The sequence below is a fragment of the Pipistrellus hanaki genome (genome assembly GCF_964339955.1).
Source record: "Pipistrellus hanaki genome assembly, chromosome: 10".
NCBI lineage: Eukaryota > Metazoa > Chordata > Mammalia > Chiroptera > Vespertilionidae > Pipistrellus > Pipistrellus hanaki.
This window is the reverse complement of record NC_140512.1, coordinates 66,899,861-66,971,949: the sequence shown is the minus strand read 5'-3', so window position 1 is coordinate 66,971,949 and position 72,089 is coordinate 66,899,861. Positions and strand designations below refer to the sequence as shown.

General features: G+C 36.3%; 1 protein-coding gene across 1 annotated transcript; it reads right to left on the bottom strand.

The window, feature by feature from the left end:
* Window positions 1-23,208: 23,208 nt before the first annotated feature.
* PPP1R3A (protein phosphatase 1 regulatory subunit 3A) lies at window positions 23,209-71,442 on the bottom strand. Its single transcript, XM_084896206.1, has 4 exons — window positions 70,616-71,442; window positions 36,011-36,069; window positions 35,770-35,894; window positions 23,209-33,866 (listed from the first exon to the last, which is right to left on the bottom strand). The coding sequence occupies exons 1-4, from the start codon at window positions 71,401-71,403 to the stop codon at window positions 31,509-31,511; spliced, it is 3,330 nt and encodes a 1,109-aa protein (XP_084752332.1). The 5' UTR covers window positions 71,404-71,442; the 3' UTR covers window positions 23,209-31,508.
* Between the last annotated feature and the right edge of the window lie 647 nt (window positions 71,443-72,089).

Genomic DNA, 72,089 nt, shown 5'->3' with positions numbered 1-72,089 from the left:
TTGTTAATTTTTTTATCTGGAAGATGTATCCAATGAAATCATCTGGGAGTTAAAGTCCTCTACTATGACTTCATTGCTGTTGATCTCTCCCTTAAAATACTCAAGATATTTTTTAAATGTTTACCTGTTACTATTTTGGGTGTGTGTATGTTCACCAGGGTTATATCCTCTTATTGGATGGATCCCTTTAGTATTATGTAGTGACAATAGTCTCTTGTGACGCCTTCATTTTGAACTTTATTTTGTCAGATATGAGTATTGCAACCCCAGTGTTTTTTTGTTTGTTTGTTTGTTTCCATTTGCATGGGAAATTTTTTTTCCATCCTTTTACTCTCCTGTTTTTTTGTTTTTGTTTTTGTTTTTGTTTTTTTTTTGTTCTGAGGTGGTTCTATTGTAGATAGCATTTATTTGGGTCATGTTTTCTTATCCATCAAACTATCTTATATTTTTTGATTTGAGCATTTAATCCATTTACATTTAAGTTGATTATAGATAGGTTCTGAATGCTAATATTTTTCTCTCTATTTCTTCACATTACAACATTCTTTTTATCTTTTTAGGAATTCTTGCAGTAGCAGTACTGGTTTGGTGGTGACAAACTCCTTTATTATTTTTTAATTTTTTTTTTTGGTCTGGGAAGCTCTGTATTTCATCATCTATTTTAAATTATAGCCCTGCTGGATATAGTAATCTTGGTTTCAGATCCTTGAATACCTCATGCCATTTCCTTCTGGCCTGAAGAGCTTCTGATAAGAAATTGACTGACAACTTTATGGGAGCTCCTTTGTAGGAAAAAATTGCTTTTCTCTTGTTGTCTTTAAAATTCTCTCTTTGTCTTTAAATTTTGGCATCTTAATTGTGATGTGTCTGGGCATGGGCCTGTTTAGGTTTTTCTTGCTTAGGACTCTCTGTCCCTCATGAACTCTTTTGACTTTTTCCTTCACCAGGTTAGAGAAGTTTTCTGCCATTATTTCTCGAAACATGTTCTCTATCTCTTGCTCCCTTTCCTCCCTTTCTGGGTTTCCTATGATGAGAATATTGCTACATTTCATGTTGTTCCACAGCTTCCTTAAGATATATTCTTGTGTTTTTTTTTAATTGTTTTTTGTTGTTGTTCTCTGATTGAGTGATTTTTTTTCTACCCTGTCTTCTAATTCACTGATTCGATCCTTAACTTCCCCTAATCTGTGTATATTCCTTCAACTATGTTCTTTATTTTTGCTATGCCATTCTTCATAGTTACTACATATTTTCTCATGCTGTTGAGCATTTTTGATATTATTATTATGAACTCCATGTCTGATAAATTTCTTATGTCCATTTCATTTAGCTCTTCTTCTGGAGAATTCTCTGGTTCTTTCATTTTGGGGTCGTGTTTTTGTCTTTCCATTTTGGCTGCCTATTTTGGTTTGTGTCTCTTATTAGGTAGATTTGCTATGTCTCCCAATCTCTATTGCAAAAAAGTGTCAGACATTCTCACAGCTTGCAATACCTCTGATGAGGCTGATTGCCTTTAGAAAGGACCAAGATGTGCACCAAGGTCTGCTTTTCCTAGATCTGGGCGCTGCATTAAGTCAGGCAAAGACCCAAAGCCTCCAGAGACCTGCCTCTGCTTGCAGTCTGATTTTATCCAGTCTTGATTATCCTCAGGCTTTTGACTCCAGGATGGGGCCAGGTGTTTTAAAACAGGGGGGGGGGGGGGCAATTGCTTCTGTCTGCAGGCTGATTTTATTCTCAGTCTCTTAATGGGCCTGAGAAACTCCACAAGCTGAGGCAAGGGGTTTTCCAATAGGGTGAGGCCTTTCCCCCAGGAAAAATTGCCTAGAGAACTATTGGAGAAAGATGTCCTCTGTAACATGTGGGAATGACTCGTCACAGAAAATTGGGGTGTGTGTCTTCCAAGCTCTAATCATAAAGCTATTAAACCTGGCTTCTGTTTGTCACACAGCTCCAGACCACTCTGCCCTCCCTCTACCAGAGCCCAAAGTGAGTGGCTGCACATGAAATTTTGTGCCTTTATGAAGGCGCCTTCATTTCCAGGTGTCTCTTCCTGACAGACAGAAATCCTGCTGCTTTTCACAACCAGATCTCATGCTCTGATTTATGGTGCCCAGCTTGGGGTTTAGACCCCAGAGTTCTCAGTTGGAACCCCCACAGTGAAGATATTCCTCCAGAATAGCAGCTGCTGTCTGTGGGAACCTGGCCATCCATTCCACTCCTCCACACTTCCTACCAGAATCTGTTCTGTCTCCACTTTTCATCCTTTGATCTCAGGGTTCTCTCTTACTGGTATTCAGTTTATTATTCAGGATGTTTTTAAAATTTATTTTATTTTTTGTATTTTTGTTGTAATTTCAATTTCATTTTGGTCCTAGAAGCATGTCACTATAGCTTCCAACTACTCTGCCACCATTTGTGCTTTTTTTTTTTTTTTTTTTACAGAGAGGAAGAGAGAGCTAGAAACATCGATGAGAGAGAATCATTGATCAGCTGCCTCTTGCACAACCCCCACTGGGGATGTGCCTGAAACCACATGCCCTTGACCGGAATCGAACCCTGGACCTTTCAGTCCGCAGGCCGACACTCTATCCATTGAGCCAAACCAGTTTTGGCCATTTGTGCTCTTATACCATAGACTTTTTATCCATTCATCTGCTGATGGGCACTTGGGCTGTTTCCAAATCTTAGCTATTATAAATTGTGCTGCTATGAACATAGGGGTGCATATATTATTTCTGATTGGTGGTTCTGGTTTCTTAGGATATATTCCTAGAAGTAGGGTCACTGGGACAAACACTATTTCTTGTTGTGGTTATAAAAAATTAAGTTGAAAGCTAAAAATTGCACAATAAAAACAACAAACAAACAAACAAAAATAACTAGAAACAACTCAAATGTTCTCTCATGATATGATAAACTGGGATCTAGTCTTCCAAAGGAACATTATATAGCAGGAAATATTTTAGCTGAGTATAGCAATAGAGAATATGTACTGTTATCTTTGAAAAACTGCAAGAAGTCATGCCACTTTAATAAGTAATACTTTTATAAATTCTATGGAAGTAAAATTACATAAACAGAAAATAAAAGTTTATAAGAACAATCTCATTCGCACTGCCTGTGAGATTGTGACACTTTCCAGCATAAGGACCACCTTTAACTATTTCTGCTCTCCCAAACCTGATGCATTGTCTGTCACACACTCAAAAAATTGTAGAACAGATAAGTAGAGGAGTGACCCACTGAACAAAATCGCAAATTAAAGGAAACATTTGTGATAACTAGATGCTTCAAGGTGAAATTTTGTTCTTGAGAAACAGTAAAATATTTTGGTTGAATTAATCATATAGGTAGTCTATTGTACTCTAATTTATTAGCTAAAAAGAAATTGATTGCTAATTTAATTATCTGTCTATTACTTGTGCCCTTGCATTATAAACTACTAGATATTATTCCTGTGATTATTTTAACAGTCCAAAAAAATCAAACCTGAAAATTTGAGTACATAGCTTACTGAGAACACAATGTTTAACAGTGCAAGAACAAAATTTTATCCAGATATGAACATTTTTAGCCAATACCATAGTATATTAAAATGTTACAGTACATTTTAAAAATCTATTAAGTTACTCATTCCCATTGAAAATAAGTTTAACGTGTACAAAGTTTTCAAGGGAAGAAAAATTTAAAACATTTGCTACTGTGCACCAAAAGAACCTTAGCATTGGTGAAATACCAGTATAGCTGAATTTTCATCCTCAAAATATTTTATGGAGAAAATATGAGGTAAACATGTGTTTGTTTCCTATCTCTGTTACAGAGTTCCCGAACAATCAAACAATGCAGGAGGAGAGTTCGGTGAGACTTACTTTATTCTTTGAGCGATGGGCTTAGAGAAAATGATTTCAAATTCTAAGCAAGGCTACAAGCAGAACTTACCTTTTTATTAAAGAGCCAGCCCTATGTGCATTTAGTGATTATCTCAATGCTGGCTTTGAAAACAATATAGTTCTATCCAATTAAAAAATGCACCTGGCATGGCATTGAGATTATGGACATATCTAGCCTCTGGCCTACAAGGTCATACAGCTAAGTTCATCTTCATCATTCTTCAAAGAAACTAAAGCAGACTAGAAAGCAACATTTTATCATAGAAAAACAGCAGAAAATTCCAAACAGCAGTTTTTTTTACAAAATAGGGGTTTTCCTTCTCATCTCTAGCTCCTGGCACTATCGTTACAGAGAGAAAACACATAAGAGAGAGGTGAGTCAGTGCTTGCCAGTCTAGTCTGTATAAGAAGGCTGAGCCAGTTATTACAGAGGTTCTGTTCACTCAATTAATATTTACTGATCTCTCATTATGCAAAAGGCACTGCACTACCTTCTCTGTAACAGCACATTGTGTGCATATGGCCCTTGAAAGTACTTTCAGCATTCACATTATTGTCTTGTTTTGAGTTAAAAAGTAGGCAACCTTGCTGTTCTTCTTTCATATTATAAACGTGGAAACCGAGGCCCAGCATGGCTCACTATATTACCCAAAGTCACAGAGGCGGTGGTGAAACTGGAGCTACAGAAGCAGTAATAGTAATAATGAAAAGGACAGAGAAAACAGAAATAGCCCATCAAAAGGTTCTGCTTCATAAACATCTTGATTTGAAAGCAATGTTAAATGGCTTGGTCATACGTGAAATACCCATCAAACTCATTTATCATTAAGGGCTAAGTTTCTTTTGATTAATAGAGACCAACTTTTTATAACAATACTGCTTTTAGATAGAGTTGGTATGTTCTTATTTCATGCTTTTTCTCTTTTGCTTAAACTTAATGTAAAAGGCAAGCTTTAAAAATGGCACCCTACGAATAAATAGGGTATGTAATGAGCAGCCATTATACATGATTTCTTCACTCAAGTGGAACCCCTATAACCCACTAATGAGTTCACCACTTGTGAGGTACTAAGGCCTTTTGTTACAACTAGGTTAATCATATTTTATGACCAGCCATTATGTCTCTTCCATTCATGTATAGTACTATTTCATTGCTAAGTACAGTATTCATACTTTATGGTCCAATTTATTATTTGGCTGCATGTGAAAATGAAGTCTATATGCATATTTTACTTAATACACAAAATACACTGAAGATACTGTTACCTTTATAAACATGTAATAAATTAAATAAAAAGGTATATTGAATGAAAGTAAGAAAATTGAATAAGGTATTTCTTTTTAAAAAATATATATTTTATTATTGATTTTTTACAGAGAGAAAGGGCAAGGGATAGAAAGCTAGAAACATCGATGAGAAAGAAACATCGACCAGCTGCCTCCTGCACACCCCCTACTGGATATGTGCCTGCAATCAATGTACATGCCCTTAACTGGAATAAAACCTGGGACCTTTCCGTCCGCAGACCGATGCTCTATCCACTGAGCAAAACCAGTTTTGGCTGAATAGGGTATTTCTAAGCTTTCTGTCCTCAATGTAAATACATTAATCTTAAAATGCAAAAATTCATTGGATTCTGTGGATGAAAGGAGCCACATGATGACCTGACAAGCTCAGGGGAGGCCTGCATGGCAGTCTTGCAAACTCAGAGACCTAAAGTCACCACAAAGGATGGTATGAAATTAAACTTGAACTAAAAGCAGTTATGGTGGGCATTTACATACTAGGCCAGTATCTTCACTGATAAAGTCAGCCTTTACCTTAACTGAGCCTAAGTGTGTGTCCATCATTTTACTTCTTATCCAATCCCAGGGTTTTGCCATGGCTTTGCTTTATCCCACCTCCTTAATCCATCATCAATGAATTTCATGTAACCCACCTATGACTCTCCTTTGATGGCAATGTATAAATACAAATGTAACCGGCCATTCTCCAGAGCATTATCTCAATTCGTTGAGGTTCTGTGTCCTGGCATATGTTGACAGTTTGGCTCAAATAATTCTTCACAGGTTTTAATTTTTTTTTTTTTACGTTAACAGTCCAATATTGATGGTAATAATGGCTATTATAGATTGAGCACCTTTTCTGCACCTTATTCTTCATGCATACATTTATATATTTATTATTTCCCCTAACTAAGTTTTTCAATTGGACATACAAAATAGTTATCTTCATTTTACAGCTAGAAAACTGACATACAACAAGAATAGGTAACTTGCCCATGTCACAGAATATAAAATTAGAGCTTTTATTCCATTTTGATCATACTGTTTACTACGTCGTAACTTTTCCTGTCTCCTACTTCTTCCACCCTCTCAGACCAGCAAGCTTGAATGAGGTTCTGCCTTAATTCCTATACCATTATCTGCAATTCAGCAATTTAGTTATTCATCTAAAACATTTAGTGCGTACCTACCTAAGGCTAGGCATGGTTTTAGTAATTGAGGACACAAGACAGAGTCCCACTTTAAGCTTGTATAGACTAAAGGCAAAGTCAGATAACGAGACAGATAAACAAAGTAATTTCAGAAAGTGATAAGTGTTGGTAAGATAAACAGAGTGAAGAGATAGAGAGCGTAGGAAGGGCTGCTGGTGAAAAGGGAGAGTTTCTATTTTTAACTGGAAGGCCTTTTCGAGGAGGTGCCATCTGAACTGGAGCATGAATGACAGGAAAAAGACACCAGGTGACCTGGGGCTGGGCATTGCTGTCAGCGGGAACACGGAATGCAAAGGCTGAAGGCAGAAACAAGCTTAGCATGTTCAAGGAACAGGTAGAATGCCAATGTGGTTGAAATTTAGTGAGTTGAGAAGAAAGTAGTAATGGTACCGAATTTTTGCACTGGAACCCGGATTCTTTGTCCGCAGGAATCAAAGAATGAATTCACAGGCAGAAAGTGGTATAGCAAAGGTGGAGATTTATTGAAGAACAAGTTCAGACTCCCACTTGGGGAGGGGGAAGAGTCTCACAGAACGGACTCCCATGTGGGGCGGGGAAAGGGTCCGAGTTCCTTTCCCTGTGGCTTATAAAGGCTGCAGATCCTGGTGCCTTGCTATCCCCTCTGATTGGTCACTATTCCCTTAGACTGGTTACCATAGTAATTTCTGGGCTCAAAGATGGAACCTCTCATGTGAGGTTCTCCCCCTCATCCCTTATTGTTTTCCTATTCTCTTTGGGCCTTCTTCTCCTTCTTGATGAAGGACTTCCTTCTCTTTATTTCTTAAAAATGACCTTTCTTGGCTACTTCCAGTCTTCTTGTTTATGGAAATATACCTGTTGCTGCTTCCTTATGGAAATGTAACTGCACCTGGCTTCTTTGTGTTATGGAAATGTATCTTCTCCCAGTCTGTGGCTCTGTGCTTTTCCCCATGGAACCCAATTCTAAAAAATCCCTAAGCTTGCCTATGTTATCCCCAAATTCCTGCTTCAATAAGAGGAGATGAGGTTGAAGAAATAAGCCAATGTACAATTCTTTAGTTCCTTGTAGATCCTGGTAAAGAGTTTGGTTTTATTTTAAGTGCAGTGGGAGGCCACTGGAACATGTGGAAATGTCCCAGTCTTAGCGATGTCTGTAGTTCAGCCTCTTATTGCAGCCAGTGTACCTCATGTTTATCGCTAGCCACTGTCTGTGATCTTATCATGATCACAACCACCAATATCCCTGTGAGACTCTCCACGATTTCCTTTGGGTTTATCTGACAAATTTCACCTCCTGGTGCTTATTCAGGAGCCATAGCTTGACACACATTTTGGATGCCTTGGCACCAAAGCCAATCATCCCAGCTAGGTGTTAGAGAAACGGCAAGGAGGTATAGGAGGAGTAATTCACTTTAAAGCATGGCAAACTGATACCGCTTATGAAACTCTGTAAGAAAAACTGACATTAAAAAATGTAATTTATATTAAACCAGAAGAATTTTTAATCTGTAGCATATCATAACATTAATAAAGTGGCCTGAATTATAATAAAGTGACTTGTAATCATCACATATACAGGTGTTCCCAGGGTTAACCCTTCTAAGTTTGAAGCATCCATCTTCTATGAAAACTGCTGTTTGAAATTTTAAGCCTGCTATTTGGCTTCTATAAATTCTTGCTTGCTAAGACTGCTCTGACTTCAGAGAGGCCATTAAACTTTTCCCAGACAAGGTTATCAGTGCTGGACCAGGCTAGGCCTCTGGTTGAGGTCTCAAGGCCCAGCACATACGGGCTCTTTAAGAACTTACAAAAGGGGCCGGAAACACTCCATATTTGGGAGGCAAAGAAGGTAAAAATCATATAAATAGGGAGAAGTCCTGCATGTTGGGGCCCAGAATTTGATATACATTTTCCTCTGGACACGTGTGTAATAATATAACTCCATCTCTCTAAGTATTGCTTTGTTCTTCTTCAGTTTTCTGTAACAAGTTGATTCTGCTTTTCAAAGTTCCTTGACTTACCATCTGAACAGTCTTTTATAAGCTTCAAAATTTTTTCTACTCTTATTCTCTTGGCAGTGGTGTTGCAGAAGATCAAAGAGAAATCACGAAACACTTTAAAACAAGAGGAGGAACACTGTTTAATACACCAGCAGACTCAGGGAACAGCCTTCCAAATCTGAATGAAGAAACATGCTTGGGGCTTTCCTTTATATCTCCCTGTGGTCTATGTCCAGCAAATATGGATTATGCTTCCGGTTCTTTACTTGGGCCTTGCAAGAAGGCCCCCAGGTGTTGGGGGTCTCGAGGCCATAGCTGATGGTCTGGCCTGGCGCCAGTGTTAATAACCCTCCCTCCGGGGCAGTGCACTGTTCACAGTAACAGGTTCTGCAAGACAAGTATCTGGGAAGGAGGTAGTGACTTAATTATAGGTTATCAAGAATGTACACTGAGCTTGTTGGCATGGATTCAGATCACTAGCCCCAAATATCAGGGTTACATTGGAATTAGACCTTTTTAGCCTTCTCAGTGGAGAGAACCAATGAAGAAGAATGAGTCAGAGGCAACTATTTTCTAGTACAAATTAGCTTTAAATTAATGATTTGCTTTGTAGGTGTATATGTTCAAAAACATATTATGCTTTTATTATTATAAATATTTCAGTGTGATGGCCTCATAATTACTTTAGTATTTTATGTAAAAATTATCATTCAGAAATTTCCACACTTGTAAAATCTCAGAAATTTCACTTCTCTTATAACAAACATTAAGATGTACCTCCAGTGACACTAAAAGTCAAGTGTAAATCAAAAATGAAAGAGGGATAGGACCAGAAGAAGTGGGTCTAGCCCAGGAGAACAGGGAAAGGAGCTTCATGCTGGGCAACAGCCTGGAAAGCAACTAGTCCCAAGTGGAGCAGGAAAACTGGAAATAATTTTTTTTGGAAATGTCATTTGATAGAATTTTTGATATAATATAAAGTTTTTAAAAAGTGTACATGACAAAGGCAAAAAAAAAATGTAAGAAAAAAGAAATGCAAGAAGAAACACCATGAAAACCAAGAGATAACACAATAAGTGCAAATATTGTTTGAAATCAAACTGAAAAAGTTAGCTTGAGAGAGTACAATGTTTGCAGGCATAATTATGCATATATTCTTCATTTATTTAACTAAAAACAGGTATAGGACTCTATAGGAGAATGGATGAAGGAAAGCATCATCTGTAACAGCTGTTCAGCATAGCTGCTTGAGCACAATAGACAAAACACCTACTTTAGGGTAGACAAAGCTTCAAAGGACCCCAATTCTGCCACTTTTCAGCTATGTGATCTTGGGCAAGTTAGTTAACCTCTATGATTTTTCATATACATCACCTATTAAATGGAATAATACTATTAAGCCAATAGGTTTATTGTAGGGATTAGAGGGAATCTATATGTATAAAAGCCTAAGCAACCATTAGACCATTTGACCGTTTGCCCAGTAGCTATGATGCATACTGACCATCAGGGGACAGATGCTCAATGCACAGGCATGGAAACATGGAACAGACTGATGAATCTCAGAGGGAAGGGGGTGAGGGGAGGGCAGGAAGAGATTATATGCATACTGGAGGTCTCTCAGCCTGGCCTGTGAGGATCAGAATGAAACCCACAGTGTGACATCCTCCAAGGGGTAACAGATTGCAAGAGGGCATAGGCCAGGCAGAGGGACCCCACCAGTGCGTGAATCCATGCACCAGGCTTCTAGTTTTTAAATAAAGGGCCTAACATTTTACTTGAACTAAAGTAAGTGCTTAGAAAGCGTTAGCTATTTTTTAATATCCCCTGAGTTTTGATAATCTATACCTTCTAATTGGTAAGCTATTACTTTGCTCTAGTTTATCAATAAGTTAATATACCAGAATAAATATTTGAAAATATGAAACAGAAAAATCATACTTCACAAAACTCCAATACTATTATTTTTATCTGTAAAAATGTTGCATTTATAATTATAAGTTTTATTTTCAATTTACTTTTTTTCCAAGTCAGATGAATTTCCAGGTTAACTAGTTATGTAAGAGCATAGAGATTTGGACATTTTTACATATTAAGCTCTTTTGCTGGTTTTGACTAAATGAGAAGTATATTGTGCTAAGTTTTTAGGATCATTTTCTTACTTTCCAGACAAAAGGGTTTTTGCTGTTAATTTGTCAATCTTAAACCTCATGGGACAGACTTTCTTTAACCCTCTTTTCTGTTGTTTTGTGGATAAGTAATCATATGATAGTTCCTCCTTAATGCACACATTGCTTGCTCTAAATTAAAGCTCTCTAAAAAAAATTTTACATGGAAATGAATCACATAATAAGTATCAATGGCATTTTGAAATAATAAACAGCAGTTATAAAGGTTTTTAGCCAAGTCAAACTAAAAAAATAAAAAACAAAACAACAAAAATACAATGAAATAAAGTAGAGGTTACCGAGTCCAGATCAATGCTACTTTTCACATCATTTTTCCTGAGTTAGAAAATCCATGAGGAATAACAATAAAATCACCCAAACTGGACACAACCAAAGAATTAGAAGAGTAAACCCAGGATTTCATGCTTCTAGCTCTAAGGACAATGAGAGTGAGAAACCTGAGCGTATAGATCCGTTCAGAGTCTGTATGTTTGGTTCCCTTTAACCCCTAATACCACATGTGCATTTGTATGGAACTGCCCTCCTCCTCCCTCCGATGAATTGCTGAAGGAGTTTCCACACAGCATCGCTCCTTCAGTATTCTCTCTAAAGCAGCCAGCAATCACAATTCACCCTTTTGAGTTGGAAGCACTTTTATGTGCGCTGGAAAGTGTTGTACAAAATTGGAACCTCCCCAGATGTTGTTTATGTTCAAAGTCAGAGGTAAATGAGGAGGCATCAGGCTTGTAAGAGTTTCAGAAAACAAAGACAACCTATACCCTACGTGAATGAAAAGTATTTTGAAAATGCTGCGAGGGGATGAATCCCAGAACGCACATCCAGCAGGATCATTAGCATTGGGATGTCCTGGGTCTTTCCCGGCACTCAAGCGACACGCTTGCGTTGCAGTTTTCAGAGGCCACCCACATTTTGGAAGCCGTGAGCGGGAGGATTAATGAGTGGCTTAGCCCTCCTTCCTTTGGGTGTACACTTATTAATTCTGACAGAGGCATAGGGAAGTGAATGATAGAGAAGAGAGTTGAATCCCTCATCTGGCTTTCTGCCTTACTATGTTTTTGAAAATGGATTAAGACTGATGGCAAATAAGACTGTGCAGGAGAAAAGACACAGAAAACTATAATGGTCACACACACACACACACACAGAGAGAGAGAGAGAGAGAGAGAGAGAGAGAGAGAGAGAGAGAGAGAGAATCCAGTTTTTAGCCAGATGCTATTTTTATCACCTAGGATTTTAGGCACACATAAGCTATTTTAATACCAGGCATATGAATACATTCGCAGAGTTATATGCAGTTTGCAGCCTTAGAAGCAGGGTTTTCCCTGACTCACAGCACTGTAAGCGCAATTTCACATACCTGGGTCTGTAAAAACATCAGATTGCATTCTTTTTTTTTTTTTTTTAACTATTATTAAAAATATTTAGTGTTGACATAATTGTAAATGTGTTCTTTTAGTCTCATCTATCACCACCAATAGAGATTTCTAGTGTTCAACCACAATGGCACTTTAGTTAAAGGTGCACCAAGTCAATGGAATAGACCTTATGTCTCTACAGCTGTCGAGGCTCTGGAGGTCTGGCAGTGATAAACATTCCTTTGTCACTTAAGTCAGACATAAATGACTTAGAAGATGCGATTAATGTAGGGGGGTACTGGTCTGTTGGCTTTTTTGGTCTTGTTTTGTTGTTTTGCCAGACAAAATTGCTGTTGTCCAGACAAAATTAGGTTAATGATGAAATAATATTGGTATTTTCTCAGCCCATTTGTCCTCAGCTTCTTTTATTTTGATGAGGTAAAATCCGTAGAGTGAAAGCTGGGTCTCCATGTGACTACACCTTTGTATTAGTTTCCTAGGGCTCCCTTAGCAATGTACCACAAACCAAATGGCTTAAAACCATAGAAATTTACTTCTTTTTACAGTTCTGGTGGCTAGAAGTCTGACATCAAGATGCGGCGAATCCTTCCTTGTTTCTTGTGACTGCAGGTGTCTGCCAGCAGTCCTTGGCTAGTGGACACATCACTCCGGGCTCTGGCTCTGTTGTTTTCTGAGACTTTTCGTCTTCATGTCCTCCTTAAAAGGCCACCAGTGATACTGTATTAAGCGTTCATTTCACTCCAGTGTGACCTCATCTTAAATTACATCTGAAAAGACTATATTTCTAAATAAGTTCACATTCTCAGGTACTAAAGGTGAAGACTTTAATATATCTTTTTGAAGGGCAAAGTGAATTCCATGTAATGCTTTTTTCTTAAATCCTAATATGTTTGGGATCATATATTTACATGTAAGTAGCCCAACTTAGCAAGGAACAAAATTGTCAGATTACTTAATGTTATGTTTGAATTTCACTGACTGTCTTTTCTCAATCTAATTACAGCATTCTTCTCACTTTATTATAACTAGAAAACTGTAGAAACTGTGACTGAAGTTTCCTAGTTTATAATTTGTTTGATGGAATTAAAAAAATAACCTGAAATCAATTGTTCTGTTTACCAATTAAGTGCTAATGAATTGGCATAGCTTCCTTAAGACCCTAATTCTAGCTATGACTCAAATTCTCTTCAGATGGGCCTGCAACTCTGTTTATAAACTAAATGCCTACCACATGCCAGATTCTGAGCAAAAAGCTTTCCATATATCTCTCCTAAAATCCCATTATGTTGGCACTTTTCTATTCATTTCACATATAAGTGAATAAATTAATTGTAGTTACATGAGTCCAACCCCTTCTTATATAGTGTTAAATGCAGAAAACCTACTTTTTTGAATTACACCTTAAGCCAAACAACTGGCTTGCCTAATTTTCCCTCACTGACTTAAACAGTTGTTTTGGCGTTATGTACAGACAAACATATCATTGTTTTATAGTTGGTTGTGGGGGAAAAAAATCACCCTTATTTTCCTTTTTAGAAGATTTGTTTCTCTACCAGTCATTTTGAAGACTCATAAAAATTTTCTGCCTTTTAAAAATTGATAGGGATATAATTTTATTTTACTTAATTTGCAAAGCACCCAAAGCCATTGAATGTGACAATGTATTTGTCTACCATGATAAAATCAATATTGAATTCAATTTAATCTGCATAAACCTTTCATTGTAGCATGAATATGACAACTTTATATCTTAAAGACAATATCCCTAGACCTGGCCCACGTTCAGAAACCCGAGGAAATAATTGACTTAGTTCTAATGGTCATACTTAGCTTTTACCTATTATCATACCCTCCTTTTCTATCGCCCCATGCTAATTATCTCCGTCTATGATTGATTAGTGCGCAGCAGCACAAGGAGGCCCTATTAGTTACTATCTGAAGCCCATTACACATTAAGCGGGATTCAAGTTCCCCATCCTGGTTCACAACATGCTGCCCAACTCCTTCCTCTGGCCCCACCACACTCCACACCACGACCGTGGCCTCTTCCCAGGAGCTAGGTTCTCAGCAAGAGCTGCTCCTTCCCCTCCTGGCTCCTCCCTCAGTCCATTCCCTCTGCATTTTCAGGGCTGCTCCTCCTAGAGATGGGCTCCAGCTTGTACTTGGAACCCTTCTTGTGGATGCCTTCCTCGCTGATTTTTTTGAATAGTTTTTTCCCCAGGTCTTTCTCCAGCCGCCGGCACTGTCCATTTCCTTAGGAGTGCTTAACACCCTTCATTACTTACTTATTTACCTGTTATTACTACTTTCGCCTCTAGATTGTAAGATCTGTGAAGGCAGAAAATGTGTCTGTTTTGTTGACTACAATGCACTCAATATATATCGCATTGCCTGGCACATATTAGGTCTTCAGTATGGAAGACATGAATAGGCGCCCTGGCCTGTGTTCTCAGTGCTTAGAACATCAGGGACACACAAAAAGGTCGTTGGTTCATTTTCAGGTTCAGGGCATGCATCAGGTTTGCAGGTCCATCTCTCCTCTCTCCCCTACTCGGGCACGTTCAGGAGCCAACTGATTAATGTGTCTCTCTCACATCATGTTTCCTTCTCTCCCCTTTCCTCCCTCCCACTCTCTCTAAAAATCAGTGGGAAAAATATTACAGTGAGGATTAACAACAAAAAGAAAAAGAAAGAAAGGGAGGAAAGGAGGAAGGAAGGAAGGAAGGAAGGAAGGAAGGAAGGAAGGAAGGAAGGAAGGAAGGAAGGAAGGAAGGAGAAAGGAAGGAAGGAAGGAAGGAAGGAAGGAGAAAGGAAGGAAGGAAGGAAGGAAGGAAGGAAGGAAGGGAGGGAGGGAGGGAGGGAGGGAGGGAGGGAGGGAGGGAGGGAGGGAGGAAGGAAGGAAGAGAAAAAGGGAGGGAGGAAGGGAAGGAGGGAGGAAAGGAAGGAAAAAGGAGGGAGGGAGAAGAAAGAGAAAGAGAAAGAAAGAGAGAGAGAGAGAGAGAGAGAGAGAGAGAGAGAGAGAGAGAGAGAGGGAGAGAGAGAGAGAAAGTGAAAAATAATTGAGTAAGTATTGTATTTCTCATTTGAGAAATAACTCTTGGCACATTTTAATATTATTGTTGTTTTTGGTGATCTGCTTACTACTATAAGACAGAAATAAAATAGTAACTCATGGGTGTTCTTTTATTTTTGCTTTTTGTTAAGTGGTGTTTTTGAATGACAACATTGATTTTAAGAGTATATTGACAGCTCTTTTAAAAATAATATTTGACCACTATTCCATCATTATATTCTAAAAGTAACAAAGATCATCATTTTTCTATTTGTGCTTTACATTTTACTTAGATTGAGAACATAAAAAGACAAAAATAAACTTATTACCACAACCCCAAAGCACAAATTTAGAGAAGTAACTCACTATCCTTTCTGAAAAATATAACAAATCACAAAAATAGTGGAGCTATAAAAACTACTCAAACCACTCATAGGCTGCTGGGGAATTTTAATGTCGATATAAGTACCACAAATAATGACTCCATTATATATATCAAAAGGTTGAATTGGTGGCTACTGAAATCTTTATTACCACCAGTTAGAGTACTAAACTGCACTAGTTTAAACCATTCATGTAATAAATTATCTTTTTGAAAAATTCCTCATGATAATTGTTTGCTATTTTTCATATTTCTTTAAGGCCCAGCCCATAATGATAATTAAGTAAGCAACCCATATATATTAAATAAATGAGTAGTCATTAAATATATGACATTACGTTGAGAATTGAGGTATACATATTGGTTTTATGACTTTTCCTAAATATTATGTATTCCCTGTAGTGTTGAGTCCTGTTTCCCAGTTGTGCCACTTACTACCACTTAACCATCTTCTTCTATACTATGTGAATCGTATTACTTATCTTTGTCCAATTACAGTGTACGTTTTTCTTTAATGTTCCCTGTAGAGGTCACTGGTGTCACAGCGCAATTTTCCTCTGTTTAGGTTTTGATGGGTAATTACCTGCTGACAGGTAATATATTACAGGAATAGTGATTTACTATTCAGTAAGGAATTCATTAACATAAAGATTATGACCTAGACTATACCCTTGGGACAATTTCATGTTGATATGCTTTTATTTGGAAGTTGAGTCACTGTGTTTGCTAGTGGAAAAGAGTTGACAGAAACTTCATTTTTAACATCCTTCTTATGTAACTGTGTGGTTCAGTCAAATGACAGTAAACAAAGAAAAAAGTGAGTCATTTATTTAATATTTATTAAGCGGATATGTCCTGGAATGCCATAAGAGGTATATGGTTGTCATAAGGAAGATGCATTATGTATACCTAGTTAATGGGACTAACTGTACACATTTTATTATGCATACTAGTAAATCCTAAATAGTGGCCTTCATTCTATTCAGGTTGTTAATATAATAGAGGCTATAAGAGATGCCGTCCATGAATTATTTAGTTAACATGATGGTGACAATAAACCTTTAACATTTTATAGTCTAATGCAAATCCAGTTTTTATATTCATATAACTAATTCTGGCATATGTGGTGTTTACCTAACTACCAAATGTTGATTTTTAAATAATGAATTTTCTAATTGGTGAAAATGGCCTGATTAGACTTACTGTTGACTTTCGTTCTTCTCCTTGAATAAATACGAAGAGATGGACGTGACAGACAAATTGGACTAAATCCAATCCACTTTCTTGTCTGCCACAGAAATGATCGTCGGGGAGACGGTTTCAATATTGAAAGGTGTCACTGCAGCTCCCCTCGGCTTTGTTGGTCAGATAACTGTACTCGGAATTCATTGTTGCTGTTAATCAATTCAGAGAGGTTTATTTTTTTTTAAATATATTTTTAATTTTTTAAGAGGGAAAGAAAAGGAATGGGAGAGAAACATTGATGTGAGAGCTAACTATTGATCTGCTGCCTCCTGAACCCTTTCCACCAGGGACCAAGCCAGGGACCAGGAACCTGACTGGGAATCAAACCAGCAACTTTTCGGTGCAAGGGACAGCAGCCAAACAACTAAGCCACCCTGGCCAGGCATGGAGAGTTTATTATTAAGAGCCCAATTCTCTTTTGTCTTCAAAGCTGGAATTGGCAATGAGATCATCCTAAATCTATACAATAACCGTGTAATGCTGGGATTGTTGGGTCTGGGCCTATTTGGCTTTTGCAAAAGTAAAATAGGATTTTTAGAGTTAATTTATTAATTCCTTGGAAATGTCTTCATAACCTTCCTCTGTTTCACAATGGAAAGGCAAACACTATCTTGAAGTTGAAATGCAAATGAATTAATTCGGAAGAAAAAAAAAGTATTTGTACTAGAACTGCAAATGTTTGACAGAAATTGGAAAGTGGCTCTTAAAGAAACTCTCAACAGGAGAACCATAACTAGTTTTAAGATTTACTTCTAGTAGCTCCTCAGACCAATAGGACTTTGTATGCTGTAGCAACTTTAAGTGTGTAGGCAACATCAAGGCTTCCAATAGCAAGGCATGCATGTTCTCCTGTAGTCCGAAGAGCAATGTGAAAATATGATGTAAAAGTCACAACAAAGGTTCCCAAATGGAACTCATTTAACCTGAGGTCAGCTCTCCCTACTCGGGATACATAACAAATTTAGCCTTTCATAATCTTAAAATAATCTTTGTATAATGGTCTCTTATTTTCTGGATTTGTACGTGTATTTTTTAAAAAATTTCTTTATTGATTAAGGTATCACATATTTGTCCTCAACTCCCCATTCCCATTCCCCCACCCTTCCCCCACTCATGTCCCCACCCACCTATTGTCCTTGACCACTCACTGGTTAGGCTCATATGTATGCACACAAGTCCTTTGGTTGATCTCTCCCCTTTATCCCCACCCTCCCTCTGAGGTCCAACAGTCTGATCCATGCCTCCTTGTCTCTGGGTCTGTTCTTGTTCATCAGTCTATGTTGTTCACCATTTCCCCTGGATGAATGAGATCATGTCCTACTGGAAATACACTTATAAGAATCGAAAATGAGACAAGCAATACTGGTTATGCTGAAAGACAAATGAATCAGTCTATAGTGAGTTTCTTTTTGGGCCAACAGTTCTTTTGAGACCCAATTTCAATGTCAAACTTTATGTGTATTTTGAGGAAGAAACATTCTCTTTCATTTTCTTTGTGGTAGTAAGATATAAAAATACATACAATAAAATTAATATATTTTTTATTTTACATAAGTAGTGATGATAAAATAAATCATCATTTTAATTTTACATATCAAATTTGTAAAAAAAAAACAAACTGCTAAATTTTTCAACTCACTGGAAAAGGATCATAATCAAAGCTTGGAATTTAAGATTGCCATTAATCAATTTAATAAGTGAATATTATTTAGCATCTAAATGATATACAAATCTCTGTTCAGATATAAATATAAAATGTGATCTTTCTTTTAATTAATTTACAGTTAGTTGGGAAGTGCAAGTGAAGTAAAAATAATGATCATGCGGTATTATGAGATAAATGAATGTAAATATTAAATAAAAATAATAAATTACCACTATCATGAACAAAAATTATTTGTGAAAGTATTAAAGCACAAAGTAAAGCATGGAGATTTTATGTCTTCTAGAAGCTGACTTGCCAACTTAACTCCTTTGTTTAATAAATGAGGAAACAGGATGAAAATAGTAAGTGGCTTGTCCAGCAACAAACCATACTAAAAATTAAGACTTTGGGGTGCAGGAGGGGATGGAGGGGTCAATGGGGGGAAAAGGGAGGACATCTGTAATAATTTCAACAATAAAGATAAAAATAAATTAATGATGGAGTATGCTAGTAGAATTATGAAGATAGAATTTGTCTATCTAAGAATGTGAAAACCTATAAAGAATTTTTATAAATGTTTATTTGAGCCAAACAGAGGATATACTGAGAAGCAAGATCTTAACAGAATGAGATAAATGCTCAGAGAATAAGAGTTCACAGTTTCTTTTATGCATTTGAGATTAAGAAGAAAACATAAGGAAGATTACACAAAGGTAGAAATTAGTAATGGGGAATGGCTTGGATTATTGGATATCCTATCTAATAAAAGAGTAATATACAGATTGACCATCATTCTAACACACAAGTTTTCTGCCCATGTGGTCAAAGATGGCTGTCCCCATGTGAACACAAGATGGCCAGTAGGGGAGGACAGTTGGAAGGGACCAGGCCTGCAGGGAAGGGAGTTGGGGTGAACCCAGGCTTGCAGAGGAAGGCAGTTGGGGGCGACTAGGGCAGCAGGGAGGGCAATTAGGGGTGACTGGGTCAGCAGAAGAGGGCTGTTGGGGAGACCAGGTCTGCAGGGGAGGGCAGTTGTGGGTAATCAAGCTTCAGGGGAGGGCAGTTAGGGGTGACCATGCCTGCAGGGGAGGGCAGTTAGGAGCAATCAGGCTTGTAGGGGAGTGGTTAGGAGATGATCAGGCTGGCAGGCAGAAGTGGTTAGGGGCAACCAGGAAGGCAAGCAGTTGGGAGCCACCCAGTCCTGGATTGTGAGAGGGATGTCCTGGATTGTGAGATGGCCTGTTTAGGCCTGATCCTATTGAGCCTAAACGGGCAGTCAGACATCCCTTGAGTGGTCCCAGATTGGAGAGGGTATAGGCTGGGCTGAGGGACACCCCCCCCATCCATGCATGAATTTCATGCACCGGGCTTCTGAGTATATATATATATATATATATCCCCCACCCACCCCAAAGTACAAGACTACCATTGGATAATTCTATTTTAGGAACTATGAATTTTGAAGACATAGTTCACTGAGGAAAACAAAAAAATAAAATGTACACAGAAAAATGAAAAAAAGGAAAATATGAGAGCTAGGAGAAACTCCATTTCTTATAGCTTTTTATGTCCTGGCTTCTGTACTTAGAGATGCCTATTTTCACTTTAGTCCTGGAGCGCCACATTTCCTTATGATATATTTTTCCCTTTTGTTTAAGCTACGTTGAGGGATTGTGGTTATTTCCAGGTAAAGAGCTTTGAGCGATACAGATTGATTATTATCCAATGGCCTTGGGCTTAGCAATAAAAAATGACATTGCTCAACTTTATAAAATATCACAGCCTCTACACCTTCAATGACAGAATAACTTACAGAGATATAAAATTGATACCACTGATTTTTTTTTTAAATGAGCAAAGCGTAGATATAGAGAGACAGTATTTAGAAACTGTTTCTCTATGTCTCGTGTGGGTACGATTGGGTTGAAGTCAGCAGAGACACTGCTATAAAGACTTTTAGGGCTGCAAAGCTAGCCTTTTATCATTTATTTAGCATGAACATGTTCTGCAGTCTTAAATTATGCAGTTCTTTGGGTAAATTAATAGTGCACATATTCCTTAAGTAGAAGTGAAGGCAGTGTAGTTCCAGTGTCACTCACAGCCTCAGCACTGCACATCTGTAAGAAGTGAGACCAAATGTGAAGGCATTGCACAGGCCAAAACTAGATGGAGTGACACTGGTTCTGCCTTACAATGTCCTTGTCTCTTACTGACTATCTTGGACAATTTGTTTATTTGTTAATATATTAGTGCTATGGTATTCATACTAGCTTACTTCATGATTGTTAATGCCAGTCATATGAGCTAGTTTCTTTCCAAAAATTTTTTTCTTCTTCTTACAGATGATTAGCTAAATGTATTTTTATATTATGGCTTCTAGGAACATATACCACTATAATTTTGAGTAACACACAGTGGCCACAATAACTTTTGCAAAAGTTTTTTCTATCTCGTTCAACTTTTGCTACCCTGGATGATGGAATTATCATGTCCTGAACTCTCTGAATAGGCTATAAACTATAGTATCTGGTTACACAGGGATTTCATTGTCTGGCATCAGTAATATAAATGGCTTCTTTCCTATGGATTTTGGACTCCTTACCAAATGTACCAACTGGTTGTATTCTTTTTTGTTTGTTTGTTTTTGTGTTGTTTTTTAAATAATTGCCCCCTGCATTACTAAATCTACAAAAATGTTGGTTTACTTTGCCTAGGCTGACCAGGGGCTGGTATATCTGTATTATGTCCTATGATCCTAAGGACAATAGTTCTGTCTTTAAGTTGAAGATGGCATTCATGTTGAAAGCTGCCTCTTTTATTCATGTGACACAGAATATTTACACTTATAAGCTAGGATATTTTCTTGGATTTTAGGCTGACTTTATCATTTTTTTAATCCAAATCATGTTACTTGTTGGCCCAGAAAGAAACTCACTACAGACTGATTCATTTGCCTTTCAGCATAACCATTATTGCTTGTCTCATTTTCGATTCTTATAAGTGTATTACCAGTAGGACATGAGCTCACTCATCTAGGGGAAATGGTGAACAACATAGACTAATGAACAAGAACAGACCCAGAGACAAGGAGGCATGGATCAGACTGTTGGACCTCAGAGGGAGTGTGGGGGAGAGTGGGGATAAAGAGGAGAGATCAATCAAAGGACGTGTGTGCATACATATGAGCCTAACCAGTGGTCAAGGACAATGGGGTGGGGGGGCATGTTTGGGGAGGAGTAGGGAATGGAAATGGGGGATGAGTACAAATATGTGATACTTTAATCAATAAAGAAATTAAAAACAAACAAAAAAACAAATCATGTTACTTTTGAAAGTAAAAGGAATCTTGTACAATAAAAGGCTAATATGCAAATCAACCAAATGATGAAACGACCAATCGCCATGATGTGCACTGACCACCAGGGGGTAGATGCTCAATGCAGGAGCTGCCCCTTGGTGGGCAGTGTGCTCTCACAGGGGGAGTGCCACTCAGCCAGAAGTCCTGATCCAGGCTCACGGCTGGCGAGCTCAGTGGCGGTGGCGGGAGGCTTCCTTGCCGTGGTGGCGGTCCAACATTCCCTGAGGGTTTCTGGACTGAGAGAGGGCACAGGCCGGGCCGAGGGACCCTCTGAGTGCACGCATTTTGTACACTGGGCCTCTAGTGCTGTTAATGATTACATTTGGACAGTAGGGCTAAAAAAGCACTATACCAGCCACATCAAATTGTACCTTTGTTACAGGAGAGTGAGAAGCTAGGAAAATTCCAGGGCAGGAGGAATAGGGAACTGAGACAAGAAAATTAAACAAGGCCCAACAGTTTGGGCAGCTTACAGCTAGCTTGAGACTCCAAGACCTTTTCTTCTCCAAGACCTTAACTTCAGAACAGATAGTTAATCCCCCTCTCCCCACAAACCAAAGAATTCAGGAAAGAAGAGGGCAGGGGGAGAGGATTAGGGGGAGATTTATCTCCAAGAAGTCAGCCATTTGGGGGAAGGAGAGAAGAGGGAATGTTCATCTTATTGTTTATTTATAATAATAATAATAATAATAATAATAATAATAATTATTATTATTATTTAAATCCTCACCCGAGGATATATTTCCACTGATTTCTAGAGAGAGTGGAAGGGAGAGATTGACAGAGAAAAATATCAATCTGAGAGAAGCACATTGATTGGTTGCCTCCTGCACGTGCCCTGGATACTTTTTATAAATTCTGGGAAAGCCATAACAAAGTAAAAGGGAAACCTTGAGAGTTAATCCATATCAAGATAGTTGGCAGAGGAATTTTGAAATCTATAGACAGAAGGATATATAACCCCTTAGCTGGGAAGTCTGTCTTTGCTTTCATAGGTTTGATGTATTTGACAGATTTGCTTTCCTTGCTCTTTTGATTTAATAAACTTATTTGCTTTACCTTTTAATAAATTGGCTTTACTACAATGCAATCATCTGGAGTCGCTCACTTGAATTCCTTCCTATGAGACTGACAGGAACCACAGAGAGGACTGCCCTCTTGCTTCAACTCGGGGGCTGTCTTACAACACCTTTCCTGGTGTTTGGGTGCCTATTACATCTTCATTTACTTATTATGTTTGCAAAACTTAATGAAATGAGACATTTGGTGGGCTTTATTGTGTTTTCCTTAACACCTGAAATTGTAATGTTAAAAATACGGCAAATCTCTGAAACGTAAGTAGCAGAGTGCTTACAGGACCAAACAGTCTTCTTTACAGGACCAAACAGTGCCACCTCTGTTCGTAGATTTTACCTCTATTATTGAACTGGTCACAATACATTGCAGGTATTGGATTATGTTGTCACCTACTGGGACTAGAACACTGCTTGTGGCCTGGAGGGGAATAGATATGTATTTTTTAAATTGAGGTTATATGAATAAACAGAAAGAACAGAATATTTTTAGAAACTTTTTCTTCTAGGTGAATTAACAAAGATAGGATTATAAAATATATGGTACACTATATATAACGTGCTTGGTTATTAATATAGTTCTATGAAGCAAGCTAATATATTACTGTATAATTCATAAGGTAACTTGGTAGATCTGATCGAAGGCACAACATAGTACAATAGTTAAGAGGATCAACTATGGAGAAAGACTGCTGGAGTCTGAATCTAGACTTTGCCACTTGGTGTCTGCATGTCCTTGGGAAGACTAGCCTTTCTGTGTATCTGTTTCTATCTGTAAAACCGGGTGGCAGTAGTATTTATCTCATGGATTTGTAAAATATAAATGAGTTGTTTCCAAAAAGAGCTTTAAAGAGTGCCCAATTTTATTATAAACACAAACCAGTCAGTTATGGTCTTATTATAATAATAATTATAACTATTATTATTATTAAAGATTGAATCTCACAGGCATAGGTCAATAGAGATACAGACATAGATATTATACTCAAAGATTCGGACAACAACCTAGTTCCTTCCTTATTCTTGTAATAAAAATTCAATATGTTCCACATAAATGAAGTACTAATTTAAAGATGGGAATACGATTAGGTAGGTCAAAGAATTCACGTGGGAGAAGACAACGGACTTAATTGGAAACCTATATGCCAGAGCCCAAATATTATTAAAGAATGCAAAATAAATGTTGAGGACATTCATAATCTCTTCCTCTCTTCCTATCCAACTTTCAAAGAGTAGGAATATATTTAAGGTATTTCCACATATCTCTGAAAGTAGGAATATATTATCTTTTCCTTAATGCAGAACTATTTTCCTTAAACATGGGGAAAGCTTATGTGCATAATAAAAAAAAAGACAATTTCATTTTCCAAAGAATTTTTAATTAATTGTGAAGATCACTTAATGTTTAGAAACAGTATATCTCTCTCATTTTAGAATGTGTGTGTAAAAGGTTTAAATGTGTAATATTTTCATAAATGCTCATGTTAAAATATTTTATAAACTGCACATTGAAAGCCTCCAATATAAAATTGTTAAAAGTAGATTATGCATATTTTAAGTATTTACAAAGAGAATTTCTAACCCCTTACAGTTGTTTTTAAGCACCATCTTTCTACTGTTTAACATTATGTTCTAAACAGTGTGTCTTTAGAAAATTCTAAATGTTTCCACTCAGAGACAAATCAACTGATAGAAGATACTGATGACATCTGCAATACATAAAACGTATCTGACTTTTATGTAAGTCTGAAGAGACGAATTGCTGGTGGTCTTAAGCTGTTATATGACATGCTTCTACATTTCCAGGCCATATACTGCTTTTCTTTAGACTCTGACTCAAAAATAAGCACGTTTTTGCATTATCATTTTAATTTCATATCTAAATAGGATAGAATGAGTTTCTTCAAGGTATGGATAAACCTCTTACATATTATATGTATATAACTAAACATTGTTTTAGTTGTCTATGTTCTCTGCTATTACTGTCATCAGATGTTGGAATATTGTGTCTGCATGTATGTACATGCATGTATGCGTCTGTGTGCCTATGTATGCTTGTGTATGTGTATGCACATACTATTATATGTTAATCAAACAAATGTTTTCTTTTTACAAAAACACCGACTATTTCTGCTAGTTGTTCTATTTGCTCACCCTAAAGGTTGACCTGCAGAACAGGTGTGAAATTGAGAGATCAGCCATTTCAAAGGGCACAGCAGCAGTTGGGAAGATTGAGTTTCTTACACTTTATACCTTGTGATGTTTGTTCATTTTTAAGCTACTGAGCTACTTTATCTAAAAACATGTCTTGTTCTATTTTCATCTCCCTATTCTCTTTGTATCTTTCTACATTGTCTTTGGCAGTTTACTAAAACATTCTAACTCTGCTTTGATTAAGTTTATTCATTTTAAAATCAGGTCTCAGAATACCTTGTCCGCGTTTCAGAAAAAGGATGGGAAGGAGACAGCACTACAACTCAATTCTAGCCACAAGTGTTGAGGAAGGATTTTTGCAAAACAAACCAGGCCTTGTGAGGTGTGAAAGGGAAGGAAAGACCATTGTCTCTGTCCTGAGCAAGCAGACAGGCCAGTGAGCCAAATGCCCAAAGCGCACAAGAAAACTGGTGTCCGAAGAGATGTGAAAACAGCGTGATCTCCACACCATTTGCGAGTCTTCACAAAGATCAGGCTTGAGCTGTACACAGAAAAGGTGCAGCATTGTATAGGGGGAAAGGCTTAAAGACATCTGACAGTGACCTCCAGGGAAGGGGCGCACATGAGCAGTCACAGAGAAACCAGATGAGCTTATTCTAGGGACGATGTGACTGGCTTGACTGACAGAGGACTGTCAGCGGAGAGCAGTGGACATAAGGCTGACTGGTGCAGGCAGGAGGATATGAAAGGCAAAGCCGATGCACTACTTCTAACAAAGACTGGTAACTTAACTAGTAGGCATTGCAATGTGTGTGCAACATCAGGTCCTGGTGGAATCTCAGCCAAATAAAAATAATGTCTCTTCAATCCGTATTGGTTTGCCCATGCCCCTCTTTATTATGAATATAAAGAATTGGATGTATTAGGAAAAGACTTAAGAAAACTTTCCTTAAACTTTCACATAATAAATGGTTTTATATTTTAAAAATGAAGGTAGTATCTACGTATTTAACAGATACTGAAACGACACAAAATGAAAATCCTGAACTTTTAGAATAGTTGTTTAATAAGGTTTTACCAAACTACAATAATGACATTTCTTATAAAACATGATAATTCAAAGTTAAGGTGAAAATCTAATGAAATGTTTTTTTATTATCCACAATTTAATTTGTGGTTTTTAAGAGTTTGGGTAAAGTTATGGAAACATTGGACTAATGAGAAAATCTGTTTTTAAAAGATGAAAACTAAAGTATGTTGCCATAAATTAATATAAGTTGTTTCTAAAAATAGAAAAAAATAATTAATTTAATAAATAAAAAGAAACTTTAAATAATATTTTTATTGGATGTATAATTTGCAAATATGTTCTTTTATGTAGTGGGTTCTCTTGTTATTTTGTGGATGGCTTCTTTTGCTTTGCAGAAGCTTTTTATTTTGCTGTTGTCCCATTTGTTTATTTTCTCCTTAGTTTCCATTGTCCTGGGAGATGTATCAGTAAAGATTTTGCTAGGTGAGATGTCTGAGATTTTGGTGCCTATGGTTCCTTCTAGACCTTTAATGGTTTCACATCTTATATTTAAGTCTTTTATTCATTTTGAATTTATTCTTCTGTATGGTGTAAGTTGGTGGTCTAGTTTCATTATTTTGCATGTACATGTCCAATTTTCCCAACACCATTTATTGAAGAGACTGTCTCTACTCCAATGTATGCTCTTGTCTCCTTTGTCAAATATTAATTGAGTGAAGTGGCTTGGGAGAGTTTCTGAATTCTCTCCAAAATATATAGGGAAATCATACAACTTAAATGAAAAAGGGACCTAAGTAGACGCTTCTCCAAAGTGGACATACAGAAAACCAAGAGATATGAATAAATGCTCAAAGGCACTAATTATCTGAGAGATGCAAATCAATATGACAATGAGATATCACCTTATACCTGTAAGAATGGCTATATCAATAAATCACCAAATAACAAGTGTTGGCAAAATTGTAGAGAAAAGGGAACCCTAGAACACTGCTGGTGGGAATACAGACTGGTGCAGCCATTAAGGAAAACAGGATTGAGTTTCCTCAAAAAATTAAAAATGGAACTCCCATTTGACCTACTGATCCTACTTCTAGGAATATATCCTAAAAAACCCGAAACCCTCATAAGAAAGAATATATGCCCCCTTTGTTCATAGCAGTGCAATTTACTGAAGAGATTTGGAAACATCCTAAGTGCCCATCAGCAGGTAAATAGATAAGAAACAAACAAACAGAAACTGGTTCATTTACACAATAGAATACTATATGGCAATAAAAAAGAAATAATTCCTACCATTTGCAATAGCACAATGGACCTAGAGAATATTATGCTAAGTGAAATAAACCAGTCAGAAAAAGATAAGTATCACACAATCTCACTCAGATGTGGAATCTAATGAACCAAGTAAACTGGTCAACAAAAATATACCCAGAGACATAGAAGCATGAATAGGAAGTTGAACCTCAGAAGGAAGGCAGGGGAGGTGAGGTGGGAAGAGATCTACCAATGAACTTGCATAACCCAGGACATAGACAATGGGGTGGTGAGGGCCAGACTGGGAGGGTGAATGGGAGTGGGCTGGAAGAGGTTAATGGGGTAAAAAGAAGGACCTATGTAATACTTTCAACAATAAAGATTTAAAATAAATAGGCAAAAGAAAAGAAAAGAGTGGTCCATGTGGCTCTAAGTTTATTAGGTGATGTCACAGCTCTTATCAGATGAGCACATTAAATTTTTTTTTATTGATTTCAGAGAAGAAGAGAGAGGGGGGTAGGCAAAGAAAAACAGAAACATCAATGATGAGAGAGAATCATTGCACACCCACTACTGAGGATCAAGCCTGCAATCTGGGTATGTGCTCTGATCAGGAACTGAATGCCAACCACCTGGTTCATAGGTCACCTCTCAACCACTGGACGACATGGACTAGCTAAAAGAACCATTTTAGCTGTTCTCTTCATATAGGTGTACAACCGAGGAGATGCTGGAAGAGCATGGCCTGTCATATTTCTGTTGAACATTGCTACAAAATTAGAGTAGATTCTATTCTTCAGTTCCACAAGAACTGGCTAAGACAGGATTCAAATAACCAAAGACAAGCCTTAGTGTATATTTCCATTTCTATGTCCACTCACTGAAAATTTGAAGGAAAGGTCAGAAATCAGTAGATGAATTGATCCTAGAGAGGATAGCCCTCCTACCTCATCTGCATTAGATCTTTTGCTAGTTGACTTTTTTCATTTTTGCTTTATTTTCAGTTTTGATTTATGTACATGCAAAAGTGAGCCTAATAAAGAAAACAACAAGCCTCCTGATACACAATAATATTCATGACTAAAATAAATTATTAAGAACATAGCATACATGCTAATGGGAAAAGTAAAGTATTTTATTTCCTTAAATTTGGTGTATATATTTTAAAGTTTTTCACTTAACCAGCAGACTGGTTTACTAGTAAGATGACAAGTAAAAGATAATCTTGTTTCTCTCACAGAATTGTAACAGAATACGTATATTATTTGAAATAATTCACTATCAAAATATTGGAGCTCAGCAGGGAAACAAACTGCATTAATCCAATTTTCTTAAATCTTGAGGGATGAATGTCATATCAATGACATTTCTTCTTACATTAAAAATATATTTGGCTTATACAGATGTGAATTTTTTTCCTTTCTTTTTTTTGATGCATTTTTTTTATTTCTTTAAATCGATCTTTATTGTTAAAATATTACAGATGTCCCCTTTCTCCCCCTATTGATCCCCTCCACTCCACTTCCTACTCTCCCCACCTATCATTCCCAACCTACCACATTATTATCTATTGATATGTCCATGGATTATGCATGTATGCAAATATAAATTCTTTGGTTAATTTCTTCCTGACCTCACCCCCTTCCTTCAAAGATTTTTTCCACCTGTTCCATGCTTCCATGTCTCTGGATCTATTTTGTTCATCAATTTATTTTGTTCATTAGATTCCACATATAAGTGAGATATTTGTCTTTCTCTGACTGGCTTATTTCACTTAGCATTACACTCTCCAGGTCCCTTCATGCTGCCTCAAAGGGAGGAGTTCCTTCTTTTTTTTTTTACAGCTATACAGATGTGAATTTTTAAGATGATTTTCCTACCTATACTACTAGAGTTGCCAATTTATTTTCATAATTTTGTTTCTAATAGTTAGAAGCACAGCAAGATAAAAGGTGATGGTTTCATACATCACATTTCATACATCACCCACTATCAGATGCAAGTGTGCAATGCATTTCCCTTCGCTTATTCTCATGCCACACCCTCTTTGGGCTCTTAACTAAGACTTGGGAAGACACTGTGAAAGCAGCTATGCTTTGCAGAGACCACCTTGCCATGATGGTTAACAACCAAGTCTTGATTAACCAGGCTTTGACAGTTCTTTCTGAGATCTGCTTTTCTTGTTTAACATAGCAATGTGACCAAAACATGGTCCAACAATCTATCTCTCCACCTACCAATAGTTTTGTAAGTTCTTAGGACTATGATTTCAAATGCTTTGTAAGTAATGTTTGCAAAATCAAGTAAATCATCAATTTTTTTTCTTTATTGCATGCAGAAAAATACACAACTATTTAGACCCTTTGATTGTCATATTACAAAAATGTATGAGAATGTTAATACATTTATGTTACCAAAAGTCCAATAGACAAAATAAGTTACATTCTTTTATGCATAAGGGAATAATTACAGTCCATGTACCTGTGTTCATGAAGTAATAGTATTCTTTGAAGTAAAAATATATGGTATTTTGACCGAAATTCTTAAAGATAGAATGAAAAAGCCAAACTATTAAGAACTGAGGAAATGCTAACCTTAATTCCATTGTAGTTTAAATCTGTCAACAAAGTTATCAGGACAGCAATTTTAGAGAGAATATTCTAGGTACAGCCTATAGTATTCCACTTGTATTTAATAACAATGTGCTTTCTCAATCGAACAACCGTCCTAAGTTCTACTTCAAGATGTTTATATTTATTCAAGTTTCATTTACTACCACATGAAAGTCAGTTAAATTGTTTCACTCTAATCTTATCTTCTCATAAATGAATGTTTCTTAGATGTGTGGAATGATATATGCAAGTTTTACTCATTGGATTCACCTTTACAGGTAAATAAACAAAAAACATTTTTCTTTCTGGAGATCAATGCTATATGCTCTATGAAAAAAAATGTTCTTATGGAAAAAAAATCACCCAAAAGGGCCCCCTCAATGTGACTCTTTCACATACTCCTAAGTCATAAGTGTCTAACTACATACTTATGCCTCCTCTTGAGGATTAGCCTTTCAGGGTATCAAAGAGAATGCTCTGTCATAGAACAGAGCGCAGGGTTTTTCAAATAGCAGTCACTCAATAAATAGTTATTTAAATCAACTGTAGAATCTTTGCATTATCCCCTTGTGACTAAAATAACTAGTTCATTATTTCACAGGCTTAGACATAGATAATAATAGCCCAAAGCACTGCTATTGTGGGTCATCTCCCTCAGCAGATTTCCATATTACTTATTTGCCTAGTTTACATTGTGAGCTATTACCTAACAACCTGATCATTATATAATAAATATCACCAATGATTAGTTGTTTGTTGTCTAAATGTACCTGGAGGAATAATTCATTATATTATAATGAGAAAAGATTTAAAAAATTTTGAGGACAAAAAATACTACCAAGTAGAACAGTTCTTTTGGAAGAATTTTAAAATTATTACTATTAATTAAATTTTTATATGCATAATTCCTTATAAAGCAATGTTTGTAGAACTTTTAAATTTCAACTTTGAATAATAATTGACATTGACATCATTCAATTATGTTGCACAGTCTCTCTTTATACGAGAAAAGCAGATTAAAAACAGGCCACCCACAACATTTTGTAGGATTGAAAGGTCATCTCCAAATTGTTTCATTCTTTCTCAGATTTGGCTTATGAATGCCCAGCATTTGTAGGTTTAAAGGAGGTGAAAGGTATGTGTATGCGTAAAGCATTATTTAAGCAAGTCACGTGTTCCTTCTATTTTAGTTCACATATCTTAATACACGTCTGTGTTGTTCTTAAAAATCTTAAATTGAAGTTGAAAGATTTGATCTATCAAAATGTGATGATAAAATGATACAGGGGTAAATGCAAATTTCATGGCCAATACTGAAGAAAAAAAAAGAAAAAAAACAGTAAAAGTCCCCTTCTGTTGTCCATGTTTTATCCATTTTTAAAAACCATAGAGGGAAAAAATATTCTCAGGGGGGGAAAAATGAAGCTTTACTGCAAAAGTAATGAATGCAAGAAATGGCACTTGAAGTGGTGAAGAGATGTGAAGCATTGCAACTTCACAGCCTGGGAAGGAGCAACAGCTGTACCTAATTTCAGCCTGACGTGCTTCAGATCTCATATTCATATAGGTATTTAATGATCCAAACATAATGGTCCTATATAGGATAATTACTTATATGAAGGAGCAAACTTCATACGCATTCCATTTTAAATGAGCCTTTAAGAGGAAAAACTGCCCTGGCTCTTTGAATTATGAATAGTCTTTTTCAGCAACCCAAACGTTTGGGGCTAAATAGCTTATCTTTGACGAGAGAGTCAGAGTAGAGCTGAGGCTACTTCTTTCTGACAGACTCCCTTTGTCTCCCCCCTTCCCAGGAGAGCCAGTACAACGACAAAAGATAGAAGGCCAAGCCAATCATTAAGTCATACTGGTAGATGGTCACAAGAAATATCAGAAACAATAGGAAATAAGATATTTTTGAGTTAGTGCATTTCAAAAGCAGAGATTGACTGCTTTGAGCTTGACTTTCGTGGGCAGGGAGGTTAGCAGAAGCAGAGCTCTCAGATTCCTTGTCACCTGAAAAACATGGTGCTTGTCCAGAGTTTAATATGCCTTCAATTCTGTGCCTGACCTCTGTTGTGTTTTCAACAGCATCAGAGATTAAAACCACTGGCCCTACACACTTTTCCACACTGCATTCTCCTCTATGTGTTTCTTTCCTGCTCACTGATCTCACTGAACTTTTGGAAACTTCTTCAATTGTATCCCCAGGATGCGGGGATTTGCCAATACCCTGGATTCCGCTTGCTGGATTACAATTATATTCTGATTTAGTAGGAATAGATTGGAGAGCCATGGTACTAACTATATTATCTACAGCAACCGCCTGCTCATAAGATGACACTGAGGTTTTAGCATGGTGATTGGAAACAGGAGAGCCATTCTCAGATGCTCTATGAGTGTCTGCGTTTAAAGCAGACTGAAGAATAGCACCCGTACCCATTTCCTTTGATAATTCTTGGACCTGCCCAGGATCTCTATTTTCTGAAAATATTTTTTTATCGACTGGTGACAGTCCCAAATCCAGTTTTGAGGCTGTTTTTTGATTGCTTCTAATGACTTGTAAGGACTCCTCTAAAGGTGTTATAGTTCCAGTGCCATGTTTCTTCCTGTCATGTGTCTTTGCAGGATTGTGCGTAGATATGGCTTCTTCACTCTCCATTTCATCTACATGTACATTACAAATATCTAAATATGATGTTTTTTCAAAACCATCATCACAGGTTACACCTACTGTAGCTCCTTGACAAAAGGTATAATGTGAATCATCATTTCTCCCTTCATGTGGATCAAATGCTATTTCCTTTACCTTGATGGGCCTGTCACTTCGCGCCGTCTCTTGAGGTAGCTTAGCAATTACTGCTTTTTCTCCAGCAGACATGCTTTCTAGAGTACTTTCTGATATTGTCTTAATTAGATAAGCAGTACCTGCTCCTGCTTTCTCAGTCATATCATGATCAGCTAGAGGAGACAGTTCAGAGCTCACTGCTTCTTGGCAGGTAAACAACTTCTCTGTAGGAGTAGCAGTCAGACTCCTCGTATTATCTCTTCCCCCACAGGTATCTTCACAATCTGCCTGTTGTTTGATCTGCTGGGTTGTATTTGTCTTACTCTCTATTGCTTTTCCCTGACTTTCCAGAAAATTCCATCGTTTTTTACGGTGTTTGTTCTTATTCTGATTTTCAGGATTAATCCTACTTACATTTTCTTCTTCAACTTGGAAAAGGTAATCATTCTTCGAAATATTTCCATTTCTTGATGAACCAAATTGAGTAGGCATCTCTCCCAAAGTAGTGCCTTTGCTAATTGAGAGATCATGCTCTGTGGTTGTTGACATGGCTTCTCCCCAACTTAGACTTCCTCTTGGTGATTGAAATGCATCTTCTCTGACTGCCTGGTTGGGAGTTGAGGTGTCCTTACTCTGCAGAACAGGTAGTCCTCTGCTACTAGCTCCAGTCTCTTTCACACTTATTTCAGAGTGGCTTATCTTTCCTTGGTCATGTAAGATTGACTGAAGATTTTTGCTTTGTTTTTCACAAACACCCAGATGCATTCTTTGCTCCTCATTCTTACCATTTCCATAATCTTTCTTGGAAGATCCCTTTTCTATTGATCCTTCCAACTGGAAATCTGAATGGAAATCTCTTCTCGAACATTCCAAATCTTTCATTTTAATTCTCATAGCTCCTCCTTCATGTTTTTTATTAAGGTTGTCTTCCATTAGTTGATCCGAAGAAGGACAAGATATTTGCACACTGACCCTCCTTTGAGCTGGATTGGCATTATCATCCAATACTTCTTTGTTGCTAACATATAATTGCACCAAGTCATCCCTACCAGCATTTCCCAAAGATGGCTTGATTTTTCTCATATCTGAAGTGATTTCCTCTGAAGGTTGATGACTACACTCATTTCCTGAGAAATATTTTTCATTGCTACAAAAATCTCTCTTTAAGGAGCTTTCTGCTGATGAACTTGGAGGCAAAGTCCTTTTAAGCAAGTCACTGTATACTTCATCATGAATATGCTTCTCTCGCACCTCACCCTTACTTGGAAAATTGACTGGATCTGTTGGAAATGTATTCTTTTCATCTCTGGAAGCAGTGCTTCTTATTAAGTCTTGATTTATCTTAAGGAATAAAAACAACAAGAAATAATGACTAGCTGGTATTAATTATACAAAATGGATTCGATAGGCCTCATTAATTTGGCTACTGATTATCGGTAGATTTCCTTGGCTCATTTCATTTGTGGATTCAGTACAAATCCTCGAAGCTAGGTGTTTTTTTGGGGGGGAATCTTTGCAGGCTATGACTTGGGAATCATATTAATAAGAAAAGGGGCCAAAATTAATCACTCTCCTTCCCAGCTTCCAAATATCACATTGTATTATTCAACTATTCTTGCTTGTCATTGCACTTTCTCCTCACTTAGGATATACACATTGATAGCTCCATGCTAATCAATTAGAGAGCAGCTTCCTGGGTGCCCTTTGCTGCATTCACACTTGCTGTAGGTGCCCCTATTACAGTTTCTCTTATTAATATGTTTTCTGCAAAGCCTCTGCAAACTATTAATAGCAAAACGTCACTCAAAGAAAAGTGAGGGAGTTAATGTCTCTGCAAATTCTGTTTTAATGACCCTCTGCCAACTGGTACTCAAATGTATTTGAGCTCTTCAGTGATGCCAACTGTCAGGATTTAACAGTGAGATGCCTGTGTGTGTGTTTTTTTTCCCTCTCCTCATAACTGACATTTGCATGATCTCGATAATTATATGCAAATCTTACGTTTTCCCCTTCTTCTCACATAAGGCTCATGTTACTTGTCAACTGCACAGCTGTCTTGTAAGCCAATGCCTGTGGGTTCCACAGATTTGGTTGTATTTCCATCTATTATGGAGCTTCATTGTTTTATGCATTAATGTCAGCATGGAGCAAATTAGCTTCTAAATTATAGCTCCCTGTTCATTTATTGGACATTCAATCTCAGTAACTCCTAAACAAACTTTTATATTTGAGCCTGCTCATTGTAATGAGATGTATTGGTGAAGTATGTGATTTTTTAAGGTTCTTTCATTATATTCTGTTGTTTGAAAAAAAATGGCAATGTTAACTTTCAGCTGCTGAGAATTCTCACAATGGGTGACAACTTTGTAGTTTTTTAAAGTTAGAGTAAAGTAAATTGCATACTTCAGTGATGCAGCCTCCATATCACTAGAGAAAGGGGAGAATGTGTGGGAAGAAAGGATGAGCTTTATTTCTTTTCTGTTTCAGCCCTGACACTTGAAAAAGCAAATTTTAATCTTAGATGATTATGAATCTATGTATTTTAATGACAAGATCTTCAACCAACTACAGTAAATGATAAATTACATTATATGATTCATTTCTCCTATTTCTTCCTTTGTAATAAAAATGCTATCTAAACCATCCCCCAAATTTCAAATAGATTGAATGTTCACCAAGTGTGAAATTTATAACAAATATAATACTATATTTTACAGTACTGCACTTGTTTCTTGTTTAAAAATATGGCACAGGACATTTTCTCCTTATTTTGTAATTTAATACTATCCAATGATATAGAACATTGAGATTCTCACAAAGATGTAAGTAGGAAAAAATGCTGCTAAATGCAATACTTGTTGTGCTGGACCGAACCCTAACATCATCTAGTGCAGCCCTCTCACCTTACAGATAAGTTTATGCTAAGTGTACACTTGTCACAAAGATTAGAAATGCACATCAGAATAGCTCTACATCTTCTGTAATTCCTACAAACTATTACTCAGAGCTTCTGGTAGAGAGAGAAAAAAAATGAATGCTATTAATTTACCACTGTACAGAGCAGAAGCAGCACATGGAAATCAAAGTGTCTTGTTGATCAAGCCAGGGATGCAAGGACAGAATGGGCTGTGCTTTCACATTTGCAAACCACATTAGTGGAAGCTATTGAAAGGCCAGCATTGCAGCATCTTTGAAGCATAAATGGATTCATCTTCTCTAATAACGTGGCAACCGGAGCACTTACCCTCAGCTCTAATTCTTTCCTGTCGTGTTCATCCTGGTCCCTGTTTACATCTTTTACATGTTGAATGCCGGTTTCCAAGTCTTCCTTATCCTCTTGGGAACAAATGATTATTGGGATATGGGTATCTGAAAAGTTAATATAAGTGTACCTATGTAAGATTGTTGTAATTGTAGATTTTAACAAAAGTGATAGATTCTTTTAAGATTAAAATAAGTTAAAATAACAGTTAAAATAAGATTACCTGTAGTCTTTGAGTTCTCAAAGTTATGCTCATCTGATGTTACTGATGATTCTTCTTTACTGTTAAATTTAAAACAAGACGTTATACATTTTCCTGGGAAAATATCTTCTAAGTATTTCTATAGAGGGGGGATTTCAAACCAACATCAAACCAAATTAATTTTATGTAAACTTTCATCTTTTCTTTTATTACTTTGTATATTTTTTCAAATAAAATTGATCCCTCAGAATGATCCAAAGATATGTATTATTGTAGAAAAAAAAACAAAAGTAATTTACATAATGCCACATTTCTAACAAAGAATATGTTGCCTGTATTAAAACTTTTATAACCAAAATAAAAGTAAATGTAGACTATCCCATCATTAATGAATTTAATGCTTGCAAGTGAGAATGTTTTTCCTATTAGTTTAATTGATAAAGTTTTATGAACTGACAGTTCATTTGTGGCCATAGAAATTGCTTTCTAACATCCCAATTTTTAATTTTTTTGTGTTCTATCTTAATCAAAATTCACTTGGATTGATATAACATTAACTCTTTCTAAAAAAGGAGAAGAAAAACACATTAAGCTCACTAAAAACTGAAAGGCAGCTAAATTTATATTCAGTTAAAAGACTTTCTGAGTGTATTGCCACAGGCAAATTTTACAACCAAGACTTCAGATTGCTCATACGAAAGCATATATTTTCTTTCTTTAAAATGATTCAAGTTACACTCCCCTTTCTCTTATATTCTGCATACTGATTGAGAAAGATAACTACCTCCTACTTTCAAATGTAATCTGTTAATAGATGTTTCTGTGGCATCATTACATTTAGATTTGTCCATGACACTCAGAAAAATAAAAACAAAACTTTAGTGAAAAAGCCCACTTTGTGAAGTTATGTCATAAGTCAATGTATCAGATTTTCTTGTTCTGTTTCAGCTAAATCTGCAATAAGCAAAATCTAGAGAGTTGGCAGTGACTGATAAATATGTGTAACAGTCTATTTTTCAATAGACAATGTTGATCCAAATCCCAGATAGGCTTATCTTACTTCAACAAATCATGAAAAAATTGCAAATTCTTTCATCCAGACTATCTAAGAAAGTAATTCAGTTTTATTTGTTTTTATGATGCTTAATTTAACTTAAAATATTTGATAACTTCCAGTGGATTCATGAATGAAAATAATGTTTCTATATAAATACAATTTCAATAGTAGTATTTAAATAATTGATACTGAATTAATCTATAAATCTATATTGTTTAATGAGACCAATAAGTATGTAAAAGTATATTTTTGTGGAATATAATTGCAAACTGACATATTTTTCCTTCTCTATATACATAATATCTAGGGTTTAAAAATATATAAACCATTCAACATCACTTAATTGTTCCTACTTCCTCTTTATTCCCATAACAATGCAGAAAATAAATCTCACTTGTAGAGGAGCAATAATAGTCATTGAAAGCCTTTTGTTTTTGCCTAACCAAAATGTTATCAATCTTTTTTTTATTGTTGTTAATCCTCACCATAGATATTTTTCCATTGATTTTCAGAGAGAGGAAAGGAGGGGGAGAGACAGAACATTGATGTGAGAGCCCAGAGCCTAGATTGAACCTGGAACCAAAGTATGTGCCCTTGACTGGAATCAAACCCAAGACCCTTCAATCTATGAGCCGATACTCTATCCACTAAGTCAATGGTCGGCAAACGCATTAGTCAATAGAGCCAAATATCAACAGTACAATGATTGAAATTTCTTTTGAGAGCCAAAAACTGACTTCTGGGCATGGGCCACAAAGTTTCAATCACACTGTACGTGTGCGCCCACACATGGTATTTTGTAGAAGAGCCACATTCAAGAGACCACATTCAAAGAGCCGCATGTGGCTTGCGAGCCACAGTTTGCCAACACTGCACTAAGCCAAACCAGCCAGGGATAGCAATTGTTTTTTTTTTTTTTTTTTTTTTTTTTTTTTTTTTTAAAAACTCAATTCTCTAAACTATCTTATTTTTAAAAAAATGATGGCATCAAAAGATAAGGACCCTGTTTTCAACTCATTTTGGGCACAAATAATTAGGTAACATATTTTGTATTTATTATACACAAATTTAGGGGGAATATTAGATTCAATGATAAATACAAGAAAGAGAAGCTGAAATAGATGAATTTTAATGTCTATTAAAAGAAATAACAAAAGAAGTGTAGTAAGAATTCCAATTAATAAAATAGTATCAAGACATAGAAAAACTGAGAAATATATACCATGTTTATAGATAGGAAGAATGTAGTATGAAGATATTCTCTCCCAAATTATCTATTTTCGAATAGATTCTAATCAAAATTCAAATAGAATTTTCACTAAATTTTAAAATATGATTCTAAAGAAAGTAAGTATGGGGCTAAAGATAGCTGGAATATTTATGAGAAAAAGCAGGTACCTACTGTACCTGATTTTAAGAGTTTTATGAAGATTTACTTAAGAGAGCTATTTTGGCACCAAGACAGATGAGGACTGAGAAACTTAGTGATAGATCTAAACACATTCAACTTTGGTATATGACAAACATAGCATGTCAGACAGCAAGGAAATAAGGAACTTTTTAGTATAATAAATGGAGATAGGGAAAATGCAACTCTTATGGAAATAAAATGAAATTACCACACCATCTATTAAAAAATCAACACAAGATCAATTACCATCTTAAATGTCAAAAACCTTGAAATTGTTAGTACAAAATAAATGTAAATATCTTTCAGATCTCAAAAAAAAATTATCAGTTTAACTTTCTCAAAATTTAAAACTTGTTCATTAAAAGATATCCTATTTCTGAGTGGTGTTTCGGGATTCTTAGGATATATTCCTAGAAGTGGGATCACGGAATCAAAATTGGAGCTCCTTTTTACTTTTTTGAGAAAACTCCACATTGTTTTCCACTGTGGCTTCACCAGTCTGCATTCACCTGGCAGTGTACTAGGGTTCCCTTTTCTCCACATCCTCTCCAGCTCTTGATTGTTGATTTATTGATGATAGCCATTCTGGCAGGTGTGAGGTGATACTTCATTGTCATTTTAATGTGCATCTCTTTGATGCTTAGTAACATTGACCATTTTTTCATGTCTCTTGGCCATTCATTTATCTATTTTGGAGAAGTGTGTATTCAAGTCCTTTACCCATTTTTTAATTGGATTATTTTTCTTTTGTTGAGTTGTATGAGTACTATATATATCATGGAAATTAACACTTTATGAGATGAATCTCTAACAAATACATTCTCTCAGACAAGGGGTTCCCTTTTCATTTTGATGGTGGTTTATTTTGTTGTGCAGAAGCTTTTTAGTTTGATGTAGTACCATTTGTTTATTTCTCTCTTTGTTTCACTTGCCCTAGGAGATGTATCAGTGAAAATTCTGCTATGTGAGATGTCTGAGATTTTTCTTTTTACATTTTCTTCTAGGATTTTTATGGTTTCAAAATTTACATTTAAGTCTTTTATCCATTTTGAATTTATTCTTCTGTATTGTTTGTGTTGGTAGTCTAGTTTCATTATTTTACATGTACCTGTTCAATTTTCCCAACACCATTTATTGAAGAGACTGTCTTTACTCCAGTGTATGCTCTTGCCTTCTTTGTCAAATATTAATTGAACATCCTGAAACATCATGCAGAAAGCATATATGAACCTCTATGTTCATAGCAGTTTACAATAGCTAAGATCTGGAAACAACCCAAATATCCATTAGTAGATGAGTGGATAAAAAAAAGCTGTGGTACATCTGAAAAAGGGTACCTCTGTAAAACTTCAACAATAAATATAATTTTAAGAAAGATATATTTATAATGAAAAAGCATAAATTACAAATTTGGATAAGATGCTTGCATTGTGAAAAATCAACACAAATACATGCTAAAATATATAAAGAACTCATACAAATCAATGAGAAAGCACATAGGTTTTGAAAGAATCAGGGAGAGGGACAGACACTTCATAGAAGATAAAATACACTTAGCAAACAAGTACATAAAGAGATGGTCAGCATTATTAAATGACATAGAAAGAAAAAGTTGCTCTTTTATATCACTTAATTGATAAAAATTGCTATCAACAGCATAAGCTTGAATCCACCCAAATGCACATAAATGAGTAAACAAAAAACTATGTCATAACACAAAGAAATATTATATACCGCTCAAAGATGATAAACTACAGAGAACTACAACAATATGAATAAATCTTACCAAACTATATTAAGTGAACAGTTCCAAACATTACATCAGAGGATGTTATTTTATTATCTAAGATAAAAATACCTAAAATAATTTAAATATATATGCCAAGGAATAGATAGAATATAATAAAACTAGAGGCCCGGTGCACAAAATTTGTGCACTTGGGGGAGGGGCATCCCTCATCCTGGCTTGCACCCTTTCACAGTCCAGAACCCTTCGGGGGATGTCTGTCTGCTGGCTTAGGCCTGTTGGGAATGGGCCTAAGCCAGCAGGTGGACATCCCTCTCGCAGTCCGAAACCCCTTACTCCTTACTGCCCATCTGCTCACTGCTCCTTACCACTCGGTTCACTGCTTCTTCCTTAGCACTGCTGCGGAGGCAAAACAGGCTCCCGCTACTGCTATTGTGCTCACCAGCCATGAGCCCAGCTTCTGGCTGAGTGAAGCTCCCCTTGTGAGAGTGCACTGACCACTAGGAGGCAGCTTCTGCATTGAGTGTCTGTCCCCTGGTGGTCAGTGCACATCATAAGGACCGGTCGTTCTGGTCATTCTGGTCATTCCACCACAAGAGTCATTTAGGCTTTATTATATAGAAGTTATATTCCTATTTTGTATTTGTTTTATATGCGAGTAGCATTCTTTGCTACTATCTAGGGGAATACTTCTGAATGAGGCAGAGGCTTTTAATCAAGAATTTAAAGATGGGACCCACATTACTTGAGATGGGGAATTCAGGAGGTTAAACAAGGTGAAGGAAACAGGGTGATTTCTACAAATATTGTACTAGATCACCACAATAATCAAGACAGAGTCCCTGCCCTCAGAGTTCTCACAAGTCAGTGGGGAAAATGGACAATTAAATAAAAGTAATATAGGCTCTGGCCAATGTGGCTCAGTTGGGTGAGAATCATTCTAGGCACCAAAAAGTTGTTTCATTACCTCATTACAGAACATACCCAGATTGTGGGTTTGATCCCTAGTTGGGGTGTATTTAGGAGGCAACTAATGGATGTTTTTCTCTCATACTGATGTTTCTCTAAAATTTCCTGCTCTCTCTCCAAAATCAATAAAAACATATTTAAAAAATAAATAAATAAGGCAATATAATCATCCCCCATTATGTGAAGTTCCCCACCCCCTCAGAATTTAACTTACCTATGGTCAACCATGATCTAAAAACATTAAATGAAAAATTCACAATGTAAATGGTTCGTATGTTTTAAATAGCAAACAGTTATGAGTATTTTTATAAGATCTTGAACCACCCTGCCCTGTCCTTCCCAGGACTTGAAGCATTTCTTTGCCCGGTATTTCCACACTATAAAAGCACCCTGCCCATTAGTCATTTAGTAGCCTTCTTGGTGATTACACAGACAGTCACACTATTGCAGTTCCTGTGCTCAATTTCACTTAATAAAGGGACCAAAGTGCAAGAAGAGTGATGCTGACAGTTCGGCTATGCCAAAGAGGAGCCAGAAAGTGCTTCCTTTAAGTGAAAAGGTGAACGTTCTTGACTTAATAACAAATGAACAAAACCATGCACTGAGGTTGCTCAAATCTTTGGTAAGAATGATTTTTTGTCTTTGAAATTATGAAGAACAAAGAAATTTAAGCTAGTTTTTCCTTTTTGAGAGGCAACATTGTTTAAATTAGCCAAGATATGGAAGCAACCTAAAGATCCTTACATAGATGGATGTATAAAGAAGAAGGGGTGCATATATACAGTGGAATATGTCTCAGCCCTGAAAAAGAGAATGAATAACATGGATGGACCTAGAGGCTATTCTGCTGAGTGAAATTAGGAAGACAGAGAAAGGCAAATGCCATATGATCACACTTATTTATGGAATATAAAAAACAAAAATATACAAACACACGAGACAGAAATAAACTCATAGATACAGAGGACATTTTGATAGCTGCCAGCTGGCAGAAGGGTTGGATGGTATGTGTGAAAGGGGGACGGGTTAAGAAGTACTAATTAGTAGTTACAAAATAGTCACAGGGTTGTGAGGTACAGCATTATGGAATAGCAAATAATGCTCTGATAACTATGTATGGTATAAGGTGGGTACTAGATTTATCAGGATGGTCACTTTGCAAGTTATATAAATGTCTAAACACTATGTTGTACACCCAAAACTAATATAATATTATATTTTTAAAATAAGTGAGTGAAGAATGTTGTATTTGCATCCTCTGATCACCCTGCATGAAATTATTCAGCACTGTCTAAAGGGAACAAAACTTGTAATTCTTAATTGTTATCATCTCACTCTATGATAAAAAGCTAAAAAAAAAAAATGAATGTTGAACTACTCAAGAACTTTGCTCATCATCTATGTTCAGAATGTGATCTTATTTGATTTCCTCCACCCTCCTTCCCTAAAGGAAAACAAAAGTAAAGAAAATGAATGGAGAATCTTTAAAGTAGAAATAATATGTAACTCATTAGGGATTTGTTTTTAAAAAGACATTTAAAGAGAGTATATTAGCATTGGCATTGATAAGTGGGTATTTTATTTCTATAAATAAGTGGGTATTGATAAGTGGGTATTTTATTTCTATAAATACCCACTTATCAATGCCAATGCTAATATACTCTATCCTTCAAATGCTCAAAGTAGAACCAATTCTCAATCTTATATGATAAAAGGGTAATATACAAATTGACTCTAACAGCAAAATGACCTATTGCTATGATGCACACTGATCACCAGGGGGCAGACGCTCAACACAGGAGCTGTCCTTTGGTGGTCAGTGCATTTCCACAGGGAGAGCCCCACTCAACCAAAAGCCGGCTTATGGCTGGCCAGTGCAGCTGCGGTGGCAGGACCCTCTCCTGCCTCCATGGCAGCATTAAGGATGTCTGACTAACAGCTTAGGTCTACTCCCCATTGGCTCCCGGACTGGGCTGCCAGAGGGATGTCTGACTGCCAGCTTAGGTCTGATCCCACAGGAAGCGGGACTAAACCATCATTTGGACATCCCCCGGGGGGTTCCAAACTGTGAGAGGGTGCAGGATGGGCTGAAGGACCCCGCCAAGTGCATGAATTTTCATGCACTGGCCTCTGGTGGTAAGAATAAATAACATGAATTCCAGTTTTAAATTCTATATTTATCTAACTAACAGAAGTATTCTATAAATATAATCTTTAAATATTTAATTAAAAGTTTCTTAAATTCTTTCCCAAAAGAAATATAAATACTACTACTAGAATCAATATAAATAATTGTTAAAATTGCAAAAGTAAATTCTCAAACTTTATGGCCAGCATTATTAGTTCAAATTGATAGAAATCTTACCTGTACACTTTGCTAGCTAGTCTTACATTATTTGTAGTGCAGACTATGAGATGATTTATTCCTACTTTATTTTACTTATGTCCAGGCAAAATTTCTCAAATACTGGAACGTTAGCAATGTCTACAACTCACTGGGATAAACAAATATATTGGATAATACATTTTATACAAGCTAATATATTACTTTTAAAATATAATCACAAGATGTGAGAAACCACAAGTCTGTTGAGCATACACTAGTGAAGTGTTCAAGTATTCAAGTATGTAAGAATTTTACCATTTTGTTAGTGACTAAATAGTTTTATTATCATTTTCTTATTTTCCATGAAGTGGAAATATTACATTTCTAAAACCTTTTATATTTCTATTTCTAAATTAGGACATTGCCTATTACCTCGGTGCTTGATCTTGAAAATGTACTGGAAACAATGGTACTGTGTTTTCTTGATGCAGATTTTAATAGCGTAAGAAGAAGAATTGTTGTTGAAGAATTCTTTTATAAGTTTTTCCTCCAAAGTTTCTTAACTTCCTAACTCCTTGTTTCCTACCAAGGATTGCCCATACAAATATAATTTGTCATCTCAAAGTGGTGGGTGTTATTTTTTCATGCCCAACCCATAGGAATCAGGGAGAAGAAGATTATTTAAATTTAATTTTGTATTGAATTTGTATACCACTTGTAATTTTGTAGATATATGTATATTCTCAAGAGGGACCAACTAAATTGTGAGAATCCAGTACATTTTTAAGTAGAATACTGAGGGTCAAAGCACAAGCCAAACAATTTGTAGGTTGCTTGGGTATGAAATATCCCAAGAATAATTCATAAATTTTAAGTGGAAAAAGATTTGTAGGTAAACCTGGCTCAAGGGACACCTTTGCCACTACCTACCAATTATAGTCTATTGAGAGAGAAATGTAAATGTTTTTGTTTTTAAGTGAATGACATTGGAAAAAAAAAATATATATATATATATATATATATATATAGTCAGAAAGAAATCAGAAAAAATTTCTTAAATTTGTTGGCTTAAAGTCTTTATTTTATCTGATTTCTTTTCTTTTTTTAAAAAAAATTAAATTTATTGGGGTGACAATGGTTAATAGGGACATATAGGTTTCAGGTGTGGATTTTGATGTTACAAGATCTGTATATTGCACTGTGTGCCCACCAGCCAAAGTTAAGTCATCTTTAGTCACCATGTATTAGACACCCCTCCCTCTCACCCCCATCCCTCCCCCCAACCAATTTTTCTCTGGCAACCACCATGATGCTGTTTGTGTCGGTGAGTTTAATTTTAAATTCTACCGTAAAAGTGAAATCATATGGTTCTTAGCTCTTTCTGCCTGTCTTATTTGACTTAGCATAATACTTCCAAGGCCCATCTGTGTTATCCCGAATGGCAGTATTTCATATTTTCTTATGGCTGAGTAGTATTCTATTGTGTATATGTACCAGATCTTCTTTATTCAGTCCTCTGTTGTAGAACACTCTGGTTGTCTTCATGTATTGGCCATTATGAATAATATACAGTAATGAACATATGGGTACATATATCTTTGCAAATACATGTTTTTGATTTTTTGGGGGTATATAGCCAAGAGAGGAGTTGCTGGGTCATATGGTCGTTCAATTATCAATTTTTCGAGCTATTGTCAGACTGTTTTCCATAGTGGTTGTGCCATTCTACATTCCCACCAGTGAGTGAGGCTTCCCTTTTCATAAATCTCTCTAACATTTGTTATTACTAGTCTTGTAGATAATAGCCATTCTTACAGGTATGAGGTGGCATAACACTGCAGTTCTGATTTGTATTTCCTTAATTGCTAGTAAGGTTAACATTTTTTTTTCATATATCTATTGGTTGTTTGTATGTCTTCTTAGAAGGTGTCTATTTAGGTCCCTGCCCATTTTTAATTGAGTTTGTTGTTTGTTTGGTGTTGAATTTTATAAGTTTTTTTTAAAATATATTTTGGATACTAAACCTTTGTTGGGACTATTCTTTAGAAATATATCCCATTTGGTCATCTTTCTGTTTGTTTTGTTGTCAGTTTATTTTGCTGTGCAGAGATTTTTAGTTTGGTATAGTCCCATTCATTTATTTTTGCCTTTACTTCCCTTGCCTTTGGAGTTAAGTTCATGAAATGTTCTCTATGACCAAGTCCCTAAGTTTAGTACCTATGTTTTCTTTTATGTAACTTATTACTTCAGATCTTATATTTAGGTCTTTGATCCATTTTGAATTAATTTTTGTACATGGGGACAAACTATAATCCAGTTTCATTTTTTTGCATGTGGCTTTCCAGTTTTCCCAGCACCATTTATTGAAGAGACTACCTTGACTCCATTGTGTGTTTCTGGCTCCTTGCTCACAAATTATCTGCCCATATTCATGTGGTTTTATTCTGGCCTCTCAATTATGTTACACCGATCTATGTGTCTTCTTTTCTGCCACCTTTCCACCATATTGTTTTGATTATTGTAGCATAATTTGAAGTCAGGTAGTTTTGTTCTTTTTTTTTTTTTTTCCCCTCTCAGGATTGCTTTGGTTATTCAGAGTCTTCTGTAGTTCCATACAAATCTGATGATATTTTGTTTTGTTTCCTTTAAAAATGACATTGGTATTTTAATGAGGCTTGCATTAAATCCATATATCACTTTGGGTAGTAAGGCCATTTTAACAATGTTGATTCTTTCAACCCATGAACACAGGACATTTTCCCATTTTGTTGGTTTTAAAAAAATCTCTTTTAATAATTATTTGTAATTTTTAGTATATAGGTCTTTATGTTCTTTTAAAGTTTATCTCAAGGTATTTTATTCTTTTGTTTGCAATTGCAAAAGTAATTTCTTTCATTTCTTTTTCTGAAATTTTGTTATTAGTGTTCCAGAAGGCAGATTTTTGTACATTAATTTTGTATCCTGCAACTTAACTGTATTTGTTTTTTGTTTCTAATAGTTGTGTGTTTTTTTGGTTTTTTTTTTTGTGTGTGTGTGAAGTCTTTAGGGTTTTCTATATATAAAATCGTGTTATCTAAAAAAAAAATCATGTCATCTGCAAAAAGTGACACTTTTACTTCCTTCTCAATTTGGATGCCTTTTCTTTCTCTTGCCTTATTACTGTGGCTAGAACTTCCAGAATTATCCAGATGTATAAAAAGCCAGTGTCTGTGACAACCAAAAGACCAGTCGCTATGACACCCACTGTGTCCAACCAATCTCCTGGCCCCTCCCCTCTGCCAGCTTGCCCCTGATGGGACTCTCCCATCCATATCAAGAGCAGGCTGCACAGAGCCTGACCCTTCCTGTCAGCCCTGAGTCCCTGGGGTTGAGAATTCTGATGGCCCTGCCCAGAGAGTAGAGGCACCTGAAGGGCAGGGACAGAGACCACAGGCCTCCAGGGAGCACCGCAGAGTTGGAAAGGAGAGGAGTGGGTGTGCAGAGCAGTAAAGGTGAAGCCAGCGGACATCAGCCCAGAATCCAGCCCTTCCCCCGGAGTCAGTGGACCCTCAACCCAGAACCCCAGTTCGAATCAGAAGAGCCAGAGGAAGGCTTCAGGAAGCTCTATGCAGAGCTGCTCTTTGAGAAGGAGAGACTTCATGAAGCCCTGACCAAGACCACATTGCGGCTGGCACAGCTCAAGGTGGAGCTGAAAGGTGCCACGCAGAGGCAGGAGCGCTTTGCAGAGAGGCTGGCCCTCCTGGAGCTGGAGAGATTTGAGCACAGGGCCCTGGAGTGCAAGACCGCTGAGCTGGAAGAGGAGCTGAAGGGCCTGTCCAACCTCTGGGCTGACAACCAGCATCTTAAGGACAAGAACATGGCCCTGACCCACGTCATCAGCAAACTGTCCACATGACCCCAGAGGACTTGCCCCTGCACATGCATTCTTACAGCTTCTGCCACACGCACCCTTTCCCCTGTGTGAGCATGAGTGATAGGGCTTCTGGGGAGTCTCTGAAGCCATAACCTCCCCTTGAGACCTCCAGCCTGGGAGGGGAGGACAGAGCCCCAAGGAGCCAAGGGGGCCATCTGAGGCCAGGATGGAGAGGGGAGGCTGAGCTAGGTAGTGGACAAGGGCTGCAGATAGGACCAGGAAGGAACCGAGGACCAGGAAGTGCCAGGACCAGTAGCTCAAATCTCTACAGCTCTAGGAGGGCCGGCCTCTCTGAAAAGAGGTCCCCTCTCACTTGTGCTGCCACCAGTCACCCCTCCTGCCTCTGAGCAGGGATCCAAGAATGTGCCAAGCATCCCGCCAGCCTGGGCAGGGTGAGCCTATATATAGGGTCCGTGTGCAATAGGGAGGGATGTTTTCTATTTTTTCCTGCCCCCTCCCCATACCCCTATCTGGGGCAGGGAGAGAAGGTATTTTTGAGACATAGCACAGGCACCACAAATAAAAGTTGTGAAGTTGCCAAAAAAAAAAAAAAAATAGATTAGGGCCATTGGTGATCAGGCTGGCAGATGAGAGCAGTTAGGGGGACCAGGCTGGTGGGGGAGGGTAGTTAGGGGGACTAGGTTGGCAGGTAGGTGAGTGATTAGGAGCCAGTGGTCCCGGATTGCAAGAGGAATGTCCGACCTAAACCGGCATTGGACATTCCCCAAGGAGTTCTGGATTAGAGAGGGTGCAGGCCAGGCTGAGGGACACTCCTGTGCATGAATTTTGTGCACTGAGCCTCTAATATGGATATAAAACTGAAACTCAGATACACAGTCAACAGTCTGGTGGTCCCCAGAGGGAAGGGGTGATGGAGGATAGTAAAGGGTAGTTTTAAATACATGGTGAGAGAAGATGATTTGACTCTGGGTGGTGGGTACACAATGCAATATGCAAATCATGTACCAAATCATGTACAATTAAAATCTTCCAAATATTACCCTTCTATATACTGGAACTATCAATTTATATTTTAAATTACCTTTTCTTTTTTAATGGTGTGACATTGGTAAATAAGGTTGTATAGATTTTAAGTGTACATGATTTGGTACAAAGGTTTAGGAGAGGGAGAGAATGCAAAGTTGCATAAGACTTACATATTTTGAAATTAGTCATTCAGAACGGACATCTCTAAGATTATAAATTGGTTGCTCAACTTGAGTGTCTAAGTGTGAAAGAACCGATGTGCAGTCACTCACCTGAGCATCTGTGTCCTCCATTGGTTTTCAACAGAGTAATGTTTACATGTGGTTGTTTGTATTAATTTTTCATTATCCTCCCTATCACTTATTATCTGTCTTATTAATTATAGTCATTCCAGTGGATGTTAAGTGATACCTTATTGTAGTTTTGCTTTGTATTTTTCTGGCTACTAATGATGTTGAATATTTTTAACTAGGCTTATAAATCATTAATATATCTTCTTTGGAAAAAAATCTATTCAAGTCCTTTGCCCACTTTAAAATTGGGTTCTTTGTCTTTTATTATAGAGTTGTGAGAGTTCATTGGACACAAGTTACTTATCAGATATATGACTTGAAAATACTTTCTTCTATTTTATGGGTTGTCTTTTCACTTTCTCCACTGTATCTTTTGAAGTTCCAAATTATAATTTGGATAATGCCCAAGTAATACAATTTTTAAGTTAGCTTTAAGATCTTTGTTTCCCTGAAAGATCCTACATAGGTTTATATGGGAACCATGCCACGCCCCCCAGACAGTCAAACCCAGAGGCCTGTTACCAATACAACAGAATGGCCAAATGCCACTCTGGCATGTGCCTAAATGAGATGCTCAAGACTCTGAGCCATTCGACCAGAAGAGAATGGCAAGAAATATTCAAGGTAATGAATAGTAAGAACCTACAGCCAAAGATAATCTATCCAGCAAAGCTATCACTCAGAATCGAAGGTCAGATAAAGAGCTTCACTAATAAAAAAAAGCTAAAGGAGTTCATCACCACCAAACCAGAATTATATGAATTGCTGAAGGGGGTTCTTTCAGAAGAGAAAGTAAACAAAGATAAAAATTATGAACAACAAATACGTAACTATCAACAAGTGAATCTAAAAACCAAGGAAATTAAAAAAAAAATCTGATGAACAATAGTAACTGTTGAATATAATAGAATCAGAGGTGTGGAAGGGGAGTGAACTGATGATTCTTGGGGAAAAGGGGAGAGGGGGGTGTGGGAAGAGACTGAACATAAACTGTGCACCTATGGATGAGGACAATGGGGAGTGGGGAAAGGGCAGAGGGTGGGGCGGGAACCTGGTGGAGGAGAGCAATGGTGGGGGGGGAAAAAGGAACATTTGTAATAATATGAACAATAAAAAGAAATATATGAAAAAAATAAAAAAATAAAAATAAATAAAAAATTAAAAAGAATATTGTCTTAGAAAGAATTTTAGCTGCAAAAACTAAAAAAAAAAAAAAAAAAAAAAAAAAGACTCTGAGCCATTCGGGATAATACTATGTGAAGGCATGTTGGTATGAAATTAAATCCATCAGTAAAAAATACTCTACTATTAACATATTCCATACAAGATGAAGAGAAGAGTGTACACAAAAATCAAAAGGACCAGCATTAATGTCAATTATATATGGGTTGTACTCTAGGAACTATTTGGTATATAAAATAATTAATTCATCATGGGGATTACAAGGCCATACTTTCTCTGAATTTAAGTTTATTATTTTTTTAACTAAAAAGAAACCTAGTGCTATTTGGGGTAACAGATATTTATCATTTCTATGTTAACTTTTGCATTAGACATTATAAAATTGACCAGATTTGTGGCCAAAGATAATAAAATATTTCTCGGTGTACCATGTAGAAAATTGCCCAAACAATTATTGTAAATGTAAACAACATAAAGTATATTGTCAAAGACAATATTAGAGGAAATACCATAAAAGAAACAATTAGTCTTGACATGAACATAATAGAGATGAGGTAACAGTCACTGAAAAAAAATGGTAGAGAGCAATATAATAGTTTAAATATACGTTCATGTGTAAGATTGATATTTTCATGTTTAAAGTATATCATATGTAAGAGACTGCTTCATGTAAAAATATAACAATTACATATATTATGATTTTTTTCTGATTTGGTAATAAGTGAAAGTGCTGCAAGATTATATTTGCTGTCTTTCAGAAACATCCTTTTATAATGGTTTGCTTGATATATATATCTGTATAAAAATTTGTATAATCAATACCATATATATATATATGGTATTGATTATACAAATTTTTATACAGATATATATGGTATTGATTATACAAATTTTTTTCCTTCTTATAAGTTCTAATTTACATAAACTTATCTGACATGTAATATGTTTTCTATATTTGGATAATAAAAGCATTTGAAAATAAAAATAATGATAGATACAATTATCTAGTACTTTTCAAGTTAACTCAAATGCAGAATTTCTTCTTTGATTAGATTAAGCACAACTCTACTTTCACTAAAAAAGTAACTGGATATATCTGTAGAAAAGATAAGTCTAGCAAAAAAAAAATGGTAGTGGGGTAAGTGGATGATACACTGACAAGCTCCCAGGACCAAACTGAAACTATAACTAAAATATAAAATAAGTGATCCTGAATAATCAACTAAACACTAGCCAGACAGAACTCCGATAACCAAGGACGGAAAGTGGAGACTGCATAGAGACTAGTAGGAAGGACAGTGGTGCTAACGTGCTGGCCAGATTCCCAAAGACAGCAGCTGAAGTTTCAAAGAGAAATCACAGCTGTGGGAATTTCCACTGAGAACTCTGGTGTCTAAATCCCAAGCTGGGCACCCCAGCAGAGAGTGCCAGAACTGAAAAAGGTGCCCACATAACACCTGGCTGTGAAAAGCAGCAGAGTTGCTGTCTGCCAGCAAAAAATGGCTGTAAATGCAGACATTCCCTGAAAGGGCCAATGCAGAAAATTTTGTGTATAGCCACTCACCTTGACTCTGGCAGAGAGAGGGCAGAATGGACAGGAGCTATGTGAACAAGAAGCCAAAGTTGGGGGCTCTGGAGTTAGGGCTTAAAAGGCAGACATCCTGGTTTCTTTCTTTCTTTATTTTTTTAAAAAAATATATTTTATTGATTTTTTACAGAGAGGATGAGAGAGGGATAGAGAGTTAGAAACATCGATGAGAGAGAATCATCGATCAGCTGCCCCTTGCACACCCCCGCAACCAAGGTACATGACCTTGACCAGAATCGAACCCGGGACCTTTCAGTCTGCAGGCTGACGCTCTATCCACTGAGCCAAACCGGTTTTGGCCACCCTGGTTTCTTATGCTGAGTCATTCCCTCATGCTGAAGAAGACTTTTTTTCTCAGTCAGACCATTGCTACACAGAGATAATTTGCCTGTGGGGATGGCAGTTGCCACACTAATTGGAAACCCCTTTGCCACACACTATCAAGTTTCTGAGGCCCATTAAGAGACTGAGAAAACGATTAACCTTCAGGCAGAAGCACTTGCCCCACTCTGCTATAAAGTCTCAAGACTGAATATAATCAGTCAGAGGCAGAGGCAGGACTCTGGAGGCTTTGAGTCTTTACCTGATCTAATTGCTCAAGAATGGTATTTGATACTGTCCTACACTAGAGATTGAGAGGCATAACAGATCTAGCTAATACATAGTCACAAGCCCAAAAAGGTAGCTAAAAATGGGGAAACAAAAACACACACAATAGTTCTCAAATGAAAGAACAAGAGAATTCTACTGAAGAAGAGCTAAATGAAATGGGGATAGGAAATATCAATATATCAGATATAGAGTTCAGAATTATCATGGCAAAAATGCTCAACAGCATTAGAAAAGATATACTGATTATAAAGAATGACATAACACTAATAAAGAACGCAGTGGAGAAATACACAGCAGATTAGAGGAAGCCATGATACAGTGAATTAGAAGACAGGGAAGAAAAAAATCACTCAGAGAACCAAAAGGGGGGTGGGGAAACAAAAAACAGGTCAGCTTAAGAGAGCTGTGGGACAACATGAAATGTAATATTTGTAAAATTGGAGAAGAAGGTGATCAAGGGATAGAGAATGTGTTTGAAGAAATAATGGCAGAAAACTTCCCTAACCCAATGAAGGAAAAAGTCACACAAGTCCAGGAAGCACGGAGAATCCCAAGCAAGAACTCAAACAAGGCCATGTCCATAAAAATAATAATTAAAATGCCAAAAATTAAAGATAAAGAGAGAGATTAAAAGGCAGCAAGAGAAAAACCAGTGTTACCGACTAAGGAGCTTCCATAAGGCTATCAGCTGATTTCTCATCAGAAACTCTACAGGCCAGAAGGGAATGGCATGAAGTAGTTAAGGTGATAAAAAGCAAGGACTTGAAACCAAGATTACTACCCTGTTTCCCCGAAAATAAGACAGTGTCTTATATTAATTTTTTCTCCCGAAGTTGAGCTAGGTCTTATTTTCAGGGGATGTCTTATCTTTCCATGCGCTAGGTCTTATTTTTTGGAGGATGTCTTATTTTCGGGGAAACACGGTATATCCAGCAAGGCTATCATTTAAAACAGATGGTGAAACAAATAGCTTCCAAGACAAAAAACAAAATGCTAAAGGAGTTTATCACCACCAAATCAGTACTACAAGAAATGCTAAAGGGACTGCTGTAATGAGAAAAAGAAATATATAGAAGAAAAAAAAACATATGCATACCAAATTAAAATGGTAATTAAATAAGTACCTATCTATGATAACCTTACATATAAATAAATTAAATGCTCCAATCAAAAGACATAGGGTAGCTGACTGAATACAATAACATGACCCAAATACATGCTATCTACAAGAGTCCCACCTCAGAACAAAAGACTCACACAGGATGAGAGTGAAGAGATGGAAAAAAATGTCCATGCAAATAGAAACTAAAATAAATAAATAAATAAATAAATAAATAAATAAATAAATAAAAATGCTGGGGTAGCAATACTAATATCTAAAAAAAAATAGACTTCAAAAACGAAGGCTATCATAAATGACAACAAAGGTAATTATATAATACTAAAGGGAGCAATCCAATTGGAGGATGTAACCCTGGTAAACATATATGAACCCAAATATATATATTTTAAAAAAAAACCTTCTAGAGGACTTTAAGGGAGAGATTGACAACAATACAGTCATAGTAGGGAACTTTTTCACTCCACTGACTTCATTGGCTAGAACATCCAGATAAAAGTTAACAAGGAAACAGTAACTCTAAGTGACATACTGGATTTAATTGACATTTATAGAACATTTCACCCCAAAGCTGCAGAATATACATTCTTCTCAAGTGCACATGGGTCATTCACAAAGATAGATCATATGTTAGGACACAAAATTGAGATGCAAATTCAAACAACAATGGCATATCACCTAACACCTGTCAGAATGGCTACCATCAACAAATCAACAAATGATAATTGTTGGCAAGGATCTGGAGAAAAGGGAAACCTAGTACATTGTGGTGGAAATGCAGACTGGTGCAGCTATTATGAAAAACAGAATTAAGTTTCCTCAAAAAAATTAAAAATGGAAGTCCCATTTGACCCAGTGATCTCACTTCTAAAATTATGTTTTCAGAAACCTGAAACACCAATTAGACAGAAAGTAAGCACCCCTATATTTATAGCAGCACAATTTATAATAGCTAAGATTTTAAAATACCCCAAGTGCCCATCAGATGAGTGGATAAAAAAGCCATGGTACATTTATACCCTGGAATACTATGCAGCAGTAAAAATGAAGGATCTCTAATCCTTCTGGACAGCATGGAATGGTATGGGGAGTATAATGTTAAGCAACAATAAGCTAGTCGGAGAAAGACAAGATTCACATGATCTCAGTCATATGTGGAATCTAATGAACAAAATAAACTGATGAACAAAGTAGGTGCTGAGAAATATAAGCATGGGACAAAGTGTGAAATCTCAGAGGGAAGGCAAGGGAGGGTGGGTTGGTGGTAAAGTGATTAACCAAAGAACTCATATGCATACAGTTTAGGCATAACCCATAGACCCAGACTTTAGGACAGTGAAGATCTGTGGTGGGGAACTGTGTGGGTGGGCTAGAAGGGATCAGTGGAGGGTGGGGTGGGAATAAAGACTTGATTTTTAAAAAAGATGAGTCTAAAATATAGCATATGGAGATCCAGGAAGCTGTAAAGCAGCCAGAGAAAGTGAAAAGGGACCCTAAAAAGCTTGGTGTCCAAGACAATAGGTAATCGTATGCTTCATCTATGCTTTTGCTACAGTCTCTATTTATCTCAGAGACTCTATGAGTAGTACTGGTGCTATGGGAAATAAGCATAAGACTCTAAAAGAGATAATAGTAAAGGAGAACCCTATGAAAGCAGAAGTGGAAGGCCATCGCTTGAACTTGTTCAGTGTATTTGCACTGTTGCTCCTTTTAGCATAGAACTCTAGTCCCCCAGATTTCTTCACGATATCTTTGAGTCTCTAATCAATTTTTACCTTCTCACTGAAAAATATACTTTCTCCCTATTCTTCTTATGCTGCTCTGCATTTTATATTCTCAATTGCACGTATCTCCTTTTAATATATTTATTCTTTATGTTTATTTACTTATTAGTTTTCCCTTCATTAGAATATAAATGACAAGAGGACAAGAATTGTGGTTGTTTTTTTTTTTTTGGCTGATGTATACTCAGTGCTTAGAATAGTACCTGACACGTAGTATGTTTCAATAAATATTTGTGAAAGGTATAAAGATCCTATGTTAATTTCTTTTAGTTATTGATTTTTTACTCCCTATCAATACATAAACTAAAGAGCATAAGAGCTTTGTAGCTGACATAATTATTTTTATTTCATGTTAACAAAGACCAATAACTTCTCAATTTTCGAGATCATTAGTATTATAAAGTAAATATACTAGTGGAATTATTTCCATGTGATTTCCATATATCTAAGAGGGTGAAGATTCAAATACCTGAGCTAATCTTTTTCACCAAGTTAAAATATCAATTTTAATTTTTGAAGAACTAATTAGGATAAAAACCAATTGTAAAAAATAAATCTAAGCATGACAAAAGTAGTATAGTAAATCACTCATAAAATAGGTATATATACTATATAATAAAAGCCTAATATGCTAAATGTCCGGTCATCCAGTCGGCCGATCAGCCATCCAACCAATGATATATTCAGGCTGCTCAACTGCTTGCTATGACATGCCTTGACCACTAGGGTCAGAGAGTGGACTGTCAACCAGTCATTGTGATGTGCATTGACCACAGGTTAGCTTGCTGTTAGGGTCTGACTGATTGGGACTGAGTGAGATGAGCCAGACATGCCCTGAAGCCCTCCTGTGGTCCCTCCCTGGCTGGCCAACCTCCCACATCCCTCCCCGACCCCAATCATGCACCAGTGAAGTCCCTTGGCTTGGCCTGCACTCTTTTGCAATCCAGGCTGAGAGACTCCCTCTTCCCTCTCACCGCCCCCTCCACATGCATAGATTTTGTGCACTGGACCTCTAGTACATATATATAATCTCTGGCGTAATTCATATCTATAATACTTACTATGTTAAAGATGACCTATAGCAGAATTCAAAATTAAATTGATAGTGGAAAAGGATAAAATTTTTGTTTTAAAATTCCAGTTTGTAGAGACAGTAAATGAAAAATGATTATAAATATAGAAAATATTTAATCCATAATATAACCCAAACACAATCATATTCATAAATGTCATAAGAAGTTTTCAAGCAATGAGAATCTTTAAATAATTAATGAAAACAACTAAGAGGAAAAAATTTAGAGAAGTTATAGTTTATATTTGCAATGACATTCAAACTAGTTCATACTTTTTTCTCCATTCTAATTTACCCAGCATACTCTTTCTGGATTAATAGAACTAAACTGCTACTTTGTCCTTTGAACTCAAGTTCAAAATGTTTAGCCTACCAAGGTGTACAGTTCTTTTTCAACTTTGTTCTTCAAGTTTGAGTCCCACAGTTCTTTCCATTCCTGGCAGTCTGATTGACTAACAAAACTTCAAAACTTTCAACTTGTTCTTTTGCTGTTAAAGTTCAATTCCTTTTGATGCTGTTTCTAGTTAGGTCAGCCTGTAGTACAATAATGCCTGTTGCTCTTTAACCCCTATATTTTCCTCTAATCATATGTTATTCACTTTGGCACATAATATGTTGGTTGCTAACATATCATGTGTATAAATATTGTCCCTTAACCAAATTAATGCTTGAAGATAGAAACTTTCTAGAAGAGTTCTACATAAAGTAAGAACTCCATAATTTCTTCATGAATAATTGGCTTTTTGAAACAGCGTTGGTCTGAGCTACAGAGAATTAGAGATCTTAATTCACAAAGTCAGCTTCTTCTCTCATATATTTCTTGCACTTGTTCTAATAAATCCTTTTGCCTAAACTTCTTCTCATGTGAAATGGGACTGGCTTTGCTTACTGCAACATATAGAAGTGACCTAATGAAAAGTCATTTTATATCGCTTAGGAAATAGTAATAAGAGAATTAAAACATACATTCTTTAAGTTTATAGGATTAGAAATTTTTAAATTAAAAATCCAAACTAAGTCAATGTAGCAGTAAAATGTCATACAATTAAAGTTACCAATAAGCTTTGGTCCATACATGCGATGAAAGTATCACCTGGTTTTGCAAGCAAGTTCTCACAAATGTTACAGATTCATAGACACAAAATTAGGTGAATGAAAGGAAATTGGTCCAAAATTACTATAAGAGGCAAAGGGATTCCCCAGAAATTAAACACAAGCACACACACACACACACACACACACACACACACACGACCATTATAATCATGCTGACATAATTTTAAAAATGTTTCCAAAATATTAATTACCTCAGAGGTTCATCACAGACAAGTACATTATATTGTACAACAAATTATTGCTCAGCCAACAGCTAAGCCTTCTCCAGAAAATATTTAATTTAGACTTATATGTAACATATCCAGTGAGAACCAGTCTACATATAGCAAATTAATTGGAAAACAGCAAATATAAATGATAAAATATTAATTTTCAACTAATTTCATTAAGAATTTTATGAGAAAGTGAAATATAACTATTTTCAAAAGTCATGCATTTTCCTACTTCCACAATACATGTATACTTTGGGTGAAGACTTTAGGTTTTGTATAATAAATTTGTTTAGGATATTAAGAACATTATAGTTAAAGTCTTATAGAAAACTAATATAAGAGTCATATTATAGATATGTTATTATTTTTACCATGTAAAGTATATAATTACTTATGCTATTTCCTAAAATATACATTTGTCATTAAATAATATAATTTTAAAAGTTTTAAAAGCATTATAATATGTTGATATTAGTACTATTTCCAATTGAGTTTGTTAATATTTTCACAAAACATTTAAAATGCATTTTATATATGCAAAATAAGCCATTAACTGCAAACTAGAAAATTACCACTGCTATAAGTTTTCAAAAGTAAAAGATTTTACCTACAAGAATCAATGCAACTAGAACCCTCTGTTATGTAATTTTAAAACATTTGTATATAGGAATATGGGAAGTCTTCATATTCTTCCTGTTGCTTTCTTTAAAATCTAAAATTATATCAAAACAAAAAAAAACTTTTTAATAGTGTTCAGTAGAATGTTGCAGATTGATCACACTGTCTTTTTATTGGTTTTAGGGTTAAACATTTTAGATGCATTGCATTGCTCTAGGTAAGATGCATTGCTGTAGGGTAAAACCAAGAGTGCACTTGGTACACAGCTTGGTGATATTTAGGTACATAGGAGGAATCTGGTAGAGGTAAAAAGGAAGTCAATACAGGGAAAAAAAAGAAAAAAGAAAAAAAAGAAAGAAAGAAAAAAAGCAGACAGGACTACTGGGTCCAGATCCACTAGTGCCAGAATCTGTGAGCGTCACATTAGCAGCAGAACAAACAGGAGCTCTGGCTCTGATCTTGGTCCTGGCAAGAGCAAAGAATGAACGACTCAGTTCTGATTAGTGGACACATAGTATCTGCCTTTGGTCTTTATTACTCAGCCTGTTGTATTTTTCTGGTTCTGGTCCCACTGGTCTAGACCACAGCATAAAGGGTGTCAGAGGCTGACCTGTAAGTATTTCCTTCCTGTGAGAAGTTACTGATATTACTGAAAAGTAATAAAAATTTTGTGACTCAGTGAATCATCTCCTTAAAGGCATTAAAAAAGAAGAAATACAATAATGAGATTATCAATTTATTCCTCAATTCCTTCATTGATACCATGGTAACTGAAAATAATCTCTAAATTTAGACTGTCTACAAGACTAACATGGTTAATATGTTTAATTTTATATTTAATTGTGAGTTAATTTAGGCAACAAATATGTGGTTATTGCAGAAACAAAATTCATTTTTATCTGTTGTTTTTATAATATACAATATATTTTAAAGTGATTTTTATTTTTCACCAAATGAACAGTTATTATCTCCATAGCCATAGAATAGAATATGGATGTGAAATTAAAAGGTGTTGGCAAAAGAAAAATCAGTAGTCATGTTGAAGTTTCTTATTTGTCTGGAAGGAATGATGACTATGATTTTGAACAAAATGTAGAATAAAGGAAGAAGAGTTAAGATGGTAGGAGAAATGTAATTTTGTTTGGGGACTTTATGGAAATTAATTTGACACCTGGGTATCCAGATGGAGATGTCCAGAGGCGTCCTATTTTTAAAGATTATGAAAATAATAAAAGCACCCAATATTAAAACTATAATAAACATAATTCATTCTCTGAATATTTGGAAGGCACTTTTGTGTTTTACCAGCCCTCAGTATTATCAATGAGAAAACCAGTTCCTTTAATATTTTTTTTAGAGTTTTTTATGTGCAAAATCCTGAATTGGTCACTGTGGGTGATGATGCCTAGATTAATATATCACTTGTGACCTCAAGGAACTTGCAATCCAGTTGGCACACACAAAAGGTATTTAAAAAGCCACCATTTTGTAAATGATACCATGGTGAACGTTCCGACTAAATAGAGGGCCATGTAGCAAAAGTTCTCTTCATTACAGACAAAAAGAAAAGAAAATCTGATAAACATGAGGTCTTTTGCTAAATGTTAATTTTGTTACCTATAAATATATTACAACAGATGCAAATATAGCCAATACAAACCCTTTTATTTAATAAAAGTTTTTATTTTTGTAGCATAGGTGTAGTTACTTCATGGGAAAATATTGCTAACACACTGGTAATTTAAAGGAAGTTTAACAAAGAAATTTAATGAAAAAAGCAAGTCTCACAATATTGATGAATCAACAATAAGAGCAGAGGTCTTATTGAACTATAGAAATTTTATGAGATTTGGAAACAAATGCCTTGTATGTTCATATAACTAGTATTTTCTAAAAACAAGTTGGTTTGCCAAAGTTTGTTTTGATTGACATATTACTAATACAGAAAGTGTAACATAATAGAAAAACTAAACTAACTGAAGAATATTTTTATTATATTTAATACACACATATGTATACACAACACAAATTTTAAGTAAAGCTCATGCATACATATGTGTGTATTTTTCCACTTAAAAAGAAACACATCAAAGATAATTAAATGCAGATGTTTTGAATGCATACTGCTACCCATGTTCAATTTACTAAATAAATTATCAAGTGGATTTGCACATATTCATTGAGCAGAAAAAATAGCTCTTAGTTAAAACTGTACACACATACAAGCATGTCAAGAAATTTAACATATATTAAATGAATTCTGCCTATAGACACAGTATTAACCTTTCTACAAAAGAATGCACTTCTAACAAATTAAATTTTAGCTGATATATATTACATTTGATTTTTATAAATCTAATCAATATTTCTTTCTTTTCAATGTCTTACTTATGCAATTACATTTTTGAGTAAAATTTTATTTAAAATTATATATCTAGAAATTAGTGTCACTAGTATTTTAAATTATTTTTATATGTTTAGTAGGGGTTCAAAAACTGTAACACAGCTGCCGAAACCTGTTTGGCTCAATGGATAGAGTGTCGGCTGAGGGACTGAAGGGTCCCGGGTTCGATTCCGGTCAAGGGCATGTACCTTGGTTGCGGGCATATCCCCAGTAGGGGGTGTACAAGAGGCGGCTGATCAATGACTCTCTCTCATCGATGTTTCTAACTCTCTGTACAAAATCGATTAAATATATAATAAATAAATAAATAAATAAATAAATAAATAAATTTTGAGATACTTAAAAAAAACAAAACCCCAAAACACAGCTATCATTTTAGGTAGGATTGAGATATAAACTAAGTAATCTTCTAGAAATAATTCAATTTTGTAATTTTATTAAAAAAAAAAAAAAAAAAAGAGAGTATCCTTCCTGTCTCTGACTACCAGAGGAGGTATAGTAATAGTATGAATACTACCTCTATTACTCAGTCCTATAAACTAAAGAGGAAGAGCTCCTTAGCTGCCTGCTATTAACCGATTGGGCTTTCTCTTGATACATTAGTCCTTGCAAAGCACAGTCCTTAAAATAGCAATATAATTAATTGCTTAAGAGAATCCAGTTGGTCATGAGTTTCTTTCTTTTTGAATTCTGCATTAAAATACTACAAATTATTTTTATATTTTGTTAGGACCTCAAAGAAAAAAATCTAAAGTTATTGGGTAACTTGACATAAAAAATAAAAACCAGTGATAGAAAAAAATGTAATTTTGCTAAATTTTATTTCTTTTAAAATATATTTTTTTATTGATTTCAGAGAAGAAGGGAAAGAAAAGAAAGATAGAAACATCAATGATGAGAGATTCATTGATTGGCTGCCTCCTGCTTGCATGTGCCATTAATTGGAATTAAACTTGAGATCCTTCAGTCTTCAGGCCTATGCTCTATTCACTGAGCCAAATCAGCTGGGCTAATTTTGCTAAATTTTAAATATAATGATAGGGACTCCAACATTTAATTTGAGTGAAAATCAGAAATGACAAGATTAAAGACATAGAATAATATGAATGGCTGCATAAAATGTACCGTATTTCCTACAGAATGCATTACTGAAGAATACTATCTTCCAAGGAGATGATTAAGAAATTTATCTTGAGTAGTTTTCAGAATTATTCTGCCTTAAAAGATAAAATTAGATAGTATCTTCTATAATAATACAATTCAATGAAAATTGTTAAGAAGCCATTAAAGACAATGATTAAAACTTTACACTAAATGCAATAATTTTATATATATACTTAAGATTCCATGTGAATTGATCTCACTTATATGTGGGATATAATGATCAACATAATTTGATGAATAAGAATAGATCAAGAGACAAATGTTAGGGGAGGGAGGGGGTTAAAGAGCAACCAAAGGACTTCTATGCATGCATATTAGTATAACCAATGGACACAGACACTGGGGCGGTGGGGACTTGCCCCCGTAAGAATGGCTGGGGGAGGGGAAGTTGGTCAATTGTGGAAAAGGAAGACATATGTAAAATTTTAGACAACAAACAAAACTAAACAAAAGATTCCATATGAAGATTATATTCTTTTGCTGCTACACCTCAATATGATTTTAAAAATCTGTGCAACTTTCCTATTGACAAATTCTCAAAATATTTAAGTTGTAACAATATATTATAAAATTATTTGTAAACATTCTCAAAAGAAGATAAGTTTTTCTTATAAATTTTGACTCATTAGGGTATGTTGGTACAATGGCTTAATTTTGTTAAATAATTCAGAATGCCATGAGTGTTAAATGGGCTCTAAAATCTGTCTCACATACTTAGGAAAAGCATCTACTATGTGGCAGGTTTTACAAATATAAATTGAGCAAATATTTTTGTCTTTTTGACTACCACAAATTCCAAAGGGGATAAGTAAAATTAAAATCCACAGCTGCACTTCTGGTTGTGATTTGAATAGACTCCTGCACAACACATATGAACCATTTTCAGAGTAACTTAATGGGGGAGGGAATAGTAAAATTTTATAAGACAGGTTTGTTTAATGTACAATTAGTGGTTTGCACTAACCAATGCATAACTATCTAGCAATGTATTTCTATTTGTCATACAACCTTTAAACAGCAAGACGGTATGATGAAGGTATCAAACCAGTTATTAACAGTACCATGCCAATTATGAAGAAAGGCTATTAGAGAAGTAGAACAAAAACATGAAAACAATTGAGAGATATTCTGAGGAGCTTTTACTTTTTTATATGGTGATGAGGTACAGAGAATGTTTAAACAATGAAATGGCCGAAATGCAATAGGATATCATGTATTTTTTTGGAGGAAAAGATTTATATAAAATGCAATTTATTTTCTATTCATAGATATACTGTACAGGAGTAATAAGGTGAAATTATGCATAGCCAACTCAGTTATTTAATCCAAAAGAACCACTTTAGGAAGAACAACTTTAAAAAAAGACACATCATATTGTAGTATACTTATAAAAAGTGCTTAGTGTCAACTTCCCGTCAAGATGGCAGCATAGGTAAACATGGTATTCACCTCCTCCCACAACCACATCAAAATTACAACTAAAGTACAGAATAACCATCATTCAGAACCATCTGGAACAGAGCTGAATGGAAGTCCTACAAGTATGAAATTTAAGAAGAAACCACATCAAGTCTGGTAGGAAGAGGTGAAGCATAGAAGGGCTATTCCCGTATCCACATGTGGTGGATAAAAATGAGGAAGGTAATCTCAGCTGTGGTGGTCCCCCCTGAGGAGCATGGGAGTCTCAGTCCCACCTCATGCCCCCCCAGCTCAGTGCCAGGAAGAGAAGTTGCCATAAATTCTGGTTGTAAAACCAGCATGGATTAAAGAGGGAGGCTGAGGCTGCTTCAGTCCCAGGCAGTTCCTCTTAAAGGGGTTGTGCTCAGACTTACTCAGACCCACTCCCTCTGAGCTCCAGCACTGGGGCAGTGGCTTGAAAGGCTCTAGAGACCTATGGGGAGGAACTTAACTGTTTGGCATCAGGGTGAGTTGAGAGTTGGAGGGGCAACTTTTCCCCAGAAAGAAGTGCTGGCAGAGATCATTGTTCCTTTGATGAGCCCTTCTCCCCACAGAGCCAGCAAGTGGGTTCAATATCCGAGATTCCATCAACCTAACTCACACTGTTTGCCCTACCCTGGTGATTCCCTGAAACCCTACCCCATCCAATTTTCAGCCCCACCCAAGCTGTTTTAGTGGCTTTACCATAGAAATGGCCTATCTTAGCACAAGCTTCAGATTTTCCTAAAATTTCTCAAACAAGAAGCATCTGGCTTTAGGGAGTGCCATACCTATTGTAAGTAGCAGTGCCGGCCTTGGTTCACAGCGTGGTCTTGCTGGGGCACCTCCAAACCCAGCATAAGAAGCAGCCATATGCAGAGCACTTTGCTGCTTATGCTTGGTGGACCTGAACACAGGTTGTGGCTGACCTTGGCCTGTACCTGCTGGGAAGCCCCAGAGCCAGCATATCCAGTGAACAACTTCAGACAAAGAGAGAATATTAGAAGCAGCAAGAGAAAAGCAGTTAGGTACCTACAAGAGAGCTCCAATAAGACTTTCAGCTGATTTCTCTAAAGAAACTTTTGAGTTTAGAAAGGAATGGTAAGAAATATTCAAAGTGATGAAAAACAACAACCTATAACCAAGATTACTCTATCCTGCAAAGCTATCATTTAGAATCAATGGACATATAAAGAGCTTCTCAGACAAGAAAAGCTAAAGAAGTTTATTACCATAAAACCGGTATTGTATGAAATGCTGAAGGGTCTTCTTGAAAAAGATAAAAAATATGAACAATAAAATGGCAATAAATACATATCTATTAACATTTGAATCTATACACAAAATGAACTAGCTGCATAAGAGACAGACTTATAGATATAGAGAAATTTTTGTTGTTTGTCAGATTGGAGGTCGGGGGAATGAATATTAGAGGGAAGAGGGGTGGGGTGGGAAGAGATTAACCAAAGAACTTATATGGATATATGCATAACCTATCAACTCAGACAATAGGATGGTGAAGGCCTTGTGGGGTAGCATGGAGGGGGTCAGAGGAGGAATAGAAGGAGAAATCTGCAATATTTTCAATGATAAAGGTAATTTAAATCAAATGAAAGAAGATCTAAACAATCAGTTATAGAAAATGAGATGAAAATCACCAGTAAACAGTCTGGGCAGTGTTGCTCCGCAGTTGAGCATTGATCTATGAACTAGGAGGTCACAGTTCGATTCCCAGTCAGGACACATGCCCTGGTTGTTGGCTTGATCCCCAATAGGAATGTGCAGGAGGCAGTTGATCAATGATTCTCTTGCAACATTGAAGTTTCTATCTCTCCCTCTCTCTTCCTCTCTCAAATCAATACAAATATATTTTTAAAAAATCACCAATAAAAAAACATTTTTCAAGCATTCAAGAAATAAAAATTAAATTTTCATGAAATGAAATTTAAATGAAAATAAAAACAATAACTTTTTTTAAAAGTTACCTAGTGTCCAATTTATGAAGCGATGTTTCAAAATCTTTTATAATCCAGAAATTGCTAGAAGTTGGAAATATTTTTCCCCCATAGAAGCAATGCCATAAATATACAGAGTTTTCCTGGCTAGTGACTAAAAACATTGAACCCATAATATAACTAATTTTGAAACTATATTATCCTGGGTCCTCATAGCAGAAATGATATTGAGAGAAACAAGCATTTCTCCATTAATCTTGGGCATCTGACTTGCAAACACAAGATTTTTAAATGTAGAATTTATCACCTATGCTATTTTGAGGCTCTACAAATTGTCAACAACTGGGATATATATATATATATATGAAACACACACACACACACACACACACTCCACACTCTCCGAGTCTTCAGGCTTCTATAGAGCCCTTACTTTATAGAGTGTTCTCAAATCTGCCTGAAACCTCATGGTGCTTTCTGCTCTTAAATTATCCATATCCATGGTCTCAATCCAACACCAAAGCCTGTTTGCGCAACAACCTTTATTAAGTAGAAGATAGGGATCGCTCCTGACATTGCTGACACCTTAGAGGTGTTTGCCTTTAAAGAGGGGAGATTTTATGTGTATGTATTTGCGTGATAAATGTCTGGGTACATACCCATATAAACACACACATACATATGTACAAACACACACACACACGTGTGTGTGTGTGTGTGTATTATATTTTTAGGCATAGTTTCAAAGTGAGGTATCATAGTAGAGAGGATTTTTAAGTTTGACAGGACGCTGGGCAATTAGGCCCACCCCAAGTGTGTGTAATTTAGGCCATTTCCCTTCCATTATTCCTGTTGAGGCATTGGGATAAGGACTTGGAGTCACAGTCAGCGGAATCGGAAGATGATATAAAACTGTGTCCCACTTCACAATCTTGGCTTTTGTTTTGTTTTGTTTTGTTTTGTTTTGTTTTGTTTTGTTTTGTTTTATGTTTGGTCTGGAGCTTTATTGGCTCAGAGTTCTTGAGCCCGCCTCCATTTTCTATGGTTGAGATGGGCTTTGGGTGGGAAGTTCAGTTCAGAGATCCCAGAGGGTCCATGTCGGGCATGACATCCATAGTGCTCCTCTTCGGCTTGAGCTTGAGAGAAACCTTGTGTGAACAGACCCTCTTCTTCGTCTCTCAGAAAAGGCTCACAGATACTCTAGGGAAAGTCTAGGCCGAATGGTATGAATTTCCAAAAACCAGTAAACCACGAAACCCTGGTCAATCTCCAAGGGAACACTGAGCTATTTGGCTCCTTTCTGCAACCAGCTGGCAGCGTGCATCTCGTTGGAGCCTGTGCAGCTGTGTTTTATGTTTCTATGTGGCCTTCACAGAGGTCCCTCCACAATTAGTGTGGACTCAAAACAAGTTAGCTATGGAATACACGAAGCCCTAAGGGCCTCCTGGGGCCATTTACACCTATTTGGACTATTTCCAGGATCCCAGATCATACTGCACGTGTACATTAAGGAAGTCTCACAATTCAGTGGCACTGACGGAATATGCCGCATGGCCATACCCTCCGCCCTATTTTCCAATGCTTTCCTTGGCCTCCTTTTAATGATTTTACCACCCTGCAAAATCAACTCTCTGTAATCATAAAATCATGATTTAGAAAGTATTTCTCTCCCCTTCTTGAATGTGCTCAGTTCTACTCCTCAATTAAAAAAAAAATTGACCACAGATCCATTTTCTTCTTCAGCATTAAAATTTTTCAGAAACGTATTTGCATTCACCTGGCCAAGTTATAAATACCGTCCAACACCTATACCATGCAGTTTCTTTATTTAAAATAATAAATTGGTTTCACTTACTAAAACACAAACCAGATGAAGTAAGTCTATGTACCCAATTGTTGGGAACATACATAGAGCAGCCGGTAGGAGGAAGAAAAAAAAGATGTTGAAAAAGTAACTCTCTTACCCAATGCACAAGATCAGTTACAGATCACACATTGTAGAAAACTCCAAATGTACTATAAACGGTTCTTATTTCATTTTTATCCAAGGCTTCCATTGTGTACCCAAAGAACCTGAGCTTGGTTTGGGTGTGCTCTCTCTCCAACTCTCTGCTTTCATCCCCCATGGGGTCTTTACCCTAGGCCTCTCCTGTTTTCACAGGATCATATTTCCCACCATGCTTCTTGGTTGGATACTGATGCTTAACAACAATGTACCTGACACCCAAACACATGTGAAATGAGTTTTGGAACCTGAACAAAGAAGGCTGTGCCATCTGGGAAATAATGCAGGTCCAAGACTCAGGAAATTGGCTGAACAAGATTATAGTTGGCTTTTGATGACTATTCTACATAAGCCCCAAACTCTACTGAAAACCTTAAGAGTACAATCTCATTTTACTTTAATCATCGCAACATCGGGCATCATTACCCCATTTACAGATGAGTAAACTGAGGCTCTGAGAAACTGAGTAATATGTCCATGGTCATATAGCTTGTACATTTACTGGGATTAATAAAAAAGTGTACATTTACTGGGATTAATATTGCACATGCCTTCATAGAGGCAAAATTAATGACTTTTAACCTTTCTCACTAAGTTCTCTTCCAACATTAACATGTTCTAGATATAAAGTGACACACACCTCAGAAAATTTGCAATTCAAATAGTTTTGCTTATTTATTGAAATCCTGCAAGAGACAAGGAAATGGCTCTTGACAGCTGAAAATCTAGGAACCCTGACAGGAAAAAGGGGCAGGTTGAACCTTTCTGGGGGTTTTCAGATCCACCTAAAGCTAGATTGAACCTTGTCTTTTTACAGCAGTTCATATTCACTGGTAACTTACTATGTGCCAGACACTGTGTCAAAAGTTTATAAATATGACGTCATGCATCTCAAAAACCCCTATGAGATATTACAATTATTGCTCCTAATTAACAGATGAGGAAACAAAGTTTAATTTGCTCAAAGTCACATAGCTAGCATGTGGTAAAGGTTGGACTCAAATACAAATATGATTGACTCTGAAACCCATAATTTTTTTTAAAAAAAATATGCTTTTATTGATTTCAGAGAAAAGAAAGAGAGATAGAAATGTCAAAGATGAGAGAGAATCATTGAGGGGCAGCCTCCTACATATCCCTTTCTAGGAATTGAGCCCAAAAATCCAGCCATGTGCCCTAAGGATCAAATCATAAGCTCCTGGTTTATGGGTCAATGCTCAACCACTGAGCCACACCAACCATGCTGAAGACCATATTTTTCACTTTGAGGTTATTACACAGCTTCTGTATGCTATTTTTAGCCTATTTATCTATGTATGTTTAATGAAAATTATATCAATACCAAATTATTTCTGTGGAATAAAGCCCCTGAGATGTAGATCAGAAATCTGCTTAGTTCGCCAGCACATACGTGAGTGCCATATATTTGATGACACTTTTCATGTATCTCATGAAGCATGACTTATTGGTGCAGTGAATTGCCTTTGGGTGGCTCTCAGTCACAGGCAGTCACAAACTCTGCTTTCTGCTCCCTCGTGCTGTTTCTTTTTGTCCAAAGTGGATAGATTAACAAGCATCCAAGAAAATAGATCACTACATCAAAGAAAATAGGCAATGTCTAATCTGAAAAAAAAATCTTTGTAGAAAGAACATATTACCTAGGGTGACTGACTTAACTGAAATCCTACCTCACTAAACACATTACCACAGTTCATTCTGAACATTCTAATTAGAAGGGACTATTGACATTCTCAGAAGATGCAATCTTTAAGACCCTGATAGCAAGTTAACCTTGGTATTAACAGGAATTCACGTGAGATAGTACTCTCTCCATTAGGACAACTTTATATTCATTTTAAGTCTGACATATTGTACAATATTATTAACCTGCTTGAATGTATGAAGCTAAAATTCACATACATTTCCCTTCCTTGTTTATCTTCAGAAGCAAGTGACCTCCAAAGTAAGCTACATAGAAAGTGTGGGAATGTTTTTGTTTGCTTGTTTGTTTGTTTGTTTGTTTGTTTTTTTAAAGGTCCATTTAGATTCTGTTACTTTTTAGGGGGAGGAGGATGTTTTAGAGGTTACAATTATTTATTAAATAAGCATTGGTTCATTTTTACTTTAGCCAAATGCATATTTTTATAAAATAGCGTTAATACAGCATGGTATTTTTCTCTAACCAAATTCTTCACAATGAAATCCATTTGTAATTTCATTAAAAATTTTTATAATGCTCTCTTGTGTGAGTTTTGGGAATATTTGAAACTCCATGGCATGTAAACTATGTCATGGAAAAGCTGAATAAATATTGGGTAACGGGACATTCTCTTCTAAGGACCTGCCGTGATTTCCTTTGTACACTTCCCTGTGAGTGGCCTATAAATCAGGGTAAACATTCCTGTGGGACTGAGACAGCACAGACGCCTCCTCCAGAAGCAAGTGCTTCTTTTCCAAATGTGGCTGGAATGCTATTGGTGATTTCTAGTTAGTTATGGAAGTGCATTCAATGTATTTGTAGTGATGAAGGAGATTATATTTTCCATTTTTATAATTCATTAGGAATGTTTACAACCCTTCAGACTATTTTGTGGTTTAGTTCTCCTCAGGTTTTCCTCCAAAGCAATGTTGGCCTGGTGGTGGGAGGGAGTCAATGGGGAAAAAGGGACACATTTGTAATACTTTCAACAATAAATAGATAAATAAATAAAAACTTGAATGGTGTCCCCTATGAATCCAATGTTTACTGTTCTGAGTACAAATGTGGTATGGAGATTATATATATAATCTGTGGACTTTCCCGCTGGGACACTGCGCAGCAGAAGAGATCTATCTCCTCCTCGGTGTCTTACTACTGACTCCGTGTCATGAAAATCAGCCATCTCTACAATAAAGATGTGAATGCCAGTTTTCTCTTCCTTTCACATTAATAGGAGAGTAAGATTACTAGTGAGGGAGTCATAGCCCAAATCTCTCATCTATAAAGCTGAATATTTATATTTCTAGTTGTTTTTATTTTAATTCTGCTCTGCTCCATTTACCTTTATGAACTTATACTCTTTTGTGTTGCACGTTACATTTGATTATATTATGCTTTATGTATATCCATACGTCACTCATCTGTTTATGTGTTGCTCTTAGTTCACTCTGAAAATCATAGCTTTGATGATTCAACTTAAAAATATATCACTCCAAACAAAAATGGGGGGATTTCTTTTTAGGCTAAAAATTTCTGAGCACTGGGTATATTGCAACACACTTTTATATTGATCAGAAATGTTTTGAAGTAAAACGAATGCACTTCAAAACTGCTGAAAATAAATATTTTTTAAAAGACAAAATAGTTTTACATGTTAAGAATCTGTATTCCATAGTTTCAACTGAAGGGATTTATATCTCATTAAACAAGCAATACACACATTCATTCCCCCTTCCAACTATTACATTATACCCCATTTTTTCTAATATTTGCAGGAGAGATAACACAGTGCTATTATCTAAACAGCATTGACCTGGTTAAGGCCTAACAGCATTGTTTCGCACACAACAAGCAGCATATTTTTAAACAGAATGGCGATCCCTTAATGGCCCATGGAATAATGACATAAAAACTTTAAGATTTTAAAGGGTAAAGAATGTAAGATGTAGTCTTACCTTGGTTTCACTTTCAAGCAGCCTTTAATTTGTTTGTTAGGAACTTCTTCCAGAAGTTTCACAGGCTTTGGCTCTTGTTCTTTCTTTTTATAAACCAATACATAATTTGTGCCATTATTATTTGACCAAAATGTACCCACAGACGTTTCATAACGTATACAAAACTCGACTTTACTGCCATCTTTTTGATAATGAGGAACCAGTGAAATCTTGAAGGAGAACTGGTCAGTTTCTCCATCGCATGAATTTGGCACATACTCTGCTAAAATGTCAAAATGCGTCTTCCAGTCGTCTAAGGACATTCTCACGTAGACTGACTTCTCAAAAGAAATGTTTAAAACCCGGATAATGCCCTTTATACTTGCAGCCCCTGGAAGGTACTCTGCAAACTCCAAAACCGCTTTCTGCACTTGAAGTTGTTGCCTAAGCTCTTTGGGAGAAGGCAGGTCAAACAGCGGAGATAACACATACTCTTCCAGGCGGAAAACGTCATTGGCGAGGCTGAAATTGGTGGGAGCACTTGGTAAATCCCAGCAATCAAATTCTTTGACAGATACAAGATCGAACCCGAAGGTGTCAGCAAAGGAAACTCTTCTTGTCCCGGAAGACGGGGCGGCCAGATAGGAATCATCAGAGGAGTCAGAGCCGCGTCTTCTGGGCTGGGGGGAGAAACCCGCTGGCTTCAGAGTAGCTTTATCTTCTTCATCTTCGGACAGAGAATCGGATAAGTTAGGAACTTCTAAAAAGTTATCTTTGCTGATCTGACTCGGTGCTCCAGAAGGCTCCATGGGGCTCTCTGATAGCAAGTAAGAGAGAACTGTACGACGAGGAAGGCTGATATTCGAGATCCAGAGGCTAAAATAAGTGTAGCGTTACAGTTGACATTAAAGGAAGGAGTCAGCTCTATAAATAGGTTCGTTGACATGTAAACTATGCCAGCTCGCCTCCAAAGGCCTTTAATATGATAACGTCCATGCTGCTCTCACCAGTATGTTTCAAACTCACCTCTTAGCTTTAAAGTTAATGCGTTTATCAGCTGAAGTCCAAAGAGACACTTAGCTGTGCTAGAAAATCTGAAACTTAAGAATAAAAATATGGTTTCATTCCGTTGTTAGTAAAAAGTTAATCCAGGCCCATTTATTTTTAAAGAAAAAAAAAAGTGTAGTCTCACAATATTAAATATGTAGTTTAAGTTAAACAAATCCATTGGAGCAGGAAAGCACAACTGGGGAGAACCAGAACATGTATAGAGTTGAAAATATTCAGAACCTTTTGATAACAATAGCTACCATTTATAAGGGACTTATTATGTAAAATGTGAGGTATAAAACAGTTAACTGGGAGTGCTGGGAACTCTGAGGAAGGAAACACGACTTAAAAGGAGGAGGTGCCATTTAAATTAAACCATGAAGGGCAGGTAAGACATCGGCCTGCAGGGCTGAAGTAAGGTGGATTTTCCAAGTGGAAGAAATAG

Excerpts from the sequence above, each read along its gene's own strand:
- PPP1R3A (XM_084896206.1), bottom strand. The coding sequence starts at position 71,403 with ATGGAGCCTTCTGGAGCACCGAGTCAGATCAGCAAAGATAACTTTTTA. Across the intron at positions 36,070-70,615 it reads TGCTTGAAAGTGAAACCAAG|TAAAGAAGAATCATCAGTAA; the intron begins GTAAGACTACAT and ends TAAATTTAACAG. Across the intron at positions 35,895-36,010 it reads TGAGAACTCAAAGACTACAG|ATACCCATATCCCAATAATC; the intron begins GTAATCTTATTT and ends TTAACTTTTCAG.